Here is a 60948-nt window from a genome sequence, read left to right as displayed (position 1 = left end):
ATAGATATCTCTTAGAGGTGTCTTATTGGAAAATATTAGTATTTTCCAATACCGATTTCATATAATGTGTATTTTAGAAATACGATGGAAATGTTTGTCAAAAGTAAAACGAGCATGATGGAGTTGTATGTGAGAAACTGACCTAAACTTAGTAGCTCATAATTGAGATACCAATATATCTATACTCATATCTGCTCGGCCACTTAGATATTTATCACATTTAGCTTGTGCTGGTACATCTAGGACATTGGAAGATTGAGTGATAAGAATTTGTGATGAAAACTGCATATTGTAATCAGCGTAGGTATGACTCCTCCGATCCTAGTGATAACGAAGACGAAGTTGTCGTAGGTTTAGTTCAAAAATCAGATGATGATGACATTCTATTTTGGAATTTGGTCATGATACTGGAGTTGATAATATGGTTTGTAATGATTGGTCTATTTACGTCAAAAATCAGTTACTACAAGTGTTGAAAACAAATATGATTTGACAAAACAGACACACTCTATGTTATAACATCAAAACTGAAATATTATTGATGAAGGGATAATAATTACACTGAAAGTTTAAGTCAATCCGCGTATGACTTTTCTAATATTTGCGGAATCATGACACACGTTGCTAGATAGTACACTTGATTATCAAATATAAATCAATCAATTATTGAGATGATAATAAATTAAATTATTTAATTCTATTTTTATTAGTATTATAATTTATATTTGGACTAACATATTAGAAACATAATGGGTCACACATAATAATAATTGATCAGAAATTAAATTAGGATGATTAATCAAATGTGACTTAATTGGAAATAAATTTTAGAAATTAAAGGCTATAATATAATTAGTACAAGGATTACAATTCTAAACCTAAAAAATCAAATAGGGATTTGATTGAATAAATTTATAAAATTATCCTGATATAATATATGTAATATTATTCAAGGAGAAAATTAGTATTTTGCCATTTATAAAATTATTATGATTTTCCTATAAATATAATATTGTACTTCATAGAGATCTAGCACTTGAAAACATAACAATCACTATTTAAAAAAAAACAATAAAACGATTTATAATTTATAACAACCTATCCTAGCCTTAAAAAAAAAAAACAAATTTTAGAAATAAAATATAATATTTAGATAATGTTTATTTAAACTCTTACCACCTTTAAATTATGTAACGATACTATTTAGACTCCCCAAAAAAAATATATTAAATTACTGATTTCACTGTGATTACATGCTTTCAGAAAACTCAATAGTCACCGCATATTTGACGTGGATTGAACTGGAAATATGGATGACGGAATCTCCACTAGTGCTCATATGGTATTTTTTGGGTCCAACCCAATATTCTGGAGTACAAGAAAGCAACGCTCGTTCCTGTCACGAGGCAGAGAGTATCGTGCATTAGCGGCCAAAACTTCTGAAATTACGTGGCTCTCCTCTCTCTTTAGGGAGCTTCGTATACCCTATTCAGAACCACCACTCATTTTAAGTAATAATACTGGAGCAACTCAGTTGAGTTTAAATCCAGTTCATCATCATTAATTCTTATATGAAACATATTGCCGTTGATTTACATTTTGTTTGTGATTATGTTGCAAAAGTATTACTGAATAGTTGTCATGTTTCATCACATGATCGACTGACAGAAGCTCATACTCGATATCTTCTTGAAATGCTCAGATCGAAGATCGGCATGATCACCGATGGTGAGACGATCTTGCAAGGGCATGTTAAGGAATCTCCTGCAAATAATCGGACACCTACAACGACCTCTAAGACAGCAAGATCACAGGATAGTTACAACTGAAGTTTCGACATTAATTTACATGAAGATCACGAGCAGTCAATTCGAGGGATCTCAACACTAATACCATGATTACACAGCCAGCAATTCCAGCAAGATTACAGGCAATTCCAACAATTAATTACTTAGGTTGCAGTTATATCCAGGAAAAGATATTGTCCCGGCAGGTTATAGCACATGATAAGCTTATTATCCTCCAAATTAACTACATGATATATATCATAGCTGTAATGCTAAGTAAATCATAGCATCATGTCATGAATAACACTTTGTAAATACACATTGTATTGTATGATCAGTATGGTGATTGAAAATTCTGAAAAACAAACTTATAAAGAAACTTAAGGCACATGTGTGCTGTTTCTTTTATACTTTTGTAAACCGTTTTGATTACGAAGTTGATTGTGCTGAAGGTGATCCTGGTGGTAATGGACATGGCCTAATTACGTGACTATGCCGGAAGTGAGATGCCTCCTTGTTTTTATCATTAAATTACACAAGCACAAGACTGAACTTGGCATGGCGAGCTTTATGGCTTAGCGCACCGAATTCTAAAGCATGATTTTGAATTATGGCCTTTTGGCTGGGGGGTTAAGATTACTGATGAGGAAATGGAAAAAAGAGAAGCATGATTTTATAAAATTGGCAAAAGTAGCAATGATAGCTGAGAAGAAAGCTACTGTTTATTTATTTTTCTTCTCTTAATTTTATGGGGAATCAAGTAGCATGGCATCATTATCTTTGTTTTGGACATGCTTCATAATCAATTAAGGTATGACACCACCGCGGAAATGCAGAGTGATTACAGTTAAAAATATGCATAGCAAGGTGTGATTGTCCAGTCTAGCACTGACGCTCATCAAATCTGTAAAGAAGGTAAAGTACTTTTTTTTTTTTCCTAACTCATGCTAATAATAATAAAGATGGATCACTACACCAACCGGTTAGATAGTTTTAAGCCACGCCAACCTAATTCGTGCATAATTTTCCAGTCCATCCACAGAAGATCAACTTCAATATTTGGCTTGTTGCAGGAGAGAAATTGATGTTGTTTTGGTTACATATAGCCAGCCATGTCAGTACTGACAGGCTTCAACAAGGAAATCAAGGACAAATTGGCTATTAAAATTGGCGATGAGGCCACCAGTTAAGCTCACTAGTCTTGAAAATGAAACGCTGAAGCTCGAGTTTTACTGGAAGTATCTGAAATTGCTGATTACTAGAGTGACATTTTCTGAAAATCTAAACTCATGATGAGGCCCATGGAAAGCACGCATGTCTGGGAAGCATACTGATGAGCCCCGTAGAACCCAAGTTTCAGCAAAGCTAATGCTGTGTTTGGTGGATGTTATCATTATTCCATCTTTTTCCTAGCCTGGGCTTGTGTCCCGGGCTTCTTCTAATCTTTTATAATTGCACACTCAAATTCACAGCATAATGAAAGCATTAAACCTTTCAACATTCCTTGTTAAAAATGGTGACAGATTTGTTTTTTCCCCACCCAAGAGATATATATATGGTTTCCATAATGGCCTGGCCCCATTGTTATCGAGCATGCTTTCTTGGTAGGTCTAGGACCATTGGAAAGTCCTGAAGAATAGTGGTAGATATACAGTAGCTTGTATCAGAATCAAGACTCATTCAAGAAATAAAGAACGGGATCATGACTGTTTGATATATAGAAAGTTTTTGCCGCTACATTAGGCTTTTCTTCCAGTTACCAGACAGGCATTTGTTTTTTTGACCCAAACGGACCATTACAGCCCCTTTCACTGTGCGTTCATAGCTGGCTACTTTGCTAATTAATTGGAAAGTGAGAATGGAATCCGAGGCTAATTAATCAGCATAAACAGTATCTCAAATAATAGATGTTAGGATTAAGCTTTTAATCTGTGAAATCCATCTCCAAACAGGCAGCTTTTTTTTTAATATAAATAGTTTATTAAATAAACTACGTGACTGCTTGACTGCCCAGAGGGACCGGAGAAGTCAAAATCAAGAATCCAACAGTTGAGAAGTATAAAGGACGTCAAGCTCCATGATTGATATGATCGCATATGTCACAGGCATACAGCTAGCTGGTAACACCATAGCTTTTTTGACCATGCAATGCTATCTTATAGGAAATAAATAAATAATCATTTCCCAGTCAAAAAAGCTTAAGAGCAGGAACGATTAGATGAACTACCGGTTTGATTCTTAAACGAACGACTTTTTTCCACAGTCACTGCTAATGGTCTACTACCTGCAAAACTGAAAACAAGGAAAGGAAAGACAACAAGATATGCAAAATGACATCATGATTTCTCATTACCATTACTGGAAAGCTAGACAAATATTGTTTCTAACCAAAATAAGCACATATACAACCCATGATTTCTGCCACATTTAATTTCCCACTCGATATCCCTTCAGCAAATTCATAGCAATACAGTAGAGCAAACTTCATATCACCTTAAACATAAATAAAAAGAGAAGAGAAAAAAGGAAACAGACGAAAGTGAGTAATTCCATCAACTTAATTATTATTGGTTGTGGACCTTAATTAATCTTTTTGATCCACAACATCTACTGTAGCAGTACAAGACAGCAACCTGTGAAAGATCCTAAACAAGGCACTGCAAGATACTTCCTTGGCTTTCCTAAACACCATACACTTCCTCTTACGACCACCCTTAATCTGATCTTTTCTCTTCTTTCCATGATTTGCCACCTTCTCTTTCACTCTACCAAAGCACTTCTTGGTCTTCTCTGGCATACTTTCTTTTCTTGAAAACGTGTAGCTCCTAAGATACAGCTGCCTGCAGGAGATACTGTCCACCACTCTTGGGTGGCCATGCAACCCATGGCCAGCTACACGGCGGACAGATTTTATGAGCTCAGCATCAGATTCTGACCACTTGTAGAGGTTCACGTAATTGGAACGGACAGGCACCCGAGGGTCACGTGTATCATTGACACAGTTTGATATGCAAACTGAGCTCATTTTATTCGCGGGTTTGATGGTGTGATATGATCAGAGCTGGTTACAGAGTTTTGTTCTGGGTTTTGGACTATATATTGTTACAGCTTCCAAGGCTTAGATTGCAAGAAAAGATATATGGAGAAGCAAGAGAGAGAGAGGTGGCGAATTGCTAATGGGATTTGGTTATAGTGGGTGAGTAGAAATTGTATCAAGTTATGATTTAGCATCATCATCGGTAATGAATGTGTTTTAGGGTGAATTTTTTTTTTTTTTTTGTGTGTGTGTGTGTGGTGGGCAAGAAAGTCGATCAATTTCAATGACAGTAACATCCCTACAAAAAGTCATATACGTGGTGAAATTCCAAGACTTGGATGGGGTAATCATGTAACTCAACTGCTGCTGCCTAAATTTATAAGCATCGAGTATCACGTTGAGGGAAGCATTTATCCATGCTAAATAAGCACAATAATCTCTCTCTCTTGCCAAGTCTTCATGAAAAACAAGTTCTTGACATTTACCCAGGAATTGGGGTGGTGAAACCTAATTTTATATTAGTTTGCTTTGTAGATTGTAACTCGCAGGCCGGCCCGTTTGTCCTTGTCTTAGAAGACAAAGCGAAGAACAAAGGGTTCAAGATGATAAAATTTTACTTATGAACAACTGCGGGCTTTTCTTTTCCTGCACAAAACCTTTTTGTTTTTTCATGGGCTAAACAACAAGTTGAATTACTTCTATATCCTGAGGATTTTGGTGAAATTTGACCCAAGTCCCCGAACTAATTCCTAAAACTAGTAAAATAATTGAGAACTATTACTTAGATTTGTGATCAAGAACTAACTACAAGTTATGAGTACTTCATATTAATGAAGTTTTAGGTTCAACATTTTCTTGTGGTGATTATAAATTTCAAGAATTACTAAAATCCAATTTTATTAAATAAAATATATTTGGCATTTGTTTTACTTGTAAATAAAACGCTTATTTTAGGTGATTATAAAAAAAGTAAGGAAGATTTTTTTAAGTGAAAACATAGTCTTAATATTTTTAATTCTTTTATGTCCTTCAATTTTGTTCTTATTTAATTTGGTTATCAAATTTTTTTTCTTTTTAATTACATTATTTTATATTGTGTTGATTGGACTTAATAATTTATTTAATTTTTTTATTTCAGGTTTTATCAATCTCAAAAATAATTTCAACATTGAGTTGGTTCTTGATTTTGCAATGAAAAATTTGCTTTAATTATTTGCAAAAAAATAAAACAATGAGGGAATAAAATTAGAGGATCAAAATTAAAAGCTTGGTAAAATAGTGGTCCTTTTAACAAAATATGATGGAAGTGCCTTTTAGCTCGAGGATTTTTCCAATTTCTATTTTGAACCCTTTATTTTGGAAATTATATGTTTTAGTATAAAACTTCTTTTTATTCATATTTTAGTCTCTAGATTTTAGAGAGCAAAGAGTCGTCAAAAACTAGTGAATGAGAGAGAAAGAGGTGAGTTGTTCCAATTATGTTCAAAAAAATGACCACCTTTGATTTTAAGGCGTCCGTCTTGACAAGAGTAGTGTCATTGAGATTTTTTAGGTTTTTTATATTATCTGAAAAAATAGATCAATGTTGAAAGGGGTTATTTTTGTTTTTTTAAACCAATCTAAGATATTTTTAAGTTGAGAAATTAGTTTCTTGAGATTATGAGAGTGTTTTTTAAGATATTTTTAAGTAAAAATAGATTAAAATTAGATTTTAGGGTAAACAATTATAGAACTTGAATTTTTAGCCACCTTTGTGGTGGCTAAAATTTGAGCATGCAGATTATGCATCTTTTACTTTTTTTTCTAAAAATATTGGGCATATGAAGTATCATCCACCTAACTTGAAAGTAAAAAAAATAGGCTCAATCACACGGGTCTGGATGTATAGGGCCACCAGACCCACTCTCATGATCCTTTTTTCCCAATAATTAATTTTAACTTTTTAAGAAATTAAATAATTTAAAATAATATATATATATATATAAAAGAATTTGTTTTTCAAAAATTATTCTATTAAATTTCATTTAATTTTTGCTTTATTCTCGAAAGATTGTTCTTTTTTTGTAAAACCCATCATAATTATTATTTTTTTATTTTATTTGGTTACTTTACTATGATCGTCGGTTTTTGTTATCATATAATTAAATAAAAAAAATAGTTTTAGAAAAATAAACTTATTAAACTAAATCGAGTCTATGAACCAAGTCATGAGTTTAGTAAGTTGACACAAATCAATTCGATATGTTGCCATCATAATATTAAAAAAAATATCATCTTGAATTTTTTTTAATTCAATCCATGTTTTCGCTAATCTTTTGAGTTACATTTAAACCCGTCAAGTTAGATGGGTCATATTAGTTTAACCTTCACATGATTTTATTTGAAACCCAGGCTAAGAAAGGATTCAAGTAAAAGGGTTTCAATTAGGGGCGGAGCTAAGATTCTTAATTAGTGGTGGCTAAAAATAATATAATAAAATATAATATTTGTTTTAATTTATTGTACATGAGTTGTAAAAAAACCCTGCATGATTTAGTTTTATTCAAATAAACTTACTACAAACATATAATGACATTTGTATAAGGTAAAAGGTTCGGAGCAATATCAAATTAAAGTCAAAGCAATGAAGTTAATTCCATCTTTATAATGTATCCATTACTTTAATGTTGTTGGTCTTTATACCTATCAAAACATATAAAGTATATAAGAAACATTAGCTAAAACAAAGCATTATTTATGTTTGATAAACTTTGAAATAAAGTAAAAAAATAACAAAAAATGATTCTTACCTATTTATTTTAATTATGCTCGTTGTTCTTTCAAAGAATAGAAATCATCGATTATCATATCAATTGTGAAACTTTCAGCAATTTCTTTTTCTATATAGACAATCAAATAATTTGCAAGAAAATCATCCTCCATCCGATTGCGAAGTCTTGTTTTAGCAATCTTCATCGCTGAAAAAGCTCATTCATTAGAAAACAGGAAGAGTCAAAATAAGCCGAATCAACCTGTCAACTAATGGATAAATTGTTGATTTTTCTATTTCAACCAATCCTTAACATAAATCAGCAATTGATGACATGTTTTTTTAACTTTGGATTATTGGGTACATCAAGCTTATAATGCTGCAACTGAAGTCTCAAATGAATTTTTTCTTGGTCAGAAAAATCTTCAGGATAGAACTTGTCAACAAGTAAGCATATATCTTCAACATTGAATAATTTATAGCTATTTCTAGGATCTAAAGTTGTGCTCAACTTAAGAAGCTTGATCGCCTGCTCATTGAATTTATTATTTGGCTCTTGCAATTCTTGATCAATGATAGCTGTACATATATCAACTCGGTAGTGATATTCAATTGTTACTGATTTTTATTTACAGCGAGATCATCTCACACTAGAAAAATAAGTATCCATATCATAAACTTCAATGTCTTGATGCTTACAAAATGATGTTACTTCTTCTAAAAGAGTTTTCCAACCATCATCTCTTAACTTTTGAATTAAAGTCTTTATGATAGACATCAAATACATAACATTTAACATGTCTTGAGATTTTTATTGCAAGGCATGGCAAAACACATCAGTAATTCCCATAACATTCTTCATTATATGTAAGATGAATGCAAAATCAAATGACATTAGTAACTTAAATGAAAAAGCTGCATCACCACGTTGGGAATAAGTAAATCCATCTAAATTAATGTTTTCAAAAACCAATCAAGTTGCAAACCACCTACTTGATTAACTCTTTTACCCATTTTAATCTCACAAATATTAACTAAATGTTCAATTGTACTTGCTAGAAAAGCATGTAATTCATCATTACGATTACAAGAAGCACTAACAATGTTCATAATAAAAATTAAATTCTGAAAGAAAGTGTGAACATTAGATATTTCTCTAGCTATAGCAATAAAAGCCAATTGTAATTGATAAGCTAAGCAATGTACATAATATGCATAAGGGCAATCATTAATGAATAAAGCTTGCAAATCATTCCACTCTCTACGCATATTACTAGCACTATCATACCCTTGACTCCTAATATTTTAAACATCAAGATTGTGATGAGATAAAAACAAAGGAAATCTCTTCCTTAAGAGTTAAAGCGGTTGTATCTTTGACATGAACTATATCCAAAAATCATTCTCGTATAAATCCACTTCTATCAACAAACTTAATAACAAGGGTCATTTGCTCTCTTCTAGATTCATCTCGAGTTTCATCAATAATTAAACAAAATCTTGCATCGTCAATCTCATGATGAATTGAAGATTGAACATTTCTAGCAAAGACATGCAAAATTTCTTTTTGAATTTGATATGAGGTGTATTTAGCATTTTGTAGAGCATTACCCAAAACAAAGAGCATATACTTGTTCATTGTATGATGCTCAAAGTTCCATCGTTTCAAGAAAGTTACCTCGGTGTTTTTTATTCTGGATGTTTGTCATGTCCTCTAAAAGCACATTCTTGAAATGTGAGCCAACAATCTATTGAAGCTTTAATACGCAATCGATTATTTAAAATTTTTTGAGTATTTTGCCTCTTAACTACCTTCTCAATATGACATGACTGATTTTCAAAATTTTCAAGCACCTAGTAGCAAATCTATGAGTTGAATTTGGACATTTCCCCATATGAGTCAAAAAGCACACCGTTCCTCATCATTAACTTTCTTTCAACAATTAAATCCTTTAACGGTAAATGTGTTTGATCCTGGCTTTCCAGATGGTTTACTTGGAAATAAATAGCAAGGGAAACAAAATGCAGTATTTTTTCTCTGAATATTCAAGCCACAAATAACTTTTGAACCAATGAGACTGAAATCGACGATGATGTTTTTTACCAGTCAACGGATATTCAAACATCAAAGGTTGATATAGCTCCAAATTAATATATGCCCTTTGAATATCATCTTATTGATTAACCGGGTATTCCTAAATTTGAGGACGATTGCTTGGATTTCTAATTAAATGAGCAATGTCGATTTTAGTAAGAGGTTGCTCACTAATCAACGTAGGCTCTTTGTAAATTAAAGCACATTAAAGCTGCTTAACCATAACTTCAACATTACACATTGGAGTTGGTTCACTAGGCTGTGAGTTATCAATATTTTGCCTTTTGTTTTTTTAAAAAAGAATCAATTCTTCTTATTTTGTTCATGATTCAACCTAAAATCAAAACATATATCATGAGAAAAAAATGATAATTTTGATGGCTCTGCTAAAAACAAAACATAAAAAAAAATCAAGCATAATCAAAACAAACCAATAAAATATATTTAATTAATTAGAAAAAAAATCATTATAACAATAATTCAAAAAATAATTGTTAGAACTAACAGATCTGGAAAAAAAGAGCAAAAATGATAAAATTATAGAAAACACCTCATCGAATTCTTAACAAACATCTCAAAACAAAATAAAAATAGATTTTAAATTTGAGTTATCGATACCCAATTATCTTATTTTGTTTGATGAAAGATGAATTAATCGGTACTCTAATTCCATCTTTTCACGGGGAAATTCTGCTTTTTATTTCTATCTTTATTTCTGCATTTGACCGGCTGCAAGGATTTATATTAGGGCTTTAGGGAGAGAAAAGGTGGCAAAGTACATTGATGACTTTATATTTTTTTTTCTTTCCACGTAGGTACCAGAAAATCAAGAGCAAAGTCAAAGGAATTCAAGAGTAAAGTAAAGAATATCAAATATATTTGTTGTAAGAAGGGCCCACCTCTTTAAAAAATATTACACCTCCTCACATTTAATTATCAAATAAAAAAAAATAAAATATCTTGCAGGGACCCGAGCCCCTGCTTGGCCCCCCTTAATTCCACCCCCGGTTTCAATGATGACCGACTAAAATAGGTTTAATGACACTTCCAAATAGTTTTCCATGACAGCATGTAAGCATTTTATTATTATTATTATTATTATTATTATACTCACATTATAATTATTAGGGTATTATTTTTTAGAACAAAAAGAATCAAGATAGAATATTGTCTAAGAAATAAATATTCTCATGAAAAATAAAAAATAAAATAAATAAAAGGCATGTTAATGAGAAAAAAAGCCTTGGTTAGAGAGATATCTTTTTTTATATCAAATTGTTCTAGTTTCTTTTTTTTTTATATGTACATTTGGATTGCTTTTGGTTTTTATTAAATGAAGACATAAAAAATGTTAATTTTTTTAAAATTAAAGATATTAATAAGAAAAAAAACTTTTACTAGAAAATTATTTTGTTTCAATAAAACTTAAATTATTATTTTTCTTGTAAAAAAATATTATCATATAATAAAGTAAAAATAAAATAAAAGGACTTTCCGTGGCACATGATCAAATATCCTTATATGCGTTTATTTCTTAACTTTACGACTTAGTATTTAGTTAGCGTTATGATATTTTATTAATATTTATTGATATATATAATTCTCAATATATTCTATTAAATATCTGCAATAAATCTTGACTTAACGGTTAAGATTTTCCTTGGTGATAGAAAATGTGTTAGTAATATCTCAATTTTTTTACATTAAAAATTAAATTAAATTAAATTTGTGGACCTGTGATATAGTGCGGACCAATTATTTAATGGAGACATGAGAACCTCAGAGTTCTTGCAAAGTTCCTATAAAACCCTATATATTTATAAAATACTCTACTTCATCCTTAAAATTTTTAAACTTTAAAATATATCCTCGCTATTAAGTTTTGATTGAAATAGTCTTGTTTTATACTGAATATACAAAAAAGTCTTTCTTTATGTTGACGACATTACATATGCAAATCTACATTTTGATAAGTTTTCTCTTGACAATAATTGTTGTAATATTCTTACACCTTAATCTCTTTTCTTCAAATTAATACTTACTGCACGAATTTTAACACGCAAAAAATAAAATCAAATGGCAGACAACAACCTTTTACCATTTTATTGCTCGGAATAGAACGTTGTCCCTTTATATATATATATATATATAATATCTATTTCATTATCCCATGTTATAAGGAGGGGTAGCTAGTCGTCACCTACATCCAAATTCATAAATTATTGCATAATTAGGTTATGTACATAGCTTTTTTATTTTTTTATTATTATTAACATGGGTGTTTGAGTTAGTTTGTGCGTACCTCGACTAATCTTACGGTCCTAAAATTAATAATCATGTAATTCTCTAACGACTTTGAGGAGATTCAAACTCGTGAATATTAAAAAACAAATTCAAAACTTGATTAATTTAGTTACCCTTTATAGTCATGGAAGGAGCTTGTGATGTTGGTTTTCCTAGCTAAATATTCTATGATCAATTAATATTAATGAGGTGTCATTCCTTTATTATTGTATCCATTGTTATTAATTGATGTGAATTTAATAATTTCATTATCCCATTGTTATTTATTTACCACCGACCATGGAAACAAAATATAAATATATTAAATAAAAAAAATGTTTTTTACATATTATTTTAGATATTTATCCTATCATCATCAGTAATAATATAAATTATTTAAATCAAGAACTAAAATAACTTTTTTAGTGTCTGTTATCACTCTAGACCTTTATTTCTATATAATTTAAAATCATGGGTGACAAGCTTATTAATTATTATAGCCATAGAAGGACATATTCATATTAGTTCAAGGCTATATAAATAATCTTGACCCCAAGGTTAGTTATCTTCTTATTTTAGAGGAAAATATATTATAATACATTATAATCTATATTAGTTCAAGTGAAATCAATCATACAACTTGTATTCTTATCATATTTTCACAATAGACACATAAAATACATTATAATCTAGAGTATGTGGTAATGCAAGTATACAAGCTGTATTTCCAATTTTCTTTAATATGCCATAGAGTCCTATAAGTGTTTAATTTTTTTAAAAAAATAAAGAAATTGTTTGCTTGTGAGTTTGTAGGCTTCTGATTCTGTCCCTTTTGAAGTATTCCTTATCCTCTAATTTTTGTTCACACAAGTCATCACGTAACACCTTGTTTGTTTTTGTGCTTTAAAAGTATTTTTGAAAAAATTTAAATTTTTTTATTTTTTTATTTTAAATTAATATTTTTTGGTGTTTTTAGATCATTTTGATGTGCTGATTTTAAAAATAATTTTTAAAAAATAAAAAAAATTATTTTAATACATTTTAAAAAATACAAGATTATTTCACAAATAACTTTAAATAAACCAATGCTAAGGAATGTCAATGTGCTCTAAAAAAGAATAACAAAAGCTGACTTAAAACTTCCACTCAAAAGTATGAATTAAAATATTAAAAACTTATTGATGATTAATAAGGATAAATTAGAACAAAGTCCTTCCTCTTAAGTAACAAATCTAATGACTATTCAATCATGTTGAACGTTGTCCTCTCCCTCCTATCCCAAACATTCAATGATCACCATCAACTTTTATTATCAAGAACAAGGGGAAAAAAACCTATAATATAAGTTATTGATGATTTAATTATCACCCACAACATTAATTTCAATTACCACGAACTTAACACAATAACATATAATACCATAGAAATCATAAAATATAAATTAATAAATATATGCATTCATTCTCAAAAAAGTATTATAATCTCAATCCCACTATATCCATACATCCTTATATCCCCTCAAAAGACATGTTTTCAATGCACATTAATTCATTTTCAACACACATATCTCAATTTATCTCTGACAAAAAGTATTTAGATATTCGGTTTGAATCCATGATGTCTGAAATTATATTTTAAATAATATTGCTAAAAAAATAAAATTTTTATTTATTTTTTATACTTTTAAATTATTTTGATATGTTAATATTAAAAATAATTTTTAAAAAATAATAAAAAATTATTTTAATATATATTTAAATAAAAAATATTTTAAAAAATAATTATTATTAAAAAAAAGAAAAAAAAAGCAAAAGCAAAACGTGTAGCAATGAATTTGGAACTAATGGGCCTCGAAGATGTGGATCTCGGCCCACAAATCCAATCAATTTGCCAGTTGTGGGTGAAAGAATTTTCGTCTTGAATTCCTAGCCCTTGGATTAACAGCAACATATGCTGTCCGTCCAAATCAAGTCGTCTTACCTTTTTCAGTCATCATCAAAGGGATAAAAACAAAGGAATCCCCGTCGGTTTGCTTAGCTTTATATAAAATCGAAACCAGCCACCTCTCTCTCTCTCTCTCAAAAAGTTAGGGTTTTCAAGGTACGAATTGCTTAATATATCTGATTTTATTAGAAAGTAGGGTTTATTTTATTGCAGTTTCAATTCAATTTTGGGTTTGTTTTATTTAATAAGTGATTAATCCAAGTGAAAAAGTTGCAATTTTTTGAATCCAGATTTTGTTGTGGTAAAGATTTTATCTTTTTTCAATTTGGTTGCCTTTATAGTTCTGATTTCTTCTTACCTTGATGTTCTTACATAAATAAATGATGTGCTGCTATAAAGCCAACTATAATTGAAAGATTTGATCTCTTGTGAAGTTTCTGGCCAATTAATTTGTTTGTTTGATTTCTGTGGAGCTCAAGAGAATAGACTTTCCATTTTAGTGGGTTTCTAGGTATTAAGGACTTGTTTTGTTTGTTGCAGTTTGAAAATGCCACGTTATGATGACCGATATGCGAGTACGCGCCTTTATGTTGGCCACCTGGCTGCTAGGACACGATCACGGGATCTGGAACATCTTTTCAGCAAATATGGGCGGTAATCTCTCTTATTTCTAAGTTGTAATTAGGGTCACCTCTTTCACAAACACACCCGTGGATTGCGCACTGTGGGTTTTTTGGTTTATAGCTAGCTATTGAGAACTCGTCCAAACGTATTTTGTGCAATTTATTCCTGGGCTTTCAAGTTTCTGCTGAATGATGCTGCAACATGAACTTAACACCATTGATGTATTCCCTGCAGTAAAGTAACAGTATATCTGTTCGTTTCCTTTGCTTAACTGCCATTGATTGATAGAGAAAATGCGGTTTGCCCCTGTGAATACTTAGGAAACATTTAGGTCTTCAACAGCTTGTTTTGCTCGTTGATTTGTGTTATCTGTGTGGGTGGCCCTAGGTGTCCTTTTTTTAACTTGAATGATCTTGTTGAAGGTTTCTGGCCTATTGCCTAACCTGGAGGTCTATGGTGAGGGGGTTGCCATGATGGAATTGGTGGAAATTCTTGCCGAGTTATAGGAGACTTTGGCGATTCTTTCTATTATGTTATTGCGTGTTTTTATGGAATTGGCAACAATCTCAAACTGGTGTTTAGTTCGTCTATGAGGGGTGAAGTATCATACACTTGCAGTACTTAAGTAATGATGGCCTTACTGTTTGTGGCAACCATTTCGCAGAGTACGAGATGTGGATATGAAGCGTGACTATGCATTTGTTGTAAGTCTTTCTATTCTTCTCATGATTTTCACTGAATGTAATTTTTTAGAGCTTTGGTTGAGCACGCATTTTTTTTATTTTTTCCCTGATGAGAACTGCTTTATATGTTCTATGATACACATATGGTTTGTTTTGCTGGTTTTTTCTCACCTTTTTTAAACAGGAATTTAGTGATCCCAGAGATGCTGACGATGCAAGGCATTACTTAGATGGTAAGGATTTTGATGGAAGTCGTATCATCGTGGAATTTGCAAAGGGGGTAAGTTCTTTCTAGTTAATGCTTTCAAATAGTATAATTACAATTGTAAATTAGTAACTAAGTCTGCTTTGTCTTTTGTTTTATGGGGTTAACTGGAAGCTAATTGGTTGTTTGAAGATGGGACCAAGTCCAAATCCTAATCCAAATCAAAGCTAATTTAAGATTTTGTTAGATAACAAACTACTTTATTCTTGTTAGTCTTGTGGCCTTCCAAAGTTTTGATTTTCCACAAAGCATCTGATTCATTTCATCCTTTTTTTTTTCATTCATGAAGGTTCTTGATCCTTATTTTTTGGACTTGATTCTATCTCTTGAAGAAGATTAGTGGGTTGATTGCTATTGATTTCTCATATGGCTCCTGTTAAAAGCATGATAAGATCTCAATTGATATAATTTTGAAGGCTATTATTGCTCATTTACCAATTTAAATGTTGTTTCATGTTACTTGGGAGTTTGTATAGGTACCTCGTGGTTCTCGAGAATACTTGGGCAGAGGTCCTCCTCCAGGATCTGGACGCTGCTTCAACTGTGGCATTGATGGTCACTGGGCTCGAGATTGCAAAGCTGGAGACTGGAAGAACAAGTGTTACCGTTGTGGGGAAAGAGGTCATATAGAGAGAAACTGCAAGAATAGCCCCAAGAAACTCACGTAATCTTCACGTCCTCTTCTGCTTTCTTTTCATTTCTAAGAATTTCCTACTGATGCTCATTGTTACTCCTTTTTTTATTGTGTACTCTATCCAGTAAGCGTGGGAGGAGTTACTCTCGATCACCAGATAGATCACCCTCTCCTCACCGTGGCAGAAGCCGTAGCCCAAGTTACAGCCGAGGCCGAAGCTACAGGTTTATGATTTTCTTTGAAAGTATATATGATGATGCAATATTCTCATATCACAGCGCGACTTTCATAATGGGTTTTTATGCAATTTATTGTATAGTGTGGTAACTGTATCTTCTGTTCGTTTGTCAGCCGATCAAGATCACCACCAAAGAGGGAGCGAAGTGTTGAGAATGAGAACAGGTCATTGAGCCCCGAGCCAAAGAATACCAAGGCAAGGAAGCGTAGCCCAACACCTGATGAAGGCAGCCCACGTCCTTCTCCCAAATCTCGGAAAATGGATGATGAACAGGATAGAGAGTACAGTGGCAGCCCCAGGGGAAGAAGCAGAAGCCCTCGAGTTGAGAGGTATAGAAGTCCTCCTCAGACTAATGGCCGCAGCCGCAGCCCGAGTCCAAGAGATGATAGAAGTCCTGTTGATGATGATTATGAGGATAACAACCGCTCACCAAGAGATAGTGATGTGTCACGTTGAAATGCAATGCAATTGAATTAGTGCGCCTGCTTGCACTTTCCTATCATCGCCCAGACCTTAAGTTTGTTCTATTTTAGATGATCATAAGCATTTTATATGATAAGTAGAGATGTAATTTGAATCTTTTGATTTGGATTTAGGCCTATTTTGAACCCTGTGGTATGGATTGATATGTTTCAAATTCGTTTTGTTTTTTTTTTTTCTGGATTTAGAACCGACAATCTGGATGTTCTTTGTTTCGGCAAATTCTATGGTGGAGAAAAGAATTTGCGTATCAGGTTCCAACCAACTTGGAATTTCAAGCATGACGTGGGGTTGGGTTCTGCGTTGTCGGCAACGGCTGTAAACCAACAAAATTTGAGTAGTGAAAGCATGAAAATGTCAAATCATTGTGTTTTTTTTTTCCCCTGAAATCGATGTCGAATAATCATGTGGATCTACAAGCTATTTTGTATTCAACTGCAAATTCGTTGTGGAGTTCTTAAGTCGTTTACTGTCAAAACCCGAGCTCTTAAAGCTCCTAAGAATCCATCTAATTCTCAACTGAAATTGTCACCAGCCATGACACAATCTTACTTCAACACCGCGATCTTTGCAGCGCAACGGTCACGTCCCGGGGCAACGCCCACTGCAGGCTTTGTTGCCAGTACGAAAGAGCCATTGTGGCGGTGCATGGAGTGTTGTGGTGCTTGCTGCAAGCTGGCCAAGGGCCTGCTTTTGCCTCTCCTGAAGAGATCTTCACAAACCCTTCTGACATTGACGTTTGCTTTCACAGTTTTTACAACATACATCATTGTTGGACGAAACGCAAGACTTATCTTTTTCTCTTCCTTGTTCTCTTATGTTGTTTGCAGTAGCTGTAGAGAAACTATCAAGGCAATCTATGGTTCTCATTCCAAGGAATTGGATAACTCAATCGCTTCTTGAGAAGTTTTGAGCAGTTAAGTTGATCCAACTTGTCCTGCTTATACTGCACAAGGTCATTTAAACCCTTATCTTATTCCTTTTTTACTTTGTTCATTGAACTGATCAGAAAGGTATGAAAGCTTTTCTTGGATGATCCGATGAAATATTGACTTCTGAACAGGATTTGGGCTATTATCCTATTATGCCACAAGGAAAAGGGTTTGAAGAAAGTTGAAAGCTGGAGTTCAATGCATGTACATTCAACAGTGCAGCAGTATGATACCACTAGTATATTAGATGCTGGCAAGATCATCAAGGGAAAAGCATGGCTTCCTTTCACTTTCCGTGCAAAATATCTATGGAGCCCCTTTTTGGCAACATTTGCTGTGGTGTGTCTGAATAAATGATCTCAAGGACCAGAATAAATTGTAGTAGATTGGTCATGAGATCAGATAGCTTCGGAAGATGAATTTCCCTCCTATCTCTCTGGAGTCTGGTTACTCTCCTACAATCATAAAGCTAGTGGTTGGGCGTGAATGAATATTCAGTTATCATGAATGCTCAGATATTCGACCTGATTATCCACGCCTTCTTTTTTCATTGTTTTCGAGGAATGCATATCCATGCTTTCGTTTTGTACCGAAAATGAATATCCATGCTTTCAAGGAATGCTCAAACAAAATTCTCGAACTGGTGATGTTATTTGATCGATGTTCTTTTACTTGACAAACAAGTGTTAAATGGGAAGCTTGTTCTAGATTGCATGCCTCCTAAAGATCTGTGAATTTTGGAAATTAGAATTTCTCAAAATAAATAAAAATGAAACAAATTCAGGCCCCATAATAGAATTCCTCTAGAACTGTGGTGAATTTCAATAGAAATTTAATGTTAGAACAGAAACTGCTCTAGTTGACAACACTAGTTTAAAGATGCCAATGTTTATGTTGCTTTTCTAATTTTATTTTTTGTCTGGTATTGGTTCGGTTCAAAAGGGGCCTCAAGGTTGGTGAAAGGAACGCAGAGATTGCTATAGAATGAATCTCATCGATACAAGGGCGGTGCTAGACAGGGCAATCCCCTAAAAGGCTGCTGCCCGCTGCCCAAACAACCAGCTTTCTTTCCCTGAAACCCCACCTCTGGGATACAGGAATCAACAGGAAAAAGAAGAAACCATCTATAGAGAGGACTAATTGCAGGTGATTCAGTAAGACCAAGTCCGGAGAAAGTGTTGCTGGTTGAATTCTATCTAATTATCATATGCAAGAACCACAAGCATTCATCGCAGAAGATTGTCCCACTTCGTTTTTTGACAGTAATGATATTCCTGGAGTATATGATGATTTCCCTCCATTGTTAGAAGCCATATGCTATCCTCTGGTTTTCCTTACCAGGGTGATTCCTTCCACGATTTCAATTCCTCACCATATAGTGAAGAGGATGCAAAGAACCCTTAGGAAGAAGGGCAGCTGCCATGCAACAATTGGAGGAATTGGGGAAGTGAATACGAATCTTGATTCACCTTTGGTGATTGTTGGGATGATGACCTCTCCTCCTATGGCAATTTTACCGATAACAACGGGAATGGCAGTGGATTGCACAGCAGAGAAGAATGCTTTCAAGGTGAAGAACAGAGAGACATATATTCTGGCCATTATGAAAGTGAAGAAACCCAGTTTTCGTAATATGATAATTGGTCTGGCTACGAGTCCTGGTTTGATGAGAGGAAGGAAGATACCAGTTACTATGACAAGCATGAGCCCAGATATGCATATAGCTACAGCCAGGATGAGATGGGCAGCATCTGTGAAGGTTTCTTCGGTTACTTGCCTTGCTTGACTCAAACATTTAGCAGCTTCTGGTGAATAAAGATTCTCCAGCTTCTGCTACCATCATCAGTTTAGAGTTTCTTTTGTATTAAAGCAATGGTTAATAATAGCGATCTTTACTTGTTATCAGAGAGGCAGGGTTCAACGGAACCTTCTCCTGAACAAATAATTACCACTCAGCAGCATGGATCAACGCTGCTGCAAAACCCAGAAAAATTCATCCGGTGTAAGCATGGAGATCTGGATTAAACTTCCTTTTGATCTGCCACAGATGTTTCTGTTCATTATCCTTAACCAGGAATGCAGCCCGAGCAATTCTTCATTCTTCACAAACCAAAACCCTTCGGTAACTTCGGTTTGATTTGCACAATGGGTATGTTGTATTGTTGTCTGACGACCTGTGGTGAGTTCTGTCATCCATCCCTAATCTACTTGTTTGAATGGTCTCATCAGGGGAATAAAAAAAATAAAAAAAATTCTTCAAGGTTGGGAATTAAGACAATTAATCTTGTCTTCTTGACCGTCATTAAGACCTGAATTACATGTGCATCGCAAGTGTTAATGTTAACACGTCAACAATCACAGAGAAAGAGGAAGTTAAGAGTAAACTTCTTTCTTTTGACGGAGTAAAATATTATGTATGATCAGTGTGCTATACAGATGATGGTCAAGCTAATAAAATTTATCATAGTACAGTGCCAAGCCCCAATTCATCCTCTATATCATCCCCATCTTCAAACAGCTTCAGAAACCGAGCTTGATCTTGCTCCCTCTTCTTCTTTTGCCAGTACTTGTATGCTGCTACTACTCCAAGAACAAACACAGTTGAAACCAGAGCACTGATCAATATGACCACAGCAAGATGCGTTTCGTTCCCTTTTTTGTGGGGCTTTGAGGCAGAGTTGGAATCTATTGACAAATGGAAAACAGACTCATGAGTATACTTTTGAACAAAGAGCTGTTTGCACTGAAACATCAACAAGCAGAGGGACATGCAGATCACACACAGATGGATTCATAAAACATCCGCAAGGCATGTCCCTTGTTTACCCTATCAAAAGAATACCCTGAAGGTTGGATAACCTTAAAAACTTTTAGTCACAGGCCAACAAGCTAAGAAGTGTTATTGAAGTACCAGTAGCATCTAGAAGGCTGAAATGAACATGAATGCAATGTTATTGTTGCAGCAACACGCAAACCTTCCTCCTCTTTTTTCATTAGTTCAATTACCTATTCAATCAGCAGAAGAATTCACACACCAACTTGCCATAAGTATCATAAATTTATCTGTACAATCTAAATATCTGGAAAAATCATGAGTTCGCATAGCATCAACAATCAAAGTTCCACACATATTTCAGCTCATCAATCAAAGTGGTCCAGCCAAACCAGAGTTGCACCTTCCCTACAGGTGCTTAAGTTCCTAAATTATCGAAAACAGCACTTCTTACTTCCCAGCCATCCATTAAAGCAATATTCTTTGATGCATAAAATCTTCACCTCCATAATTACTTTGCTATAAGAAACAATTCAACCATTTTCCACTAAACTATCATAGGCAAGAAGCTATTAAAAAACACTTGAAAAATAAATACGCAGAAAATACATGATCATATAACACAGATAAGTAACATAACACGCACAAGGCAGGTCCCTTGTTTTTACAATAGCCGGCAAGGTTGGTCACCTTAATAATTAGTTGGAAAATTCACACATCAACAAGCTATAAAGTATTATTGAAGTACCAACCGCATCTAAAAGTCTGAGATGACTACAAAAGCAGAATTAGTGAAGCAGCAACATGCAAGCTGAAACAAGTACACGAGCACTCTTCCGACAGCAAAAATCCCACCTCAAGACTCTTGTTGTACAGCCAAACAGGAATCAAAGTCCCTTGATTATCTAAGCCGCCACCCCACCTTGTTTCTGACTACAAGTTCATTTACCTATTGATGGCATAATTCACACTCCCACTTGCTAAAAGTATATCATACAGGTATAGTAGCATCTAAACATCTGAAAATATAACGAGTTGGTCATCAACCAAGGAGCCACCAGAGTTACACCTTCCCCAACATCACTGAGTTTGTTAATTTTCAAAAGCAACATTTCCTAGTCATCCATTGAAGCGACACATCTTGAAATTACTCACATTCTTTTTCTTTTTGACAGATGCACATACAAACACAATTCAATGACCTCACAAAATAGCATTCCAAATATTTTTTTAACCTTTGATGCAAAATGGCATCCTTTAGCTCTATATATAAAGACACTCAAACTCCAAACTTCAACATTCCAGTAAAGAAACCAGTTATCCATCGTAGGCTAGAAGCTAACAACATCTTGAAACATTATGTACAAAATATAGTTACAAGTTTTGAACTATGAAATACCAACAACACTCACCAGCTGCTAATGGCACGCATTGTGGACACAAAAACGTAGCATCAAATTCCCCGTGAATAATTCGCTCATTTTTCCCATCGGAACCCGCAAAATCCGACGGACAAAACTCCCACTCATCAAAAACATCATCAGACTTGAAGTCATCCTTCTCATAAAATCCACATCTCTTGCATTTCAAGCTTGTAAACTCTGTCAAAGGCTACAAACAACACAAACGCACACAAAAAATAAGATAATAATAATAAAAAAAACTAATTAAAAACTAAAAAAATAAAAAAATTGTCAACCTTACCTGCCATGATTCTTCGCCTTTAAAAGTATACGAGACATTAACTTGTTTAACATCAGGCAATGCTGTTTGGTTCTCTCCTTTACAGCTGAAATATATAGTTGGTTCAACATTTAACCACTCGTGTGTTCGGTATATTTTCATCGAATCCAATGTTACGACAGCGGGTAATACAATTCCTGTCACCAAACACACACCAATCAATCTTAATGTAAGACTCCAGATTGACAAGATGAGATTTTTCTTCTTTTCGTACCTGGAAAGTAGATGAGGAAAATCAAAGAGACAAGAAAAGTAGCTGAAGAAACCCTAGAAATCTGAAGATGGCAACAAATCGACATGGCTTTTGATATTCGATTGAGTTATAAATTGATTGATTGATTCAGGAGAGGACCGCACTTCTAAATATCGACAGGGTTTTTAGAAGATGGTGTGAGTTCGTGAGAGTAATTAGTAATGGCGGTTTTTTTAGCTTCTGGTAGAAATGCAAAATAAGAATAAGTTTGGTTCGTTTGCGTGAGCTGACCGCTTCGTGCTGCGCTATACTTTACGGGGGGTGGTGTCTAGATTACGCTGAGGTGCGCAGCATGGATCCCGAGAGCAATCTCTCTCCTCTCTTACGTCAGCAGAAAATCTCTCTCTCTCTCTCTCTCTCTCGCTCGCTCTCTCCTTTTATTCAACAAAAAGGAGTGGTAAATTAGCCCATTGATTATGACAGAGTTGGATATTAATCTCAGTCGGATTTTCAAACTATACAAAAATTCTCGATGGCTGGAAGACATGGATAGGAGGACTCCATTAAAATCTTCTAAGATTTAGGGACCTAATTGAGATAAATAAAATTCTTTAGAGACCATAAGAAAATTCCCTATAATTAGAGTTCATGTTTGTAATTTTCTCCTTTTCTTTTTTATTTATTTATTATTTTTATCTCATGTATTATTAATGAAGATAATTTTTAAAAATACGATAATTTCTGATTTTAGATATATTTTACATGAAGAAACATAATATTAATGTTTTGTTATTTGATTATTTTCAACATCAATGTCAAAGATAAAAAAAAAATAAAAAAATAAAAAATATTTTTAAAAATCATCTTGCGCATAATTAGCTCTCCTACCTTTGTTGTGGCCTCAATTGATCATGGTCAACCACATTAAAAATATGTTTGTTTGAGAGATGTGCCACGTGGCGTATTTCTTACACAAAAACACCTTAAAACGATGACATTTCAATTACACTGACAGCACACGATGAAAGAATACGATGACCTTCGAGTAATGGTCAAAGGAACAGTGATGAACTGATGATATCGCAGACCCGTATTAAAACTTGAAAAAAAAAAAATACTGATTAAAAAAAGAAAACAAATGTAACCTGTGGGTTATATGTTTCTCCATCATCAATATCTGTTTTCAGTGGTATTTGAAGGGATTGGAAATCGAATTGTATCACAGAACCAAGGCATGATAAAATGATCACGGTTGTATTAGTTTTCCGGTGGTGCATGTTTGAGCCGGCGTGTAAAATCGGATGATATTCCGACGACATTAAAACGGGAGTACTATATTTAACCAGTCTAGTTACTTTGAACTTCATGGCAGAGGTTAAGCAGGAAATGCTCAAAATCAGATTCGGAAACAGTCAATTTGCTATTCTGAAAATCACACACTCCAAGATAAAAATCGAGTGGTTTACACAAACAATGCCTAATTATGGAATTGATGGCAGGAGAGAGCTGCAAGCAGCTAATTTAGACACCCATTCTTTCCCTCTCCTGCAGCTGCTCTCGCATTGCTGGGAGGGAATTTAGCCCATCGCCCTGCTTGAATCCATATTTCTAACTTCCTCTTCTCATAATTCTGAGTTATACAACACAACATCACGCAGGACCAATGTGGAGATTTGCAACTCTTGCAACCATTCTCCTTTTATCCCTTCCTGACCATGCTGACTCTACCAGGTTATCCGACTTGAGGGATTCAGTCGGACGGAGACCATTGTCAAGGCCTACCGAATTCCTTGCTGCTCACAACAAGATCAGGGCAATGCACAACTTAACGTCCTTGTCCTGGAACAGAATGCTGGCTAGATATGCTCGCCGGTGGGCCAACACGCGCCTTGATGACTGCAAGAATCTGGAACACTCTCCCAATAGCCCTTTTGGGGAGAACTTGTTTTGGGGTCTAAGAGATCACTGGAATGCTTCCAAGGTAGTCAACTATTGGGGTGATGAAGTGCGGAATTACGATCCACTAACAAATGAGTGCCTCAACAACAGTGTCTGTGGGCACTATACACAGATTGTATGGAATACGACTCAGAGTGTAGGCTGCACCCATGCTTTATGCAATAATAATGAAGGTCACCTATTTGTTTGCTCCTATGATCCTCCGGGGAATATTTACTATCAGGGCCCATTTGGTGGTCGTTTCGGCAAATCTATTGTGTATCCTCCGTCGTCCAATCGATCAAGCTCAACACTTTCAGGAAGCCCACATGCCCCCACGGGGATCACCGTGATTACAGCTAATGACAGGGATTTCATCTCAGGCACCACTGGGCATCCAGCAAATTTGACCCCTCCTAAATTTAAACTTAACAGTGAATGACACTGCCATGGCAATATTGAGAATATGCATTCTAACCATCTTCACAGGCACGCTGCCTGGTTAGCTTGTGAGTCCTCCATATAAGAGTATAAGATATACATCATGTAATAAACATATAACCCATCGACAGCTTTTCTCCGTTGTGTTTTCCTTCTTTCTTTTTTGTGTTCTGACTTCTGATCTGCTGGCAATGAGAATTGTAAATCGCGTCCTTTGACGGACAATTTTGCTTGATTTGGATACAAAATGAGATTTTACCAGGATTATAGTACAGGTTCTGTCAATCACCCTGGACTCGGAAAAACACCAATGGAAATCTCTTTGATTCTCAATGGGGATGCTTGAAAAGCGCGAATGGTTCAGTATTATGGTGAATCCGAGACTAGTCAGGCTGAACCGGTCCAGGCTAATTCTCTAATCACACATGGCTGGTTGGCCTACTTGCACAAGTTGCTCTTTATCACTTTGCTCTAAGTAGATTTAGCCAAGTCCCCCTCCCCTCATGCAGGCACATCTTATAGGTGATTGTGTTGGTTTTTAGGGTGGGAAAGGATGAGGAAAGGATGGAGAAAACTAGCATCACCATTAACCAGCCAACCTCATGCTTGCTTCATAACACCTCAGTCATGACACGGCCAAACGATTAAAAATAAATATAGAGCTATAGATATAATCCTAGCAAACAATTCAACTAAGGGTAAATGATTATTGGTGCTCTTCACTTTCTTGGCATTTCCACTGCTAACTAATGATTTCAGATAAAACTGCAGGCTAGAAGCTGTAGTGCAATTCAAATCTTGCGATCCCATACCCATATAATGCAATAACGCTTCAAGTGCGCACCACAAGGATGCACTGTGTTATCATTTCATTTGCGCATTACGCATTGTACAATCAGAAACTATCACATAGTAGATTTTTCAGATATTGATACTGCTCCCTTGCCACTTCAAGTGTTACATATGCGGTAGGGTGTTTGCAACAGTATCAATAAACCTCAATCAGTAGAGAATACCTTGGTTTCTAATTGATAAGCTTTGGTGAAGAAAGCAGGCCAACAAAGATAAGTTGACATAATGCTACTAACAGTTGATGCACCAATGAGCATGTTCATCACCACAATTTGCAATTGAATAGCTTCTAGTGGAGAAGCCCCTCCCATGATAAGCCCAGTCATTGCTCCAGGAAGTGAAATGAGACCCACAGTTTTGGCATTGTCCAGTACAGGAGAAAGCGCAATAACAAGAGCCCTTTTCACTTGTTGAAGTGTGGCTTGACGTGGTGTTGCTCCAAGTGCCAATGCTGTCTCTACCTGCCACAGAAACCACCCAATTCGAATAAGCCATGGAAATTGTTAACAAACAACAAAAATGAATCAGAATTGGACTAGTTGCTCTTAGCAATAAATGACATGTTGGGTTCACATAAAAGTTGTAAATATCCTACAACGAAAATGAATGGAGAAATTGAGGTATTTTTATCCAAGATTGCCTCTCAACCCCTAACTCTAAGGCTTTTTGGGTCAAAGGTTGTATCCATCTTGCATATAAGAACCCGTGGGTGCAATCCTAACACGAAGACCAAGTCCCCTGCATCTCCTCTAAACAAATAGGTCCTAACATGGTGAAGTCTTGGTAATGAGTTGTCTTTAACATACCAGGTTCATTTGGACTTTGATATCATCGCGGAGTCTTTTCATTGTAACTCCAGTAACTGTCATTGCATTTCCAACCATCATGCCTGCAACGGGAATGATGTACCGTGGAGTGAAGGGGAAAACGTTCAATATAACGAGCAGGAACATTGTCACTGCAGTACCAGCAAGGATAGAAGCACCAGCCACCAATTTTCCTCTAGGAACATGTTTGGCACGTTGTCCTGCTGTATATCCAGCGACAGAGACCTGCAGGGGGGTCAATAATAATGTCAAGAACTAGGAAAAATAATTTGAGAGAGAAGCCTAGTTGAAGTCTTGCATCAGTTGCCAAACTCCTATAATTATAATCTAGAAAAAAGAATCACGACATTGAGACGGCTTGTTGGGATTTTCAGGGATAAAAAGCCCATTACAGATCAAGATTTTCTTGACACTTGCAAGTTGTGAAGTGCAGGCAGCCAAGTTTATCGACGGTAGAGTTGAAAACCAACATTAAACAGAGTAAATAAGAAAGCAGAAAGCCTGTGCTCTGTTGCTGTCAGCATGCAGACAATTCTAGGTAAGTGGCGAGGATTGTTCGTTGAGAGAAAAATCAAGGCTTAACAAAAACGGCTTAGAAATTCCATGTTTTTGTCTCCAATAATACCTCTTTTCTTCTCTCTCTCTCTCTATGTTCTTCTGTATGAGCTAAAATCACATGTCTGCTGTATTATGGAAAGGCCGCTCAAAAAGAAATCAAAACAAATCCGAGACATACAAATAATCAATTGATGCAGAAAAAATATATTCAAACTGAATTAAGCTCTGTTCGTTAATGAGGAAAGGAGTAAAAAATAAATAAATATTAAAACAGAAACGAGGAATTCACACAACCCTTTGGCTATTTCCTTCTTGGTTGAACTTTCTTACCAAGCTAACATATACAGAACTTGCAAGTTAAAAAAGTTAATCAAGAAAAGAAATAAAAATAAATTAATACGAACCATGAAAATGTAAGCAAGGATGATCCATACAGCGTGGTCCTGACTGAAAATGAACTGCAAAACAAACCCAATAACAGATAGCTGAAGAAAGGCTCTAACGATGGAGTACACCATCTCTCCCTCCAAACCAAGCTTTTGCATATAGGACAGAATCACCGCCATGAGCACCACTGCTGTAGCAGCCAGGGGCTTTATCATACCCTTTAGAAACGTCAACAACCATTCAAAATTATAACTACCAATACCAGAACTCAGCAATTCATCAAGGTCGAAATCCATTCCAATAGTAATTTCTACCGCTCAAACCACAAATTAACTAACTAGTTTGAGCTAAAGTCCTCTATTTGTAGAAAAAACAAAGTTGAAGGTTCTTTCTTGCATGTGGTGGTTTATACAGATGGTGGCAGAAACGACCTTCCCCTAAAAATGAGATATCTCGTGGAGTCCCTATTAGAGGAATATGTATATGTGGATCATCGAAACTATCTCCTCAAGTGGCAAGTTTCGTGCTTTTCTGAGTACGGCACAGGTACATCCCGTCCAAATATTTTTTTTATTTTTTTATTCTTGAGAGAGCCCACAGTCATCGTTCCATCGTCATTCGATTATATATATATATATATATATATATATATATGATAGGACTATTTTGAGCTGTAATTCTATTGATTTGCTTAAGTAACAGTGTATATTAGCCTTGGCCCGTGATGTGTCGCGGGCTAAATAATTTTTTGAATAAAATATAATATCTAGATTCTGAAAACGGGTAAAAAAATATATATGTAAAAGCTCTTCGGAGCCAAATCGATGCAGGATATTATATGAAATTTGTGATATAAATGATGTGAATGAAATAACTGATTAAAAATAAATAAAAATTTATAAAGTTTTTTTTTTAAATATGTTAATTTTTTTAAATTCGTAACTCGAGTCATTATACTTGAAGCACTTAATCTAGAAAAATCACAAAGTTTAATTTAAAAAAAATATTAAAGGATAAAATTAAAGAAAAAAATTCTAATCATACAAAAAAAAATTAAAAAAATAAAGATTAAGATCACTGTAACTACTATTATTAATAAGTAATATCTTCACTATTACTATTATCATTATGACCACTATCATTATTTCTGTTAGTGTTGCTGTTACTATTACTATTATTATTATCATCATCACTATAATTATTGCTAATATTATCATTATTAGTAATAATATCAATATTACTATTAATATCATTATTTTAACAACTAACACTATAATCATTATTATTATTATTACTACTATTATTACTATTATTACTATCATCACAATAATTATTATTAGTATTTTTATTATCATCACTATTCTTCTTCTTCTTCTTCTCTCTTATTAATAATATTATTATTATTTGTGATTATAGCAGCAGCAGAGCATTGTTACCACCACAACACTACAACAACTATTGTTATCATCATCATCATCATCATCATCATCATCATCTTTTTAATATTAATACTACCATCACCATCACCACCACTATTATTATTATTGTCACAACTATCATTAAAAATATTATTATCATTATCGTTATTATCATTACTAATTTAATTACTTAATGTTGTTGTTATCATCATCAATAATATTATTATTTTTATCATTATTTTTATAATTATTATCATTATTACTATTATCATCATCATCATTATTAACATCATCATTATTATTAATATTACCATGATTATTATTACAATTATTATTGTTGCTATTATTATTATTATTATCATTATCATTGAAAAAATAAAAACTATAAACTTGATTTGAAGGATAAAATTGAAAACTATGAAATTTTTGACAAAGGAGCCAAAGAAAACAATAAGAAACCAAAATAAAATGGACCAAATTTAATTAACTATTATTTGAAAAAACAAAATAAAAAAATCATAAACTTTATTTGAAGAATCAAATTGCAAGCCATAAAAACTTTAATAAAAGAGCAAAGAAAAAAAATAAGAAATTAAAAGTAAAAGGATCGAATTAAAATACCTTATATATACAAATTAAGAACCAGTGGTTAAATTAAAAACAAACAAAACTTCAACCAGAGGGAACATTACTAAAAAACAACAATCAAAACTCAAATATATGAATTTGAAATAACAAAAAAAAGAGAGGATCATGGTGTATTTACTGGGGTAGGAGAGTGAAATGAAGGAAATAAAAAAAAAAAGGGGTCACTAGTGATATACTGGTAAGATTTGGAATACATGTGCCACCTATAATGGAAAAAAAGACGACAGGGAATAATTTGAAATGACGAACGACTATTTTTTACAATCATAATCCATTGCGTGCGCCGCCCAAAATGTGCAGCGGTTCCAACGAGGCAACAACTTTTTAATAAGAAGTTATTATTATTATAATGATAAATTACGTAATTATCCTCCATCAAACTTACAATTAACAAAAAAAAAAAACTTTTCATTATATTGTTTAAGGTATGGGATGCCTTTCAATAAACTAAAATTTTAGAATAAAGTACAATAATTCTTCTGAGATATCAATAAAATTAGAAGGATCATTGAAGACTTTGAAAATTCAATAAAACCTTATATTATATTCAAAAAATCTTTAATTAATATTTAAATAATTTATCAGAAAAAGAAAAATAAATGTCAAAATAATGTTTTTAATAAAAAGTATTATTAAAAAGTAAATCAAAGAAATTGACTAAGAATTAAAAGTGAAGTTATAAATAATGTTTATGTAGCAATATTAAAATAATCATGTTTTGGCAGAAAATGTTTTCATTTATTTTGTAATGTGAGACAAATACTAAAAAGTAAAGCAATAAAAAAATAATTGAGTCAACTCATTAATAATGTTATTTAGGTGGAAAATACTTAAACCTCATGATGAAGTTGGAAAAAATATTTTTCTTGGCACAAAGAATTGATGATATTTATTTTATAAAAAATATTTTAATACATTGAAGAAAATAATTTTAAATTCTAGAAAAACAATTCATAAAAAATATTTCTCATAAAATTAACATACCCTTTTGATGTCGTAGAACTTTGAAATAAAAAGGAAAAGGTGGATAAATGCTATCATAGTCGGAAAGTTTTTTTGTTTTTTTGCTTAAATTTTAGTAATTGACCTTTTCGGCCACCATAGTCATGATATCAGTTTTGGGTTAATTGCTTTTCCTTTTCCTTCAATGATTCCGCCCCCGAAAGTTACGTGACGGACGTACGATTTGATACGAACCAGTAAAAAGGTTCAAAGCTCAACGCGCGCGCGTGACGTATTTGGGACCAAAAGTCCAACACAGATGTTGATTTTGATGGACTTGTGAGTCCTTAAAACGTGGCAAAGTCCACAAAGAATTTGTCCTTCCTGTCGGATTTTTTATTTTTTTATTATCTAAGTATCCGGATCAGCTTACATAAATCTTAATTAATTTTATGATTTATAAAATTAACAATCATATAAATTTTTAATAATTTTAAAAGGACTCGAACTCATGATCATTTGAGAATAAATCCAATGCCTGACCAGCAGATTTTCCGTCTTTATAAAGATTTATAATAAAAACAACCAAATAAATATTTTATTTTCAATATTCAAGTTTATTTTAAAAAAACTTTACATATTATATTCATATATAATTATTCATAAAGTAAAGCTCTAGTCTTATTTAAAAAGAACAAAATCGTAGGATATTTTTTAAATATCATAATAATTGTTTTTCTAAAGAGAATATTATTTTAATATCTAAGAAAAATTAAAAACCAATTGAATAAAGCTCATTTGTGTTTAGACTCCAAATGATGACCCACTCAGGTATGTCTATGCTTATAAGGCCAAGTTAGGCGTTTCTAGGTTTGATAGGTCAAACTTATGCACCTAGTCTAAAAGGCAAAGGCCTAGGTGCACTTTTTTTTTTTTGGTAATGAGTCGACTATATGTTTTTTAAATAGAATGGACAACACATAATTAATGTGGGAAAACAACATTTTGTCTATTAGAACATATTCCAGTCACCACAAGAGTTTAGAAAATCAGGGTTTGAGTTTTAAGACCCTCAAACTATAAATTTTGACTTATTTTCACCTGAAAACCCCCCAAAATAACATCACAAGAATCGTCATAACCTTATTTCAACTCCAAAACAACCTCTAATTTAGTCTAAAAACCAAACTAAATAAAAACGATTTTTGGACCCCAATCTATTTTTTTCAACATGGTTAAAAGGCAAAACCACTTCTATTGAACTCTTATTTTTAAGAAGAACTCATTGATACCAAAATTGATTTTTTTGTTGTTGGAATGTGGTCAACTAAAATCTTTCTCTCTCATCTCTTTTTTTAACAATTTTCTTGCTCCTCTCTCAACATTAAAGGACTTAAACATGAGAAAAATGATTTTTTAGAATCAAAATGTAAACATCTAAAATTACAGGACAAAAGATATAAAAACAGAAACATTACCAAATTGAACTTTTGTAAAAACTAAAGGGACCAAATCTAACTTTTGAAGATTGTTTATATGGGAAGAATGCAATCCACATTGTTTTGTGTCTTGGTAAATAGTGTTTGTACTATAAAAAAAAATGTTCATCTCTTTTAATTTATATTATAATATGTATGGTCATATAAGTTCTTTGTCCATGACTTAGTTAGATAAACAAATACATAGGTCTTTTTAAGATGGGTTTTTTTCCTGGTTAATAAGAATTTTTAAATCAATTTATGAATGGATCAAAACTAATTATTATGTTTTAGTCATAATAATCTTTTAAAATGATCTATATGCATCTTCTTTTTATCAGTTTGGTGAGTTTGATGTCAGAAGAACAAATTCTTTTATGTACTAGTTTTTGTTTATACTAAAAACAAACTCTCATGTGTTTTTAATCAAGAATAACAATTGTTCAATTTGCATTTTTTAACTAGTCAGAATAAAAAGTTGAAATCAATCATCCACTAAGAAAATCAAGATTCATGTTATCGATCGACGATCAAGTTTATTGAGAAAAGGAGTCCTTATAAACTAAATTGGTTAATGTTATAGTATAATTATAATTATAGCATCTACAATTGCTACGAGGATGTACAATAGGAAGTATGAATTTCACTAGGATTTAGATTGTAATTTTTTTTTGTCATAGATAGTTTGTATAGGTTTAAGATTTATAGTTTATATAAAACTCAATTTTTGTGAAATTATAAATAGATCATCTAGCAACTTAAAACGATGGTCAGGTCCATATAAATAATTTACTCTCAATAATTTTATAATTTATCTCTTTCTTTTTTTAATTGCAATTTACAACTTTTCTTTGTAGTTTTTCTTATAGCTTATATATATATATATATATATATATATATATATATATATATCTTTTTTTTATTATCTAATTTGTATTCTTTTGGCCTCACCTTTCTTTTCCTTTAACTTCTTAAAGTCAAGTTGAAAACTGCTCATTCTACTTGATTTTCGAAGTTGTTTCCAAGTCAATATTTAAACTAGTTTTAAATAAAATTTGACCTGAGTCAGGCTTCGAATCAACTCGCCATGTTATATTTAATAAATATGATTGAAATAGCTCTTCCTATCAATATGTATTTAGGTCTTTTTTTTTGTTTTTTGCTTATTTGCTTCATTTTCTAATAGATAAAAACTATAAGCTATAGACATTTATATCTTAGAGACAAAACTCAAAGGAATGAGGGAAATATCATTCACATCCTATTCCTTTTTATTAAATTATTGGAAGAAATTTAAGATAAGATAGTGTTTTATTGTGTAAAACACTATTCTTTCTCTCACATTTCATCACTCATGACATTATTCATTGTACAAGTTTCCTTCCTTGTTCTCTCAATTTTTATATTAATTTCAACGTGGTCATATAGTTTCATTTCCTTTATTTTATTTCTTTAAAGTTTTGTTGAAGTTGTCCTAATCTTTTTTATTCTCTTTAGATTGCATACTAGATGATTGACTTGCGCTATGCTGCGGGTCAAGTCAAATTTTTCTTGAACGTAAACAAAATATTCAAATCTTGCTAATGTTTTTTTTCAATAGAAAAAAATTAAATCATATGAGGGTTTAACCGATGTAACCCAGTTGGGTAGTTGACTTTACTGGTTCAAAAATAACTCATACAACCAGTGAAAATTTTTTTTGGTTTAAACAAAATTTCAAGATGATATCTTTTTTTAATATTAAAATAACAACCTATTGGATTGACTTTGGACAACCCGGGTTAACATGTCAAATTTATGACCCACGTTATGAGATTATGATAATCTTATAGAAAGCAAATCAAAATAAATTATCAAGCCTTATTCTCAATCAACCCAACATTGAAGGATGAAATTAAAAAAAATTAATTAAAAAAAGACATAAAAAAACAACCTGAGTTAACATGTCAAACTTGCAACCCGAGTCATAAGACTGAGATAAACCTATGAAAAATAAATTGAAACAAATTATAAATTTCAATCCTTAACCAGTCTAATACTGAAGGATGAAATTAAAAAAAACAACATAAAAAAACAACCCAATAAAAAGGACTCGTGACCTAGGTAATGAGACCAATATTACCTTTTAGGAAAAAAAAACGACATGATTTAACCAGGATTAAAATGTCAAAACTTGTGTCCTTAATCTTAAGACCAATATATTCTCTCATAAAAAAGCAAATCAAAATAGATTATGAAGCTCAATTCCTAACCGACCCAATGTTGAATGATAAAATTAAAAAATAAATCAATTAAATAAAAGACACAAAAAACAATCTGAGTTAACTCGTGTTAATTCGTTAAACATCATTCTTGTGTCAAGAGATCAGGATAATCTAATGAAAAGTAAAAAAAATAAATCATGAAGTTTAATTCTCAATCAAGTCAATATTGAAGGATGAAACTTGAAGAAAAAAATTAATTAAGAAAAAGAAAAAAAAATCTAAGTTAACCAGGATAACCTGCCAAACTAGGTTAACCCGTCAAACCTGAGATTTGTATCATAAGAGTGTAATAACTAAATATAAAAAAAATCTAATATTAAAAAATAAAATTGAAAAATATTAATTGAAAAAAAAGTAAAGAAAAAAAAAACCAAAGAAAAAAAAACAAAACAAAGCACTATTATAATAAATAGTGTTTTGTGAGGAGGGGTACTGTAAAACCCCCTCCTCTTTTAGTTTATAGTTAATTATCATAGGTCCAAGATGTCAAAGATTGTCCGAGGATTAAATGACAAACTAATTTTACATCAAAGATTTTTTTAGTAATTATAAAAACAAATTTAAAAGAATAAGACCAAAACTGACATTGACAAAAGTTTAATGTTCAAGATGCATATTAATCTACACTCTAGTCCCTCATTTTTTTAAAATTTTTACATTTGATCCATTGTGTTTTGGGTTTTTTTATTAGGTCTTAGATTTTATTTATTTTACATTTAAGTTCCTAAATCTTGAGAAAGAAAAGAAAAAATCATAAAAACTTTTCAAGATAGAGAAAGTTTTTGGATTGCTAGATTCTAGCCACCAATAAATTTTATTCTAGTGTCTATGAATTCAGCTTTGGTAGAGGAACTCAATGGAGTTAATTACCATCTTTAAAAAAAAGTAGATTAAAACTAAGAAAGTTTCTTTATTAATTTTATTTGATTTTGAGTTGTTATGCCAATTAGGATTTGTTTCATTGTTAGAAATGAGCTTATAGAGGTGCATGGTATTTTATTTATGTTTTGAGTGAAAATGATTAGAATTTGTGTTTTTTTAGGTCCATAAACTTGGATCATTTTTTTTTTATCACAACTACCTCTAGTAATAATAATAAAAAAAGATGGCGAGCGAACGACGTGTTGCTTGCCATTGCAGACGATAGATCATCTACCTATTTAAAGACAAATTAGGAAGGATGATATGTCATCCACTCTTTATAAAAATACACTACAAGATTTCACAGTTTTACCGATGGAAAAATTCCGTCGGTGTGTGATTAGAAGTTCGTCGGTGATTTTTTTACCGACGTAATCACCGGCGGATTACGTCCGTCGGCTTTCCTTTCATCAGTGATTCCCCATTCTGTCGCTATATCGGTCGGCAAAACAAAAAAAAATTTGCCGATGGTTTTACAGACGGAATTTGCGCGGAAAAAAAAAGATTCCCGCTTGAAATATATCGACGGATTTTTAGTCTGTCGGTGATATCGTAATTTACCGATGGCTACTAACCGTCGGTAAAGCTGTTAGTGAGTGTATGAAATACCGACTGAATATATCCGTCTGGAAATTCATCGGTAAGTGTGGCAGTTACTGTTAAATGCCGACGGATTAATTCCGTCGGTAAGTCTGTCGGTGAGTGTTTAAAATACCGACCGAATGAATCCGTCGATAAAATCCTTGGTAATAGTTTTTTTCTAAATTTGTTTTTAAAAAATTATTTAGGTTATATAATATAAAACTATATAAATTAATTGTAATACAAACCAATTATGCAAATAAAATTTATATTAAACATAAAAAAAACAAAGTTAAATAATATTCATTACAAATTGAATATGTTTCAAAAAAATTATTAAATAAAGTTTTAAAAGTAAATAATGTTTATTACAAATTAATATAAAGGTGGAGCTGGAGGAGAAGGAGGAGATCCTGGAGGAGGAGGCTAGTGGTTATACGGCAAAAAAGGATTAGGCGCACATGTTCCACTATTTGCCATGTTCATAACCATTTCGTGAAGCTATTCATAAGCCGCTTTTTGTTGTTCATAAGCTGCTTTTTGTTATTCATACTCCGCTTTTTGTTGTGCTTGAGATGCTTTGATTTGCTCAGACTCCGCTCTTTGTTGTGCATGAGACGCTTTGAGTTGTGCGTACTCCGCTGATAGGTGGTCGTATTTGTCGATGAGCTGAGCCATGTGTTGTTGCAAGGCCACGAACTCCTTAGATTAGGAGCTCGATATTGATTGGGAGCTCCCAACAGTTGAAACACTACGAGTCGACCGCAAGTTGTCGGCCGTAGTGTTGGAGAGTCCGTAAACCCGATTTTTATCGAGTCCACCTGACGAGCCAACCTCCATCCACAAATTCGGATCGAATTCCGGATGGGTTAAAATATCGTCCCTGTATCTCTCCCTTAATCGATTATTATAGGTCTCTTGAAAATAAAAAAAAAATTAATCATCATATTCAATTCAATAAACATAATAACTTATAAAATAAAATGGTCGAACAAACATACCACGAAATGTTGAGCACGGTTATGAACGAACTGTTGCGCCCCTTTTTGGCTGTCTTGACTCCGCACGAGCGTCTCCACAAATAGCTCTATGGGGCTCGGCTCACGTCCAAGAGACGCAATCTATAATGAAAAAAGATATATTAACAACAACTTAATTTAATGATATATTTCATTTAAATTAATCTTTCCATCTGTTTCTCATATGCAGCAAACGGAACGGAGCCACCAGTGTGCGTTGTCACTGAGCCATGAATTGGCCGATTCTGGTTGCCAGCACCGGACTGTGAGCGTCGTGTGAACCGCTCAGACGTCACGTGCCCAAGATAGTGCGGCCATATATCTTCCGGGATGTATATCGGTTTGAAATCCCTCCAAACCGCAACATTGTTCCAGCCTTGGAAACCCCTATCCCTCGCGGTTTTTTTTGCCCTGTTCTGTGCTTCATACCAAAAATCACGCAACCTACTTCACACAACCAAAAATTACATTTCGAAACATAAATTTTAATCTAAAAAAATCTTGTATTTTTTTCGATCTTACCTAGTTGCCGCGTGATTTTCCCACACCCTCCTCACAACAGTGTTATGCTCACTGTCCCAACAAAATTTGTGTTGTGTATAAATAAATAAGTTTAAATAAAAACAATAATTTATTTACAATTATATTAATAATTTATTAGAAATAAGCTGAAAATTATAAATTAACACCAATCTGAAATCTGTCAAACCATACATTGATTTGAGGCATCCATTCAGGATGCTTGGATATCTGACTCCATTGAAACAATGGAATCTTTATCGACGATTTAAACGCCGATGATATTACTCGGGCGGCCTCAATGTTTGTGAACCTAAAAATAAATGAAATAAATTAAATAGTGATTACTTCATAAATTATGTTGTAATTTTTTTAAAAAAAATTAAACCTTAACAAACTTACATTGAAAGGTCGTCCTTCCACTGTGCCTCGTACTTGCGGGTAAATTGATTCTGCTGCGAAGGCACGCCGCCTCTGCGCTGTGAAGTACCGCTGCAAGAGGCAACATTGGTTGACAGCGCAGGTGGTGTCGGTGCCTCTTTTGAGAGGCACCTAAGGAAATATCATCATCACTGCTAGACGAACTAGCTGCGACCGTACGTGAGCGACCAGCTCTGGTTTTCATTCTACGCATCTCCATAATTTTATACAAATAATTATATAATTAAATTCAAATGTTAAAAAAAAATTCAACAGCACCTCCCCTATACCGGATATAACTCTCCTATACCGGATACTACCCAAATCCACAAACCTGCACATATTAACAAAAGCCACAACCAATTGACCCAATCTATACTAATTATTCCAACATATTCAATTACTAATCCTAAGGTAAATTCAACATTAAGAATTACAATTCAACAAATTATTCAATAATTATGCCAATACAACAATAAAATATATTCAATAAAAAAAACTGTAGACTAACAATTAAAATTAATTGAAAAAAATTAAACATAAATCATGCAATAATAGAGTAAAATTAACAATTATTCCAAAATATTCAATTACTAATACTAAGGTAAATTCAACATTAACAATTACAATTCAAAAAATTATTCAATAATTATACCAATACAACAAAACAATAAATTAAAAAAAAAACTCTAGAATAACAATCAAAATAAATGCAAAACATTAAACACAAATCATGCAATAATAGAGTAAAATTAAAAATTATTCTAACATATTCAATTACTAATTCTATGGTAAATTCAACATTAACAATAAATATTCAACAAATTAACTAATAATAATTATGTCAATACAACAATAAAAAATATTCAATAAATTCAAAAAAAAAACTATAGACTTTAGCAATGAAATATGCTTACTTTAATAATGTGTTTAATTCAATACTTTATCTACATTACAAAAAATACACCAAAACAAAAACACATAACAAAAAAAATAGCAAAAAAAAACCTTTCAAATAAAATGAAATAGAAGAAACACATAACTTTTAAACTGATGAAGATTCACAAGAAAACTTGCTAGAGATTGTAGATGAAAACTTTGAAGAACGGAAAGGAAAAGAATCGAAATTTAAGGTGAAAAACTGAGGAGGAAGAAAAAATGAACTGAAGGGGCGGTTGCTGGAACTTATATGGCAGTTTTACCGACGGATTCCCTGATGGATATAAAATTAATTATTATTTTAATTTATTCCGTCGGTAACGTGTCAAAAATCCATCGGTATTTTTTGAATTTCGCACCAAATTTTTTAATGACCCTCCATATTTTTCGTGGTCCGTCGGTAATTCTATCGACGAACTGACACGGTCAGAGATGCATTTAATGCACAACCCTCTGGAATTCACACGGTCCGTCGGTAATGTCGTCGGTAAAATTGACCCGCCGACAACTTGCCAATGTACTTCTATCCGTCGGTATAGTCGTCGGTGATTGTGGCATTTCAAGTAATTATTTTCGAACTCTCTGTGAAATGCCGACGGACTTAATCCATCAGTATGGTCGTCGGTGTTTGTGGCATTTCAAGTAATTATTTTTGAACTCTCTATGAAATGCTGACGGACTTAATCCGTCGGTATGGGCGTCGATGATTGTGGCATTTCAAGTAATTATTTTCAAACTCTCTGTGAAATGCCGACAGACATAGGTCTTCGGTATCGACGTCGGTGATTGTGGCATTTCAAGTAATTATTTTCGTGTTACAAAATATATCATCCATGATCTATAATTATTTCAAGTAATTATTTTGTGATTGTGGCATTTCAAGTAATTATTTCAAGTAATAAATATTTCGTGTTACAAAATATATCATCCATAATCTAAATTACATGAAAGAAAAGGTTTTATACAGGGCGTAAATTTGATTGTTAGTCAGAATTTTCTTTTTCTTCGTCATCAATTGAATTGTCATCACCCTCATCGCAATCTTCAATATGGATATCGTCTTCTTCATCCACATTTGCTTGTCCGCTAGAGTTCAAAACAACATTCAACTCGTCTGCGTCAACATCAACAAGACTATCATCGAAAACAAGAAAATTTGAATTTTCTTCCAATTCAATCGAAGGAGCAACTCGATATGGTTCAACCAGCTCACTAACTTGAAAGACTTCATCTCGCACACTTGTGTCTTCGTTCTCATCCTGAACAACCTCGACACGACCCCGGGGTTTTGTTTTTAAAATGGATAACCAATCCACTCTTGATTGATCCTTTCTAAATGAAGGGGTGTATGTGTAATAAACTTGTTGACATTGCTTTGCGAAAACAAAGACATCGTTTATGTTGTGGAGTCTAGCTTTTGAGTTGATTTCGACCAGACCATAGTGCGGATCAACTCTGATTCCTCTGTTAGTCGTGTCATACCAATAGCATTTGAATAAAAACACTCTATTCTGGTCGTTATGATATTGCAGTTCGACGACCTCTTCTAATCTACCATAGTAGTCAACTTCTAACTCACTACTAGTGGATCCCTTAACACAAACACCGCTGTTGTATGTCTTTCTTCCTTGCCTGTATTCTTCAGTATGGAAAACATATCCATTGATAAAATACCCGTTATAGCACTTAAATTTTCTTTCAGGCCTCAGGCTTAGTGAAGACAATGACTTAGGCGCACTCCTTCCCATTTGATAAACCTTGTAATGTACATTAATAAACAGTAAATGAACGAGAATCTCGTAATGACATGCATACGTATAGTAATTTTGCAAGCTAGAATGAGTTTGTGATAGTGCTTACATGTGTTCTAAACCATGTGGCAAACTGTTCATCTTGTAATTGAAAGATCTGAGATTCGGTCAGCTGTGAGTTATTGGAGAGCAAATATTGTCGATATTGCCTATAAGTGATGATGAGTGTATGATATTACAATATATAATTAACAGTATATTACTAACAAAGTTTAATTAGTATAAACTTACTGAATAAAAGGTCTCAGCTCATCACAGTTAAATAAAACATAGTTGTGTGCTTGTTTGAACTCTATTTCCGATAAATATCTTCCTCTTACAACATTTTTAGGTGTAGGTCATCCAGTATTGGAGAATATTGACAAGTTCCCACTGGAAGACACTTCACCGCTATCATCATGCGGTGGACATGCGAGTTGTTCTTAACCTTTTTAACTGATTCTTGTTCTCAGATGAGGTTTGAAATAGTACGAGATAAATGTTGAGATCTCCTCAACAATATAGGCCTTATATATCAAAGCCTCAACATGCGTCTTGTTCTTAACCTTTTTCTTGAGATTAAACAAGTACCTGCATTAAAATATTAATCAAGTATTTTTAATTAAGAAAAACATATAAAATACTTTTATATATGAATTACATTGCAACTGTAATACCTAACCGTTCGAATGGGTACATCCATCTATATTGGATGGGTCCTCCAGCTTTTGCCTCGAACGGTAGATGTATAGGGAGATGCTCCATTGAGTCAAAAAATGATGGAGGGAATATCATCTCAAGTTTGCATAGTGTTTCGACGATATTCGTTTGAAGCTATATCCAATCTAGCCTTGATGTTGTCCTTTGTCTTCTCCTTCACATCCATGACGGTGTTGAAAATGTTCTCAAACATGTTCTTTTCAATGTGCATGACATCAAGGTTATGGCGGAGCAGATTGGTCCTCCAATAAGGAAGCTCTCAAAAGATACTTCGCTTTACCCAATTATGGGTCAAACCAAAACCATGAAACTTTTGCTTACCTGATTGAAGGCCAAACACAATGTCACCGTACTCTGAGACAACATCATGCAATTCTTCACCAGAAAGACGCGGGGATGCAACATCTTTTTCAACTCTGCTAACAAAGAAATATTTTCTGTTCTTTCTGTACCTGTGATTAAGTGGCAAGAAGCGACGGTGACAGTAAAAAAAAAACAGCTTTACCTCCATTTGCTAGTGTGAATGCCTTGTTGTTTTCCATGCAGTATGGACATGCGAGTTTCCCATTTGTGCTCCAACCAGAAAGCATTCAATAAGCTGAAAAATCATTGATAGTCCACATCAAAGCCGCCCTCATAAGGAAATTTTGTTTCCTTGATATATCATAAGTCAGAGCTCCGGAGGACCACAATTGCGCCAACTCATCAATCAACGGTCGAAGACAAACATCTATATTCCGCCCCGAGTTGCTTGGACCGGGTATGACAGTAGATAAAAACATGAACTCTGGCCTCATACACATTCCCGGTGGCAAGTTATAAACTGTGAGTATGACCAGCCAACAAGAATAAGAAGCAGCAAATGACCCAAATGGGTTGAATCCGTCTGTACACAACCCAAGACGCACATTGCTTGATTCAGCTGAAAAGTGAGGATGAACACTGTTAAAGCATTTCCACGCTTCGCCGTCAGAAGGATGAACCATCACTCCATCAACCGCATGATGTGCTTGGTGCCATGTCATGTGCTCAGCAGTCCTTGGTGACATGAATAACCTCTGCAGTCTAGGTGTGATCGGGAAGTATCTAAGTTTTTTATATGCCACTAGAGTCTTTCCCCTGTCAGTTCTTGGTTTGTAACGAGAATGCCCGTATGTCATGCACTCGGTCATCTCAACATTTTCAAGGTAGTATAATATGCAGAAGTTAGGTCACATGTCAATTTTCTGGTATCCTAAACCGAGGGGTTTCATCATGGATTTCGTAGCATAGAAGTTCTCTTTCAGCCTGTTCTCTTCAGGTAAAATGCTTCTTGCCCATTCAATAATCTTGTCATACCCGGCCTCACTTAACCCGTGATCTGACTTGATGGTGAACACCTGTGCTACGGCCGATAATTTACTGTGGTTCGTGCAGCCATCCTATAATGGTTCGTCAGAATCTTTCAACAAATCAAAAAACATAGCTGCATCTACATTAGGTTCTTCTTCTACGATTGGACATTGACTGACATTATCTTGATTCATTCTCATTGCATCCATAACCATATTTCTGTAAGGATTAGTGTTGTCATTTGCCGCTTCATGCACGTTGCTAACACTAGAAGTAGACCCAACCACCGTTTCTTCCATTCTCCTCTCACTAACATATATTCTCCATGTGCATACCAACACTGGTAATTCTCCATAAACCCTTTATGTAGAAGATGCATCATTACAACATCTTGATGCAGATACTTTTTATTTTGACACTTCCTGCGTGGACACCTAATACCACCTCCAGTAAAATTTCTGGGAATAGATGTTGTGAAATTAATAAAACCCTGAACCCCGTTACAATAATCCATCCTCCGCAATCCTTGGGGTGAATCTCGATACATCCATGAACGATCATCCATGATTTATATCGAACCTCTATAAAATTATGATGACATCATGTATTAATTAACTAAGTTAGGTAAATAAACTTGCAAAAATATTACTTTACCTCGAAATTATCCAACAAACCAATCACAACTTCTCATAAATATTAAATATTCATTATCATTTATTAATGTCCATACAAATTAAAATATATAAATTTACAGAAATTACCACTCCGCAATACCATTGATAAAACTTTAAACGGACCCATTAAGTAAGCTATTAATTATTTCAAAACAACACATGTACTTCGGTAGTTCCATAAAGTTCTAACAATTTACAAACAAATATAATCTTACAAAATCTAAAACAAACTATAACAGGTATAGAATTATACATTCATATACTACAAGTTTGTTTGAGAAATAACAATAAAACATGTACATCTACTAACAAAATACATATACTAAAAAACAATAAAATTGACATTTAATTAAATGTTAAAATTTTAAAAGATAGAATTACTTATAAAAATTGATAAAACCCGTCGGTAAATCAGAACACGGATGCTGTGACCACAAAACTTCAAGAAATATAACTTGTTGTGCTGATATGAGGGAGATTTTTGTTTGGGGGGGAAGGGGGGCTGGTTGTTTGCAGATGAGGAGAGTTTGGATTAGGAAGAAGAAGGAGAAATAGGGGAGGAGAGGGTCGTTAGATGGGACATATATTAACTTTTCCCGACGGTTTCACCGACGGACACTCCGTCGGTGAAACCGTCGATGATTCTGACAGAACAATCGACACGTCACTGTACGGATCTGCTATTTCAAATCCGTCGGTAATATAAACAGCGGTCGTTGTACGGGCTGTCTTTTTGAATCTATCGGTGATTATGTTTGAAAAAATAACTCACCAAAACCTCCACATCAGCGACCCCCTCTTTTTTTTTACGACAGAAACTTTTCCGTCCGTAATGCAGTCGGTAACTACCGATAGAAATTTTCCGTCGGTAGTTACCGACTGAATTACCGATGAAATATTGTCCGTTGGTAATTTCGACCTCAAATTACCAACGGACAATATTCCGTCGGTAAATCCGTTGCTATTTAGCGAATTTCTAGTAGTGATAAAACCAGGCACGCATGAGTTATCAAATGAGCTAGGCATGCATGCCCATTCTTCCATCTTATGCATGCTTGACCCTTATTTTTTCTTTTATTATTTTTTATTCTCCTATTTTTAAATTAAATTAATTTTAAATAATTTTATTGAAATGATGTTTGAATAATTATACAATTATTCCATTATTTTCAAATAGTAGTAGCATCTTTTATGGTAATATTACCAATTGTTTTTCGAAAAATTATATATAAACCTAATATGCATGGTTTTCTACATATGGATGAAATATATATTATTTTAATTTTTTTATCAAGTATATTATTATTATATTTTTCAATATATTCAGTCAAAATTATCAATTTATCTTTTTATTAAAAATTTCTTCTAATATTATGATAAAATTTTGTTAAAAAAATACTTCTAATAAAAAAATTGTAAAACAAAAGGAACTCATTAATGAAAAAAGATTTTGATTAAAGAGATATCTTTCTTTTTTACTTATTTTAAACTGTTAAAAAATTTTTGGATATTGATTTTAATCGGTTTTTATACAATAAACAATGAAAAATATTTTTTGTTAAAAACAAATATATTAACAGTAAAAAAGAGAATTTATATTTAAAATTAATTTTTTTCTATAAAATTTAAATTTTTATTTTTCTATGAAAAATTATTTTTATTATTATATAATTAAATAAAAAATAAGAATAGCACCTCATTCTTATCAGCGAAATCAAATATTTTAATGGACATTTATCTTTAAATTTCTCGCTTTAGACTTTAGTTAGCATTTTCTACTATTTATTGGTTCATAAAATTTTTACTTTATTTTATTAAATACACTCATCAACTTTCAAATTTTTCATAAGACTAGAAAATACGTTCATAATGTTCATATTAGAAACTAACCCGGAATCATATTTTGTAACATAGGGCAGTGAGAGTGCTAGCTAGTATCATCACTAATTACAGGGTGACACCAGCCAGGCTAGAACTGGTCGTGCTCTATCTTGGTTCTACATTGAAACATACATGATAGGTTATCCGTGGGAATATTATTTTTTTAAATTGTTTTTTATTTAAAAATATATTAAAATAATATTTTTTTATTTTTAAAAAATTATTTTTAATATCAACATAATAAAATAATCTAAAAATAAAAAAAAAATTTTAAAAAAATAAAAATAACTAAAAAAAACATTTTTAAAACGTTAAATCTAACCGTTCCTGAAATTCTGTGTGCTCACTTTTGATAGAACCATGGTTTTCATACAATAATATCGGAGATTTTGAGTGTGTTTGGTATTGCGGTAGCTGTTGTGGTTGTGGTTTGAAAAAAGTTTTATAAAAAGTACTTTTAATTGAGATTAGTTTGAAAAAAATAGGTGTTTGGTTAAAACTGTAGTTGAAATTGAGGTTGAAGAAAAAATAGTTTAATGTGTTTGGTTAAGAATGCTTTTGAAATTGAGGTTATAAAATAATTTAAAAATATATATATTAATATTGATGGTTTTAAATTTAAATATTGTAGAATTAATTATTTCTATTACATCATGAAATAAAAAATACTTTATAAAAAATACTTTATATTATTCCATTAAACTATTTATAATTCCATTACGTACAAAATTCATCCGATAAGAATTACAGTTTTCATAATTTTTTTAGCGTAGATAAAATATTATCAGGTATAAAATTGATATTACAGTGCGAGTGAATTTAACTAATTCACTTTATACTAGTGGTTTTTTTAAAAAAATATTAAAAAAATTAACACATTGAAAAAAAAAAAAAAAAGAATTTCACGTGAACAGTGCAATTCACACTGTTCACATGCTCCACTGTTTAGTGAACAATGGAGGCATGATACACTGTTCAGTGAACAGTGTATCATGCTACACTTTTCACTTAACAGTATAACATGGTTGATTTAAGAGCCGTGCAAGAAAGTAATATTTTTCAGCTTTTTATCTGCCTGCATTTCACACGCAATTTATTATGGGATCCATACATAATAAATAATATTTTTTTTAACCAAATATTTACTCAGTGTGTTTTTAAAAAAACACAACCTCTACCTCGTAGCCAAACGAGCTCAAATTTATCTGGATCTCTATGTGCTATTCAATAAAGCAATTCTGGCACGTGAGAACAGGGTGAGTTCGAGTCTTTTAGGTGAAGGTATCTGCTTGCCTGCCAGTTTTAGGGCCACTGTCTATGGATTTTTGTCTTTGGGAGGTTGCGCAAACAAGATTCCCCCAGAGGATATGAATTATTGCTGATAAGCCCAAAGCCAGATACGTAAATAAGTACGCTGCATTATCAATATGGACCCTCGTAATAAAAAAACATACCGAATTGCATGTGACGATTACAACTCTTAGGTGGGTGGACGTTTCTTGTGGTCCTGCACGCTTCCTTGTTTATATTATAGTTACTGGGGCTATCCCTCGTCAACAACAGAATGAGGTTGAAATTATATTTTTGATGAATTTTAAAATTTATTATTTATTTAAAATTATTTTTTTTATATTTTCAGATTGTTTTGATGTACTAATATAAAAAATAATTTTTTAAAATAAAAAAATATTTTAATATATTTATAAATAAAAAACACTTTAAACCGCAACCATTAAATATTCTCATATACATTAATTATTGTAGAAGGTCTGGGAAGAATTAGGATCTTGTACCATCATATATTGGTGTGAAACTTCATGATCAAGAGTTCTTCTTGATTCTTGTCATCAAGAATTTTAATAATAAAAAAATATTAGTTACCCGTTTCTCAATTGAATCCTTACATGTTATTATTTTTTTATCATTTAGGTCCCTAATTTATAGAAATATCCTCAATCAAGCCCTATCTAAAATCACTGTAAATCTTTGGCATAAGATGTTAATTTCTCTTTAAAATGACATCATTTTATTGTACAAAGAAGGCATTTGAGGTGGAAAACATTTAACATATTTGCATGGGGAGACCTGATTGATGATCGGGTGCATATAAAATTGTATGGGCCAAGGTCACCCATAATTATTCCTTAATCTAGGCTAGCTAGATATTAGGCTCGCTTCCGCTGTAAGTTCTAATGGAATATTCTGCAAATAAATCGATTAAGATTGACATTTATTTAATTATAGCTTCGACTCTATTATTTTTTTATTTGTTTTTTATAAGGATTTTATTTGTTTTAAAAATAACTTGGACTATCTCAAATATTTATACTTGTCATTCTTTATTAGATTTAATATTTTTTTAGAGAAATTTTATTTTTTTATTAAATTAAAATAATTGATTAAATATAAGTGTAAGATATTTACTTCATGATATTTTATTTACTTTGTTTTTCGATTTGTTGCTTTGATGGCACATGCAGCCTTCTTTAATGATGATGTGTAACCTTTTATAGTGATATTAAAACTTTCTTGTCGTGCTCTTTCTAATGGTAGGGTGGTGTCTACCACGAAGCAAAGATGAGTCTTCAATTAGCCTTGCTATTATTTACTAACAATAATATTGTCAAACTGCTCAATGTTATTGCCTATGTTTATATACATCCTTTATTATACAAATAGAATGCTAACTATCCTAACTACTACCTAACTTGCCTCTACTACACTCCTTTTGCCAATTCCTTCCGGTCAATTCTTAAAATCATAATTATTAAATCCAACTTGAAAATTGACTCGGTTAAAAAATCGGGTTTCAAATCATATGGGTTTATTTAACTGATGGTATTGTGAAGTTTTTAGAGTGTTTCACTTATGGCTTGTTTAGTTGCATTCCAGCTGAGAGTTATGTGTGGATGGTGGAATTCAAAATGGTGATGGAAAAAACAAAATTATTTCCGCACAGCACCTTTAGTAGTTGGCTTAGGGGTGTTTGAGAGTGATAACGGTTATTTTTTAAAGTGTTTTTCTTTTGAAAATGTATTAAAATAATATTTATAATTTTAAAAAAATATTTTTGACACGAACATATCAAAATAATCTAAAAAAACAAAGAATTTAAAGTAAAGAAAAAAAATTAAAAATTTAATTTTTTAAAAAAACGCTTTTAAATTGCTTTTAGAAAAACTTTAGCTATCAGAATCTTGTTGTACTGAAGGGGGTTTTATACGTTAATAGTCAATTAAACTTGAGCATGTGCATTTCAAACCATAGAATTCACCGTTGCAATATGCAATATTATATATGTTATTTTTGCAAGCCCTTGTTCAGGTTATTTTGCTTATATATGTTATTTTATCATCTGCATTCTCTTTGTTATTTTTCTTTTTAGTAATATGCAGACTATATAAGGAAAAGAATAGGCGTGGTCTTCATCATCTAGCTGAATTTTCTGAGATGCCCAAATTCCTTAATTTTAAAAGGTCTCCGAGCCTTACAGACACTACCAGAAAATCAACGAAAACCAACGGAATTACTGAAGAAATTTTTTCGTCGGTAAAAATTATTGACGGAAATAATTCCGTCTCAACATCTGTCGGTATATACCGGCAGATAACACCCGTCGATGATACGGTCGGTATATACCGATGGAATACGTCCGTTGGTATATACCGATCATATCACCGATGGATTCTATAGTTTTTTTTGGAATGTTGCAACGGTGTGATGACGTGGATTTTTTTCGGACACTTATACCGATGAAATGACTGAGGGATTCAAACCGGGATATTCGTACAGTGACGTGGCACATTCACCGACGGAATCACCGATGAAAAGTGTTCGTCGGTGATTCCATCGGTAAAAGTCAATTGGTTTGTGGTTATTGTAAGGATTTGCAGGTTTGAAAACTGTGGGTAGTCTCTAGTGTAGGGGAGGTGTTGCTAATTTTTTTTTAAATAATTGAAGTTAATTATGTAATTATTCGTATAAATTTGTGTAGATGCGTAGAATGAAATCTACAGCACGTCGTTAGCAGACGGTTGTGGCTAGTTCTTCTAGCAGCGAGGAAGACGTATCCTTAGGTGCTGATCACGGCGAGGCATCTGCGCCAACTTGTGATACTGCTTCTTCTAGAGTGGTTTCACAGCGCATAGGCAATATGCCTTCACAGCGGGGTCAATTCACCCGCAAGTACCAGACACAATGGAAGAATGACCTCTCAATGTAAGTTTGTTTAGGTTTTAGTTTTTTTTTATACTTATAACATAATTTATGAACAACTAATTAATATTTTATTAATTTTATTTAATTTCAGGTTCACAAACATTGAGGCTGTCAGGACAATAACATCGGTGTTTAAATCGTCGATGGAGATTCCATTATTTCAATGAAGTCAAGTTTCCAGACATCCTGAGTGGAGACCTAATATCGATGTATGGTTTCGGTGATTTCAGGTAGGTGTTAACTTTTAATTTCCAGCTTACTTTTAATAAATTATTTTTAGAATTTTATATCTTGTACTATTTTTATTTTAAATGATTTATTTATATACACAACATAAATTTGAGTGGGATAGCGCGAACAACAATGTTGTGAGAAGGGGCATGGGAGAATCACGCGGCAACTAGGTAACATCGAAAATAATATTTATTTTTGTTTTATAATTTTATGTTCTAAATTCTAATTTGTTACTAGGGAAGGAGGTTGCGTGATTTTTGGTATGACACCAAAAAAAATAAAAAAGATATGCGGGGGATAACGGTCTTGAAAGATAGAATGAGGTGGCAGTTTGGCGGGAATTCAAACCGCCATTCATCTCGAAAGATATATGGACGGCATATATTGAGCACGTGACGTCATAGCGGTTCTCACGGCGCTTACAGTCCGGCGCCGACAACCGGAACCGGTAAATTCATGGTTTGGTGACCACACACACTGACGGCTCTGTCCCGTTCAGCGCACATGCAAAGCGGATAGTAAGATTAATTTAAATGAAATATATCGTTAATTAATTTGTTGTTGCTTATAAATATATTTAACTTGCAATCTTTTTTTTCCTTACAGGCTGCGTCTCTTGGACGTGAGCCGAGTGTAATGGAGCTGTTTGTAAAGACGCATGTGTGGAGTCAAGACCGCCAAAAGGGGGTGCAACAGTTCGTAAACAACCATGCTCAGCACTTCGTGGTATGTTCGTTCAATCATTTTATTTTGTAAGTTATTATTTTCTTGAATTGAATATGATGATTTTTAAAAAAAATTTCAGGAGACCTATAATAGCCAGTTGAGGGAGAGATATGGGGACGATCCTTTGACCCATCCAAATTCCGATTTGAATTTGTGAATGGAGGTGGAATCGTCTGGTGGACCCAAAAAAAACAGGTCTACAGGCTCTCCAACACTACGACCGAAAGTTTGCGGTTGGCCCGTAATGTCTCAACCGTTGGATGCTCTCCATTAGTATCGAGCACTCAGTCTGAGGAGTTCGTGGCCTTGAAACAACAATATGAACGACTCTCGACGAATTATGATCAGCTCCGTCAAATGATCATGGAGATTAGATCAAAGATGAGTGATGATACATGTGCAGCCTCTTTTTAGCAGTACGGTCCCGGGAACAACCAGCCTCCTCCTTCTCCTCCTCCTCCAGCTCCGCCGCTATTCTAATTTAATTTTGTTTTTTAAACACATTAAATTTGTAATGAATATTATTTAACATTATTTTTAATGTTTAATACAATTTTATTTGTTTATTAAGCTTTTTTACTATTAATAAATAATTTTTTTTAATATTTTAAATACATACCGATGGCATTCCAGACGGAAACCCGCTGTCGGTATTTTACCAAGAGTTGCCAAACAATTACCACCCATGCCACAATTACCGACGGATATATTCCGTCGGTGTTTACCATTACAATTACCAACTAATATATCTGTCGGTATTTGACAGAGTTCTGAAATATTTACCGTCTATGCCACCATCACCGACGGATATTCCGTCAGTGATTACTGTTGAAAATACAGACATAATTATTTTGCCAGTAATGTTCTCGCGGGAATTTTTTTTTGCTGCGCTTCACCTTCTGTAAGACCATCGGTGTTCCGTCGGTGGTTGGTTTTTTTATTTCCGACAGAATTAGCAACGGAATGGGAAATTACCGACGATCAGTATTCCGACGGAAGGATTCAGTCGGTGAGGCCGTCGGTAAAAATGTTACTGACGGATTGCATGCCTTACACCGACGGAATTAATCCATCGGTAAAACTGTTTAATGTTGTAGTGAGATTTACAAGATGCTTTGCCAGTTTCAGTTTTAAATGATTCATGCAGCAGTACATTGTTCAATTTTTAGGTGCTTGTGGAATTAATTCTTCTTGTTGAAGATTTCTCTTTCAATGTATGATTATTGTTCTTTTCAGTTTTAGAGATAAAACATAATAAATTGTCTCAAGATCCTGTTAGCATGTACTATTTTGAAGCAATTTTGGGACCTTAATTCCTTTATGTTCTCAATATGAAGACTCTAGTATTTGATACTGCAAGTAGTTTCCTATCGGCCCATAGAAGGGGGAAAAAGGAAGGTCGTTTCTGTTTGTTGACGACATTGAATGCATATGTTTTCATTTATGCTTATGGAATATCATCAGAAAGCCATTGCTACTCTGAGTTATTTGCAGCAGCAAACATTATTAATATACTACTGGTTGATTGTGAACTACCGAGAGCCCTTTAGCAGCTTGATCGAGACTTGTAGCTATTGGATTTGTCTATGTCTGTAGACCTGCTTGTACCAGAGATTTGTTTGTTTCTTTTCACCTATCTGCTTTTCAGTAAGTGCTTGATGCCCAAATCTGAGTTTAGGACTAAAATAAAGTGTGCTTGGCTAATTTTTTGCCATGGTAGAATCAAGCCATAAATAGGCTGAACTTTGCTTTGGTGTTTGATATGGTACCCAGATTTTGTGGTTGCATTTTGCAATTGGGAGCTTCTTTGACATTTACAGATTGCTGTCTCTTGCATTAACTGCTACAAAAGTGGTATAATTTCTTGAGGTCATTCCTTGGAATGTGATTGCAGGTGTCCAAATCCTAATAATTCTCAAATTAACCTAACATTTCGATTTCTTAAATTTATTTAACGTTCCAAATTTTATCATGTAAGGAATACAAGCTGGCAGCTATTGTATTCTTGTTTCTCCCAGAATTTCGAGAGGTGAACCTTTTGATTGTAATTGGCATGGAATAACATTAACTGGTGGCTGTTTCCAGTACAGAGTATTATTGGAGGTTCTTTCTCCATTCCAGCAAGAGTCCTATTGCTTCTCTTTTGCAAGCCCTTTATACCATCCCCGAAAATCCTCTTCATTTTGGATATTCGTCTTTTTCTGAGATATTTGTTGGAATTCGAACTTTTTTATAGAAAAAAATGGAAAAGAAAACGGGAGAAAAAAATAAAAATAAAAACCCTCTTTGCCTCTTGTTCCTCTTGATAACAGGCATAAAACGATGCATAATGACGGAGAATCATCCCCCAGAATGTTACCTGAGGCAAACAAACTTGTTCAGCTATCCCTTATCTCATTGGAAGTGCCCAAATTAGACGCCATATTGAATTTTGGTATGCTGAATAGGAATGGAAGAATTGAAATGTGAATTATAAGATATCGTAAGTGTTACAAATCCAATTTGGACGATGTGAAGCCTTCAAAAAAACGAGACTGAACCTTAAATAAGCGCTGTTTTATTGGAAGTAAGATGGTGGAAATGAGATCAGTTTGCTTGAAAGACAAGCAACTAACTCCACGAAGGTTGAGAACAATCAAATTAAGCTCCATTCTTTTGCTGCAAAAACAAGTGTTTTCACCTTTCAACGTCTTGGACAAAATGGTACCGCCGCTGCAGAATCCGTTGCTGGCCACCCACCTAGAACCCAGGTTTTTATCTTGACATCGCCGTGCAGCTCCCACAAACAAGACATTAACACAAGTACACACAAGGGTCATTTTGCATGAGGCGTACTACTGATGAAGATGGGAGCTTATGGACACACATTATCGTGTATAGCTTCACTGACCTCTTGCATTTCAGGCGCACGTCCTAAAGTTATCATGTGATCTACCAGCCAATCCAAAACATTATGTATTTCACTTACTCTAGTGTTTGAACAGTCTTCTGCTCTAAATCTATAAACCTCATTCTTGATCTCAATCCAGCTGCAGCCAGGATTTGTTTTAAGTCTTCTATCCTTCATCAATTTTCTCACTCTAGCTGCCTGATCCCAGAATCCCACACTGGCATACAAATTTGCCAGCTGCACGTGGGTAGCAGCGCACTCTGGTTCCAGCAACAGCGTGTTCTCTGCAGCCTGTATGCCAATCCAAACACTCCCATGAAGCCTGCAGGAAGATACTAGTGAACCCCATATAACAGCATTGGGAGATACGGGCATCCTTTCAATAAAATATTTAGCCTCCTCCAGTAATCCAGCACGACCAAGAAGATCAACTATACATGAATAGTGGTCTAGTTCTGGCTTCACACCATATTCAACCATTGAATTGAAGTAATTCCTTCCTCCTTCAACAAAACCTGCATGTCGACATGAAGATAAAACACCAAGAAAAGTAATAGCATCAGGTTTTACCCCTTGACTCTTCATCCTTTCAAAAAGCCCAATCCCCTGCACTGCTAGCCCATGTTGAGCATAGCCAGCAATCATTGAATTCCATGACACTATATCTTTGCCAACCATGTTCTCAAATATGTGAAATGCATCCTCGACGTTCCCACACTTGCAGTACATTGATACAAGAGCATTGGCTATATGCAAATATGAAACAAAACCCATTTCAATTATTTGACAATGAGCACTTCTACCTTGCCCAAGAGCTCCACTGCCAGTGCACGCACTCAAAAGACTAGTAAATGTGAAATCATTGGGTTTCAGCGTTGAATTTCTCATTAAACAATAAAGCTGTAAGCACATATCAACTTGCCATTCCTGTGCAAACCCAGAAATGATGGCCGTCCATGACACCACATTTCTGACAGGCATTTCTTTGAACACTTTGTAAGCATTATCCAATTCACCGCATTTGCCATAAAAAGTAACCAAAGAACTTCCAATATAAGCATTGGCGATAAAGCCAGTACTTATTGCCAAGCAATGATATTGAATACCACTGCGAAGATCCCGCGTGGATGCACAAGAACTCACAGCATTCGACAAAACACTCGCATCGAAACTCAAGCTCGTAGCATTAGAATCTTCATCATTGTTTATAAAAGAAGATTCAAGAATTTCATCAAACACGCTGAAGTCTCCATTATCTGATTTCGGAGATATGAAATCGTTGCTCAAACGTTGTTCACTGGTTCTATTTGAATGTGTTCGTAAGAAGTCCTGAATGACACGAAGATGGTTCTGGCCATTTGTTGGGGCGGTTGTTTTGGGGGTTATAATGTCTAGAATACTGAGTGCCTTGTCTAAACGTTTGGTCTGAGTTGTGCGTCTGAATTTGTGAGAAGAGAAAGGCCTATGCTGTGATAGAGTTTGGAAAAGGTGTGTGGCATAAGGGATTTTCTTCCTCAATCGTGTCTGAAGAGAAACAATATTCATGCCGACCCATGAGAAATTCTTGCATATCCAACTAAACTGCTGAATGGGTTCTTACTCATGATGACCCAAAGTCATTTGAAAATACATTTTGATCACTGTACCTTTTCACACAATCTGCTCAAGTTACAAGAACTAAATATTCAGGTATATATGGTGCTCACTGTTGCGAAGCGTTGTTCCATTGTGGTTTGTATTCTCCCTTTTCCTTCAAAGAATTGAGAAGATACCCGGATATATTGTCTTCTTGATAATCAAGACGTGGATTCGGTTTCGAACCCAAGCTTATTCACCATAAAGATGCTGCTCGGTTCACTTCTGAGTTACAGTGAAACCTCGGTGTCAAAATATGTCTTTTTACTGGTATGGAATCTATTATCTACATTAAATTAAATTAAAACAAAAAAACTAAATGATATCAGTGATACATTGTGGATTGTGAGGAGAATAATTGTGGATTCATAGTTTCTCTTCTTCTTCTTCTTCTTGTTTTTTTTTTCCTACTTTAATCATTATTTTTCAATTTTATTCTTTGATACTTTGTTAATTAAAATTTAGGGTTAATAATTTATTTTGATTTGTTTTTATATGATTATCGTAATTATAAAAAAAACATTTTAGTAGCTGGTTGATGTTTAATTTTGTAAAATAAAATCTGATTTTATTGTTTACAAGCAATTGAAAATAAGAGGATCAAAATTAAATAAAAAATGAAATGCCTTTTAAAAAAAAAAAACAAATATGGTGTCCAATGTGGTCCTTTATCTTCTTTTTTTCGCCTTCGGTCATTGATTTTTTTTTCTTTTCAAATAGATCATTCAATGTTGTATTGATTGAGATTTGAGATTGATAATTTGTATTGTTCTACTTTTTTCTTGGTTATCTAAATCTAAAAAAATTTCCTGTTATTGGGTTGTTACTCGATTTCACAAAAAGAAATCTGATATTAGTGTTTGAGAAAGATTAAAAATCAAGATACAAAATTGAAACATGCAACAAATGGAAGGTCCTTCATAAAAAAAAATTGTGTTAGCTCCTTTTTACTTAGAATTGCCTTTGGATTTTGATAATTACCTTTCGATCCCTTTAGTTTAGAAATTAAATAATTTAATTCAAAACTTTATTTTTTGACATTGTAGTCACTAAGTTTAAGAAAGGAAAGAGAGTCGCCGAAAAACAATAAGAAAAAACGAAAGTTCACTAATGGTCACTTTTCAATGACAAAACTTGTCGTTCTTGGTGTCAACATGTTTCATTTGATGAGAAAAGTCTCACCATCTTTTTAAATCTTCAACTTATCTAAAAAAAAATAGATCGGGGTTGGTAGAAAAACTTTTCAGTTAACTTTTGTGTTTTTGAAACTTTTAGGGATTTTTTTATTGATAAATTGATTTTTTAAGGTGTTTATTATTAAAAATAGGTTGAAAATGGATTTTGAAGTCAAACCTCATCCTTCTATTATTTTGGCCACTTCTGTGGTTATCAGATTCTGGACATCAAATAACATGTCATCTATTTTTTATACAAAAAAAGAGCGAATAACATGTTTGCAAAGAAAAAAATGGCTCGGGCACATCAAACCACTCAAGGCGGCACATCTGACCTTTTTTTTTAGATGATATATATATATATATATATATATATATATATATATATATATGATTTCTTAAATTCTTGGATTAATTGAAAATGTTTTATACTTGTTATTTCATGAAATCCCATATAATTTTTATTTGTTCTCGAACAATTATTGTTTTTATGCAACCTGTCATGATCATTTTTTTTATTTATTTGATTTATTGTGATTGCTTATTTTTGCTATTATAATTAAATAAAGAATAGTTTTAAAAAATGAATTTATTAAATCCAATTAGATACATGACCTAGATTGCGAATTTGATAGATTAACAGATCAATCCAACATGTCATTACCTTAATATTTATAAAATAAATGTTGTTTTGAAATTTTTTAATCAATGCATACTTTTTATCAATCTCTTATGTTGCTTTTAGACCCGTAAAGTTGATTGAGTCATTTCATGTCAATCTCCTTATGGTTTGATTTAAAACCCAAACCAGACAAGCATCTCAGATAAAAAGTTTTAAATATGAGCAACATAGACAAACAAAACGAGATTTAGACTTTTATTTCATGCTTGAGCTTGAGTCATACAGTGAAATCTCAATCTTTTATTATAGATCTAGAAAGAGAGTCTCTAAACTCATATTTTGAGGAAATTACTTTCCATTTTCCTCTTTTGGTGAATTTTCTTAATGAAGAGATCATTTTGGACTTTCCAGACTGAGTCCTTAAATGAATGACTAACAAGCTATCCACTTCAACAACTTAAGACTTGATTGGATAATGGTTAATATGCTTCATATTTCTCATTTTAAATGGTACCTATTAGCTCGAGAGATAAGAGGAGAACATTGTCTTACCAAGCATGTCAAAATTTCACTTATTAAGAATATACTAAAATGGTGACAAAATTACAATAATAAATTTGATTACAAAAAAAGGTTAAAACTCTTCAGTGCTCTTTACATGCATAAATCCTTTGATTAATGGTCAGGTTTGGATCTCACTTTGGATGGAAAGATATTCACATGAGTCTGGAAGCTTTAACCATATGAGATCTTAACTTGATTTGTTGAAGATAAAAAGTATTCACTCAAGCTTAAAAGTTGTAACTATGTGATGTATGCATAAATTTTGATTGATTTGATTGGATGAAGAGTATTCATATGAGCTTAGAAGCTTTAACAGTGTAATGTATAAATTTAACTTTATTTGACAAGATGAAGGAGTTTTAATCATTTGTTTCCTTAATAGACTCTAAAATCTTGTACTCGTATATTTTGTTTATTAAAAATACACTAAAATGGTGATAAAATTACAATAAAGAATTTGTTTATAAGAAAAAGGTGAAAGTTCTTTTTAAGTGTTCTTCATGTGCATGGATTCTCTGATTAACAGTCAGATCTAGATCTTGCTTTGGATGGAAATGTATTCATACGATTCCAAAAGTTTTAATTATGTGAGATCTTAACTTGATTTGATGAAAAATATTCAATGAAACTTGAAAGCTTTAACTATGTGATGTTTAATTTTTGTTTGATTTGATTTGATAAAGAGTATTCATATATGCTCGAAAACTTTAATCATGTAATGTATAAATTCAGCTTTATTTAATTTGATGAAGGAAAGGATTTTGATCTATTGTTTCCATGTTAGACTTGAATTTCTTTAAGAGAACTTTTTAGTATTTGTGTTTGGTCTTAGTTTTTTTTTCTTCTCTTATCATATGTTTTCTCCTTTCTCTTCTCTGTTTTTTCTGTTGATTTAGTGAATTTGTTATCTATTTATTGATAGGTTAAGTGCAATTTATCTTAAATGTCATTTATCTAAATGATATTTTAAAAAAATTAATATGAAAATTACTCAAAATATCATTAATTAAAGAAATATTAAAGTAAAACCCATGAGATATATTTAAACAAGTTATTTTGTTAATTTAATTTGGGCATAAGCCCAATAAATATAATTTAATTGGTCATGAAAATCTTGGACATCAGACATAGTTTTTTTAAATTTGGGACTGCACAAAATTGAAACTGAAAAAGCAAGCTAAAGTTGCCTTCTTTAGTTGTTTTCAAATCAAAATTAGAGTTTCTATTTTTGTTTATGGGTTTTTAGCATTTCAATATAGACTCGAAATTAATATTGTTTCTTGGATTTTTGGTGTTTTAAATTGAAATTAATAGATAAATTTAGCATTTTTTGATTTTGTAAAGAAATATTATAGCATTTAAAAAGTAACTAGTGATATTCCGGTGGTTATTCTTAGGCCTATTTTAAAGAAAAAATAAATATAAATATGAGAGAGAAATTCTAAGTAGAAATATTTTTATATTTTTTTTTGTAGGTTATGAATTATATTTTCTCTCTTGTTTTATATTTATTTTTATCTTTAAAGTAGATCAAAAGAATAGCTAAAAAAAACACCACCAGTTACTCATGAATACCATAAATTTGTAGATTTTAGAATTCACCTTTTTTATTTATCCTTCTATTTATTTATTTGCTTAGACAAAATAAAATACTGATTCAGTCTGATTTGTTCATATTGTCTGTTAAAATAAACACAAATATACTATTTCATGACGTCATATTTGTTTATGTTAAGAAAATTTTAAAATTGTTCATTATTTTTCTGAAGGCCCCAAAAGCCCGGCCAGAAAGCCCGTAGCCAGAACCTAGGCCTAGCTAAAAGTTAATCAAGCTGTTTTAGGACCGACCCGAACCACACCCTTGACCATGAGCAGTAAAAACACACAGCGTCCAAGTTTCCGAAGGATTAATGTGAGCTGGGCCGAGTTCGATAACTCCGAAGAGCTCATTGAAGAGAGGCGCTAACCGAACCCCGAAAACCATAACCTAGGGCCCAAAAATAGGTCTTTCTTTTTTACTCAAACCCTTAAAAAACCGTAGGCCTTCATCTCTCATTGACAGCCGCACCGCGCCTCTCTCTGTAGACTGTAACAGGTATCTCTCCCTTCACATCTCCTAGCTTCTCCCCTTTCACTTGAGTTTTGATTTTTCGTTTTCACACTCTTGCGCTGTTGAATTCTTATGATTTTTTTTTTTGTATTTTGCAAGTAACCCAGGACTTGGGGTAATATTTGTCTTGTATTTTGTTTGCTTTTCGAACGAAGGACATTGTTGGATCTGATGAGTTTTAAGCACTGCTTACTGTTTTACATATGCTTACTTTCTAGGTTAGAATGTTTGGAGAGATTTTAACTGCTAGTTTCATCTCAATATTTAAACTCTCAATGCTTTGGAATGATTGAACAATAGGCTAGAGTTTTAAGTTTCTACTAGTGAGTGTGGAACTGGCTGTAGTGATCATGAGTTATATTTGTTGTTCAGTGATGCTTTCTTCGCAGCCTGCTGTTTAATGCTTTTTTTGGTTTCTTATTTTCATCTATGAATGAATAGGAAGACTTGTATTGGTTAACTTCAGGGCTCATGGCGTTTCAATAGAAACTAATTGAGATTGTACTCTGCTTGTATTATAGTTAGCTTAAGTTTTACCTTTTTCATGTTGTCAGCTTGATTCCTATCAGTTTTTAAATGGTACAGACTGTCATTTTTCTAACTCTGTAACTCGCATGCTCTTTCAGGTAAGACATGGTTAAGCATAACAATGTTGTGCCAAATGGGCACTTCAAGAAGCACTGGCAAAATTATGTCAAGACATGGTTTAACCAACCAGCTCGAAAGACTCGCAGACGCATTGGTGAGTAGCTTCTACTTTGCCTTTATTTTGTAATGGAATTTACCCGTCTCTGGTCCCTATATACACATGTGCTGCACCCATTGTTTCTAGGGTCCTCATTTGGAAGTACCTTTATTAACAATATTCATGTCTGTGTTATCTATGAAATCATTTTAGCTCGTCAGAAGAAGGCGGTCAAAATATTTCCTCGACCTACTGCTGGACCTCTTCGACCCATTGTACATGGCCAGACTTTGAAGTATAACATGAAAGTGAGAGCCGGTAGGGGGTTTTCTCTTGAAGAACTCAAGGTTAGTTGGTTTTCCTTTTCCTGATTCTGCAGAGTACCTTTTCATGTTTAATCATCTTCGAGTCTCCAAAATGCTTAATTGAAGAACAAATTGCATGCATTTGCTTAATGCTCTAGTTTATGGTGTTTCTATTTTACACTCGTATGAGATCTGTGTTTATCTATGCCAAGTTTCATATTTGTACTTGAAGTGTTTTGTGATAACTGTAATTGAAGATGGATATATATGTGCATTTAGTATTCTTTTTGATCGAGGATATGTGAATTTGTTTTAGGCCTTGAAAGGGTCTTGGGAATTGTTCACTTTCTATGTAATATTGGGTACTTGTGGTTCTATGTCATCCATGGATACTTTTATTTAGTTTTGTGGGATGAATACCCATTTCCTTTTCCTTCTCCAGGCTGCTGGTATTCCAAAGAAACTTGCTCCGACAATAGGAATTGCAGTTGATCACCGTCGCAAGAATCACTCCCTGGAGGGACTCCAGGCTAACATTCAGAGGCTGAAAACATACAAGGCCAAATTGGTTGTCTTCCCAAGACGGGCTCGCAAGTTCAAGGTATTTTCTTGGGTATGCTTGACTAATATGATGATTGACTGGTTTTCCACTTGGAATTTCATTTTTATACATGTATTCTTGCAGGCTGGTGATTCTGCTCCTGAGGAACTGGCAACTGCTACTCAAGTACAAGGACATATTATGCCTATTGCATGTGAGAAGCCATCCGTGGA

The 60948-nt window shown here is 33.2% G+C and overlaps 7 protein-coding genes and 1 long non-coding RNA gene across 9 annotated transcripts in view; 4 read left to right on the top strand and 4 right to left on the bottom strand.

Moving 5' to 3' along the window:
- The first annotated feature begins 1383 nt into the window (after positions 1-1383).
- LOC133676487 (uncharacterized) lies at positions 1384-2195 on the top strand. Its single transcript, XR_009835618.1, has 2 exons — positions 1384-1533; positions 1703-2195. It is a non-coding gene; the product is annotated as an uncharacterized LOC133676487 (long non-coding RNA).
- Positions 2196-4111: 1916 nt separating this feature from the next.
- LOC133677110 (uncharacterized) lies at positions 4112-5069 on the bottom strand. Its single transcript, XM_062098942.1, has one exon. It carries the CDS (start codon positions 4810-4812, stop codon positions 4372-4374), a length of 441 nt encoding a protein of 146 aa, XP_061954926.1. The 5' UTR covers positions 4813-5069; the 3' UTR covers positions 4112-4371.
- Positions 5070-13897: 8828 nt separating this feature from the next.
- Positions 13898-16976, top strand: LOC133677442 (serine/arginine-rich splicing factor RS2Z33-like). Of its 2 annotated transcripts, XM_062099499.1 has the most exons (7): positions 13898-14051; positions 14436-14549; positions 15184-15223; positions 15387-15482; positions 15944-16131; positions 16227-16325; positions 16453-16976. In XM_062099499.1, the coding sequence occupies exons 2-7, from the start codon at positions 14443-14445 to the stop codon at positions 16793-16795; spliced, it is 873 nt and encodes a 290-aa protein (XP_061955483.1). In that variant the 5' UTR covers positions 13898-14051; positions 14436-14442; the 3' UTR covers positions 16796-16976. The 2 variants fall into 2 exon arrangements, with proteins under 2 accessions (XP_061955483.1, XP_061955484.1); XM_062099500.1 differs by lacking the exon at positions 13898-14051 and having other exon boundaries at positions 14942-15223.
- A 3148-nt stretch (positions 16977-20124) lies between these two features.
- LOC133676866 (uncharacterized) lies at positions 20125-22868 on the bottom strand. The gene is made up of 4 exons (XM_062098646.1): positions 22482-22868; positions 22229-22404; positions 21937-22135; positions 20125-20436 (listed from the first exon to the last, which is right to left on the bottom strand). Exons 1-4 carry the CDS (start codon positions 22564-22566, stop codon positions 20213-20215), a joined length of 684 nt encoding a protein of 227 aa, XP_061954630.1. The 5' UTR covers positions 22567-22868; the 3' UTR covers positions 20125-20212.
- Positions 22869-23967: 1099 nt separating this feature from the next.
- Positions 23968-24840, top strand: LOC133677549 (pathogenesis-related protein PRB1-3-like). Its single transcript, XM_062099628.1, has one exon. It carries the CDS (start codon positions 24124-24126, stop codon positions 24838-24840), a length of 717 nt encoding a protein of 238 aa, XP_061955612.1. The 5' UTR covers positions 23968-24123.
- An 816-nt stretch (positions 24841-25656) lies between these two features.
- LOC133677032 (protein ALUMINUM SENSITIVE 3-like) lies at positions 25657-28018 on the bottom strand. The gene is made up of 3 exons (XM_062098863.1): positions 27481-28018; positions 26498-26743; positions 25657-26152 (listed from the first exon to the last, which is right to left on the bottom strand). The coding sequence occupies exons 1-3, from the start codon at positions 27757-27759 to the stop codon at positions 25838-25840; spliced, it is 840 nt and encodes a 279-aa protein (XP_061954847.1). The 5' UTR covers positions 27760-28018; the 3' UTR covers positions 25657-25837.
- A 24620-nt stretch (positions 28019-52638) lies between these two features.
- Positions 52639-54949, bottom strand: LOC133677072 (pentatricopeptide repeat-containing protein At2g37320). The gene has a single exon (XM_062098911.1). It carries the CDS (start codon positions 54621-54623, stop codon positions 53043-53045), a length of 1581 nt encoding a protein of 526 aa, XP_061954895.1. The 5' UTR covers positions 54624-54949; the 3' UTR covers positions 52639-53042.
- Positions 54950-59031: 4082 nt separating this feature from the next.
- The window catches only part of LOC133676867 (large ribosomal subunit protein eL13z-like), a 2239-nt gene continuing 322 nt past the window's right edge, over positions 59032-60948 (top strand). The window contains exons 1-5 of the mRNA XM_062098647.1: positions 59032-59169; positions 59811-59926; positions 60083-60216; positions 60617-60775; positions 60860-60948. The exon at positions 60860-60948 is cut by the window's right edge and continues 322 nt beyond it. Of these exons, the coding sequence (XP_061954631.1) occupies positions 59818-59926; positions 60083-60216; positions 60617-60775; positions 60860-60948 (491 nt within the window). The 5' untranslated portion in view covers positions 59032-59169; positions 59811-59817. The remainder of the gene's footprint in view (positions 59170-59810; positions 59927-60082; positions 60217-60616; positions 60776-60859) is intronic.

This window comes from Populus nigra, chromosome 17 (genome assembly GCF_951802175.1).
Source record: "Populus nigra chromosome 17, ddPopNigr1.1, whole genome shotgun sequence".
NCBI classification, from domain to species: domain Eukaryota; kingdom Viridiplantae; phylum Streptophyta; class Magnoliopsida; order Malpighiales; family Salicaceae; genus Populus; species Populus nigra.
This window is presented reverse-complemented; position numbering and strand designations above follow the sequence as displayed.

What these genes read in the sequence shown, in the direction of transcription:
- LOC133677110 (XM_062098942.1), bottom strand. Translation starts at nt 4,812, where the DNA reads ATGAGCTCAGTTTGCATATCAAACTGTGTCAATGATACACGTGACCCT.
- LOC133677442 (XM_062099499.1), top strand. Translation starts at nt 14,443, where the DNA reads ATGCCACGTTATGATGACCGATATGCGAGTACGCGCCTTTATGTTGGC. An exon ending in TCGTGGAATTTGCAAAGGGG is followed by an intron (nt 15,483 to 15,943) that starts GTAAGTTCTTTC and finishes GAGTTTGTATAG; the next exon opens with GTACCTCGTGGTTCTCGAGA. An exon ending in AATAGCCCCAAGAAACTCAC is followed by an intron (nt 16,132 to 16,226) that starts GTAATCTTCACG and finishes TACTCTATCCAG; the next exon opens with TAAGCGTGGGAGGAGTTACT.
- LOC133676866 (XM_062098646.1), bottom strand. Translation starts at nt 22,566, where the DNA reads ATGTCGATTTGTTGCCATCTTCAGATTTCTAGGGTTTCTTCAGCTACT. An exon ending in AAGGCGAAGAATCATGGCAG is followed by an intron (nt 22,136 to 22,228) that starts GTAAGGTTGACA and finishes TGTTGTTTGTAG; the next exon opens with CCTTTGACAGAGTTTACAAG. An exon ending in ATGCGTGCCATTAGCAGCTG is followed by an intron (nt 20,437 to 21,936) that starts GTGAGTGTTGTT and finishes ATTTGTCAATAG; the next exon opens with ATTCCAACTCTGCCTCAAAG.
- LOC133677549 (XM_062099628.1), top strand. Translation starts at nt 24,124, where the DNA reads ATGTGGAGATTTGCAACTCTTGCAACCATTCTCCTTTTATCCCTTCCT.
- LOC133677032 (XM_062098863.1), bottom strand. Translation starts at nt 27,759, where the DNA reads ATGGATTTCGACCTTGATGAATTGCTGAGTTCTGGTATTGGTAGTTAT. An exon ending in TCCTTGCTTACATTTTCATG is followed by an intron (nt 26,744 to 27,480) that starts GTTCGTATTAAT and finishes ACCCCCCTGCAG; the next exon opens with GTCTCTGTCGCTGGATATAC. An exon ending in TCAAAGTCCAAATGAACCTG is followed by an intron (nt 26,153 to 26,497) that starts GTATGTTAAAGA and finishes TTTCTGTGGCAG; the next exon opens with GTAGAGACAGCATTGGCACT.
- LOC133677072 (XM_062098911.1), bottom strand. Translation starts at nt 54,623, where the DNA reads ATGAATATTGTTTCTCTTCAGACACGATTGAGGAAGAAAATCCCTTAT.